This window comes from Paramormyrops kingsleyae, chromosome 23 (genome assembly GCF_048594095.1).
Source record: "Paramormyrops kingsleyae isolate MSU_618 chromosome 23, PKINGS_0.4, whole genome shotgun sequence".
In the NCBI taxonomy this organism is placed as follows: Eukaryota; Metazoa; Chordata; class Actinopteri; order Osteoglossiformes; family Mormyridae; genus Paramormyrops; species Paramormyrops kingsleyae.
The window spans coordinates 2,062,520-2,134,608 of NC_132819.1; the positions used below are offsets into that span (position 1 = coordinate 2,062,520).

The 72,089-nt window shown below is 42.3% G+C and overlaps 1 protein-coding gene and 1 long non-coding RNA gene across 5 annotated transcripts; one reads left to right on the forward strand and one right to left on the reverse strand.

The window, feature by feature from the left end:
* Window positions 1–11,705: 11,705 nt before the first annotated feature.
* Window positions 11,706–54,479, forward strand: LOC111858209 (small conductance calcium-activated potassium channel protein 3-like). 4 transcript variants are annotated; one of them, XM_023839769.2, is made up of 10 exons: window positions 11,706–12,228; window positions 12,674–13,750; window positions 19,825–19,920; window positions 28,645–28,941; window positions 29,134–29,255; window positions 41,672–41,813; window positions 46,758–46,868; window positions 48,143–48,270; window positions 50,114–50,183; window positions 51,877–54,479. In XM_023839769.2, the coding sequence occupies exons 2-10, from the start codon at window positions 12,845–12,847 to the stop codon at window positions 52,117–52,119; spliced, it is 2,115 nt and encodes a 704-aa protein (XP_023695537.1). In that variant the 5' UTR covers window positions 11,706–12,228; window positions 12,674–12,844; the 3' UTR covers window positions 52,120–54,479. The 4 variants fall into 4 exon arrangements, with proteins under 4 accessions (XP_023695537.1, XP_023695538.1, XP_023695539.1 ...); XM_023839770.2 differs by lacking the exon at window positions 46,758–46,868; XM_023839771.2 differs by lacking the exon at window positions 50,114–50,183 and having other exon boundaries at window positions 51,877–52,033.
* On the reverse strand, window positions 27,678–33,216 carry LOC140581891 (uncharacterized). Its single transcript, XR_011984937.1, has 3 exons — window positions 32,822–33,216; window positions 28,637–29,276; window positions 27,678–28,144 (listed from the first exon to the last, which is right to left on the reverse strand). It is a non-coding gene; the product is annotated as an uncharacterized lncRNA (long non-coding RNA).
* Window positions 54,480–72,089: the final 17,610 nt, after the last annotated feature.

A 72,089-nucleotide genomic window follows, 5' to 3' on the forward strand; every position in this document is an offset into this window, starting at 1 on the left:
CAGGACAGGCGGGTCAGGTGGGACAGGCGGGTCAGGCAGGACAGGCGGGTCCGCCGGCAAAGCGGCGGAAGCTGCAGCAGGCGGTGCCGCGGGCAGAGCGGCGGCAGCTGCAGCAGGCAGGACAAGCGGGTCAGGCAGGACAGGCGGGTCAAGCAGAGCTGCTGGCAGGATGGCAGCAGCAGCAGCAGGCGGTGCCGCGGGCAGATCGGCGGCAGCTGCAGCAGGCGGTGCCGCGGGCAGATCGGCGGCAGCTGCAGCAGGCGGTGCCGCGGGCAGATCCGGATCAGCCAGGTCCGGAGCAGGCAGGAGGGGTGCCGAGCGCGTTGGCGCTGTCCCTTTAAGGGCTTTGGGCACCCGGGGAACAGCGTCCCACACGGCGCGTATCCCGCCTAGACCCAGGCGCGCCGGCCGGTAAAAGTAAGCCTCCAGAGGAGGCGGCTTCTCCGGGTGGAGGCTCACCAGGCGGGCAGCGGCGATGTCGTCCCAGGCAGGGAGAAGAGAGCAGGCGCCCAAGAAGAGAGTCGGGGTCTCCTCCTGCTGCACCTCAGCCCTCTTCTTTCCCCGCTTCTTCTTTCCGCGAGCGGCGGAAGGCGGAGCCGTCGCGAACACGTCGCCCAGGCTACGGGCAACGCGTTTGTCTCTCTGCAGTGAGAGACGCTCACGCAGGCGGCGTAGGCACTTGCGTGCACGCTCGAGCGGGTACTGCTGTCCGGGCGGGCGCTCCTTTGTGAGGAGGTCCGCGCCCCAGGTGGCCAGCTCCAGGGCGATGGGGTCTTCTAGTACCTCAGGTTGGGAGCGCCAGTACACAGCCTCCTGCAGCAGACCGAGCCGCTGGTGCTCGGTCTGCCGCGCTGTGTTGTCGTAGAGATCTGTCATTCTGTCACGTTCAGGCAAAGGAGGCGAGCAGGGAAGCAGGCGATCGTAGCCAGGAAGTCAGGTAAACTGGGTTTAATTCACCACGGACGGACATCGACGGACAATACAATGACAGATCTGGGGTACACTGACTTAGACACGGACTAAATACAAGACACAGGCTAAGGGTAACGAATCACAGGTAAGAACAATCAGGGAATCACACGAGGTAACGAGGTGGGCGTGGCACACATCGGGAGCGGACGGAGCGGGGCGTGACAGAAACTGCTCATCTCCTACAGTATATCATACATGTGAGTAAGATGTGGAAAAGTGATAAAGCTTTTGTTATGGAATAGGTGCTCAAGATGTGTGATACCCTTTAGTTTCCATGCATTAAAGAAAATATTTTTTTGTGGAGTAGAAAGTCGGGGTTATGCCATATTGGAGTATATTTTCAAGGTGTCATATTTACGTAAAAAATTTTGTTAATTTTCCACCAGGCTGTCAAAGTTCTTGAAATTACAGTGTTATTAAAACAACTGTGGTGTTTTAGAGCAGTGCTAAGAAATGGTAGGTCTGCAAGTAAATCTTCTTTACATTCAGACTGTTCTATTTCTAACCACTGGTTATTCTGTTGGTTTGGATGTATCCAATTGACAATATATTGTAGCTGACTTGCTAAATAATAATTTAGTTTGGTGCTTCTAATCCTCCTTGAGTTTTTGTTCCTGTAATGTAGCTAGTTTGATTCTGGGTGCTTTGTTTTTCCAATAGAACTTGTTAATTATTGAGTTCATTAAGTTGAACCATCTACTGGCTGGTGCGGTTGGTATCATTGTGAACAGGTAGTTAATTTTTGGTAATTCAGTGGTACCTCAGTTTTCGAACTCATTAGAACTCGAATTTCTTAAAAGTCAAACCAACCAGTTCGAAAAAAAAAATATATAGGACTAGATCTGGATCTCAGAATTCAAACCGTGAACGCCGACCTAAAATGAGTCACGCGGAAACAATGGTAACGCTTCAGTCTTAGCCTCGCATTCCCTGTGATAGCATCGTGCATATTTACACTAGCTGAATGCATATACACTCACCTAAAGGATTATTAGGAACACCTGTTCAATTTCTCATTAATGCAATTATCTAATCAACCAATCACATGGCAGTTGCTTCAATGCATTTAGGGGTGTGGTCCTGGTCAAGACAATCTCCTGAACTCCAAACTGAATGTCAGAATGGGAAAGAAAGGTGATTTAAGCAATTTTGAGCGTGGCATGGTTGTTGGTGCCGGTCTGAGTATTTCACAATCTGCTCAGTTACTGGGATTTTCACGCACAACCATTTCTAGGGTTTACAAAGAATGGTGTGCAAAGGGAAAAACATCCAGTATGCGGCAGTCCTGTGGGCGAAAATGCCAGGTCAGAGGAGAATGGGCCGACTGATTCAAGCTGATAGAAGAGCAACTTTGACTGAAATAACCACTTGTTACAACCGAGGTATGCAGCAAAGCATTTGTGAAGCCACGACACGCACAACCTTGAGGCGGATGGGCTACAACAGCAGAAGACCCCACCGGGTACCACTCATCTCCACTACAAATAGGAAAAAGAGGCTACAATTTGCACGAGCTCACCAAAATTTGACAGTTGAAGACTGGAAAAATGTTGCCTGGTCTGATGAGTCTTGATTTCTGTTGAGACATTCAAATGGTAGAGTCAGAATTTGGCGTAAACAGAATGAGAACATGGATCCATCATGCCTTATTACCACTGTGCAGGCTGGTGGTGGTGGTGTAATGGTGTGGGGGATGTTTTCTTGGCACACTTTAGGCCCCTTAGTGCCAATTGGGCATCGTTTAAATGCCACGGCCTACCTGAGCATTGTTTCTGACCATGTCCATCCTCTGATGGCTACTTCCAGCAGGATAATGCACCATGTCACAAAGCTCGATTCATTTCAAATTGGTTTCTTGAACATGACAATGAGTTCACTGTACTACAATGGCCCCCACAGTCACCAGATCTCAACCCAATAGAGCATCTTTGGGATGTGGTGGAACGGGAGCTTCGTGCCCTGGATGTGCATCCCACAAATCTCCATTAACTGCAAGATGCTATCCTATCAATATGGGCCAACATTTCTAAAGAATGCTTTCAGCACCTTGTTGAATCAATGCCACGTAGAATTAAGGCAGTTCCGAAGGCGAAAGGGGGTCAAACACCGTATTAGTATGGTGTTCCTAATAATCCTTTAGGTGAGTGTATATTTGCAATATTTAAGTTAGTATTGTTAATGGTTATGTTAATAATGGCATATCGTCCCTCAGGCTCGGTGATAGTTGTATTATGCATGAACTGAATTTTTTGGTTTATTAATTAAAATCGAGACACCTCTTTTTCGGAGTTATATGTTGGTGAGTATACTTGATTAAATTGTGGGGTTTTTCATTTCTGACTTGTGGCTTCTGTCAAGTGTGTTTCTTATAGCAGGCATATGTCTGCTTGTAAGTTAGTCAAGTGATTCAGAATTTTGATACGCTTTGCCTGTGAACTTGCGCTGCGAATGTTTCATGTTACAAACTTAAGAGTATTTATTATGAAGTGTCCATCCATCCATCCATTAACTTCCGCTTATCCGAGGTCGGGTCGCGGGGGCAGTAGCCTCAGCAGGGAAACCCAGACTTCCCTCTCCCCAGCCACTTCCTCCAGCTCCTCTGGGGGAATCCCGAGGCGTTCCCAGGCCAGCCGAGAGACATAGTCCCTCCAGCGTGTCCTGGGTCTTCCCCGGGGCCTCCTCCCAGTGGGACATGCCCGGAACACCTCACCAGGGAGGCGTCCAGGAGGCATCCTAAGCAGATGCCCGAGCCACCTCATCTGGCTCCTCTCAATGCGGAGGAGCAGCGACTCTACTCTGAGTCTCTCCCGAATGACTGAGCTCCTCACCCTATCTCTAAGGGAGAGCCCAGCCACCCTGCGGAGAAAACTCATTTCGGCCGCTTGCACTCGCGATCTCGTTCTTTCGGTCACTACCCAAAGCTCGTGACCATAGGTGAGGGTAGGAACGTAGATCGACTGGTAAATCGAGAGCTTTGCCTTTTGGCTCAGCTCCTTCTTCACCATGACAGACTGATGCAGCGCCCGCATCACTGCTGACGCCGCACCGATCCGCCTGTCGATCTCCCGCTCCATCCTTCCCTCACTCGTGAACAAGACCCCGAGATACTTAAACTCCTCCACTTGGGGAAGGACCTCCTCCCTGACCCGGAGAGAGCACTCCACCCTTTTCCGGCTGAGGACCATGGTCTCGGATTTGGAGGTGCTGATTTTCATTCCAGCCGCTTCACACTCGGCTGCGAACTGCTCCAGTGAGAGCTGAAGGTCGCGGTCTGATGAAGCCAACAGAACCACATCATCTGCAAAAAGCAGAGACCCAATCCTGAGGTCACCAAACCGGACACTCTCAACGCCCCGGCTGCGCCTAGAAATTCTGTCCATAAAAGTTATGAACAGAATCGGTGATAAAGGGCAGCCCTGGCGGAGTCCAACCCTCACCGGGAACGAGTCCGACTTACTGCCGGCAATGCGGACCAAGCTCTGACACCGGTTGTACAGGGACTGAACAGCCCTTATAAGGCAGCCCGGCACCCCATACTCCCGGAGAACTCCCCACAGGACTCCCCGAGGGACGCGGTCGAATGCCTTCTCCAAGTCCACAGTGTATGAAGTGTATGTATACAAATTTAGATATGGTATGAATATGGTGATGGTATGGATGATATGACAGGACACACAAGAGCATAACAGAAATAATAATAATAATAATAATAATAATAATAATAACTTTAAATCTCAATATATACTCTTCTGAGACAGTTTCACCATTATTATTCCCATTATAACATGTAAATTTCCCTTAGCACAGTTTGACAGATACACATACATGAAACAGGAGTTCAAACAAAAAACACTGAATATAAAAAGAGCCACAGGTGAAAAGAAGGAGAGAGATAGAGTAACAGAGTAAGACTGAGGGTTCGAAAGAGTGAAAAGCAAAAAGAGATAGAATAGGAAGAGATGAGAAACGCTGGTAAGCCCATCGTTGAGAGAGAGAGCGAGAAAGAGAGAGAGATTTATATTAAATTAAGTTATTTAGCTGATGCTCTTATTTGAAGCAACTTACAACTTTCTGACCAGTTTAAACACCTGGATATTTTACTGCATGGGTACCACAGACGGGCTTCCACCTAGCTAACATGTCACTTTCTGCCTAATTGTCCTTGTTTACAAACCAATTGATGTTCAGCCATCTGACAGAAGTGAAAAGGTGTGATTCTGTCTGAGAAATTGTTCCCCACCAAGCACTTAACATGTGTTCAGTTACAGTAAAAAAAAACCTGTGTTCAATATCTGGTTCCATAATTATTAGATGCTGTTCATGGCATAGCATAGTTCTATACTTATTCCATTAGAAACTGCAAAGTAAGCTCCTATTCTGCAAGATCATCTCTCATTCCATGACGCAACATTTCTGCTGAGATGGCTGTCATCTCATCATGGCAGGCATGTGTATTTTTCAGATGACTTATGAAGTAGAGCTGCCTTTCTTCATGGCACTTTCATTGACCAGACTTGGGGCTGTCTGGAGGAGAGCCGATGATAGCATTTTCCATTTTCAGCAAACAGATGGAAGTTTCTTGTGAAGGAATAGTGTCAAATTTATGTATAACTAATTCAGACCGTCTTTGACTCATGTTGATCAGGATCACATGCCACTCAAGTGAGTGAATTTGTTTTGTCTGTTACATTTCTGCATTATGCATTGTACAAATTCTATTTCACTTTTCATTGTTATTATTATTTTGGAGAAAGTCAACGTGTACAATCAAAGGAGTACAGGAAATGTCTTGATGTACATAATAACATCGGCCACTTGAACAGATGGGTTTTTTAAATATTTTATGGCACAAACAATTCTGCACTGGAAAATGCGTGCTTTGCTTCCATGCATTATGCCAAACAACCGGTCACGCTTCACTTCTTGCGTCACCAGATCGAGCCTAATGGGCAGGGCTTAGCTGTGAAAGGAAGCAGGATCACCGCTGTATCCTTATACCGTTGTTATGCAATTGAAAATGCCAGGAATAATCATCTGTGGACTCCAAAGAAGTATGAGCTTTTGAAAAGTTCTGTTGCGTATTTTAAAATGAAACATAAAAGTAAAACAACAGAACTGAAACATACAGATGTGGACAAATTTGTTGGTACCCTTACAGCTCATTGAAACAATGCTTCATTTATCCTGAAAAGTGATTCAATTAAAGGCAATTATCTAATGTATACCTGCATGCCTAGGGTATGTGGTAGAGTAAACCAATAAAATTGTGAAAAGAAATTATTTGTTGTTTATGCTAGAATAGTATGGACAGATTTGTTGGTATCCCTAAAGAGACTACTTATCCTTGCATTATTGTCATGTTTCAAACTAAGTGTTTAACCTTAATTAGTATCACTGGTGCCTTCAAGCTTTTCATCAGCCATTCAGCCTATTTAAAGGGAAAGAACATACTATTGTGTTGTTTGGTATCATTGTGTGCACCACACTGAACATGGACCAGTGAAAGCAAAGGAGAGAGCTGTCTGAGGAGCTCAGGAAGATGATTATAGATAACCATGTAAAGGATAAAGGCTATAAGACCATCTCCAAGCAGCTTAATGTTCCTGTGACCACAGTTGCCAATATTATTAAAAAGTATAAGGTTCATGGGACTGTAGCCAATCTCCCAGGACGTAGACGCAAGAGGGAATGCAACCCCAGCTTGATCAGAAGGATAGTGCGAATGGTAGAAAAAGAGCCCAGGAAACCATCCAAATGCATTCAAGCTGAGCTCCAAGGTCAAGGTATGTCACTTTCTGATTGCACCATCCGTTGCATTTTGAGAAATAATGGGCTCCATGAAAGAAGACCCAGGAGGGCTCCACAATTGACAGAAAAACATAAAAATGCCAGAGTGGAATTCACCAAAATGCATGTTGCCAAGCCCCAATGTGTCTGGGAGAATGTCTTTTGGACTGATGAGACAAAACTGGAGCTATTTGGCTCCAGTTTACAGAAGGAATAAAAGAAAAGAACACCATACCTACTGTGAGCTTGAGCAGTTTGGTCATGAAGAGTGGGTCAAATCACCTGTTGGCAAATGCAGACGTCTCACTGTGAAGTACAGAGATTGCTTGTTGGCAGTGATTGCTGCAAAAGGTGGTGCCACAAAATATTAAATCAAGGGTACCATCTTTTTTGTCAGTGCCATTTTCATTTGTTTAATTATATAAAATATTCACCTGAATCAATAATCAAAAGCAAAGTCTGATTTGTGTTAAAATGGAACAAACAATAAGGGATGCCATTAAACTTCTGTCAGTTTCAAGTTATTTCAGAGAGTTTTTTTGTTTTTTGTGGAAGGGTACCAACAAATTTGTCCATGTCTGTATAAGTTGATTTTGCCCCCATATAATTTGAGTAGGCTAAATTAAGCAAAAAGTACCACGAATTTACATTTTATGGCTTGATTTATTGATTAATTTGTAGTGCATGTGTGACACTTGGCGAGAATGGAGCAGGCAGACCCCAATATGCGGAAGCAAGAGGTTTTATTAAATAAGCCAGGCGCAAACAAATCCAAAGGGGCAATCCAAATCGGGCAGTCGGGTCACAGGCAAAGGTCGAAATCCAGGCAGATCAGTCCTACAGTACACCGAAGGACGTGACGAAGAGACGAGAGGCAGGAAGGATCCGGAGCGGCCAGGGAATGGGGCGGGTCGTAGGAGGCAGGAGGGCAGGACACAGCGGGCAGGACGAACAGGTAGAACAAGAGACAAGGAGATTGCTCAGTAAGGCTCATTCAGAAAATGGCAACAATACTTCGCGATTAACTTTCAGGACACCCAATCTTAAATAATGCTGTGATCAGTTGCAAGTCACCTGCCGGTGTTCGGCCCCGCCTGTGTGGGCGTGACAGCATGCATCTCACCCTTTTAACTCCTGTTATGTTGAAACTTAATTACGCTTCTTATGTTTGGGCTGGCATGTGGCACTGTGGGTTATGAGTTGTCTTTTTAAGCCTTGGCCTCAGCAGAATAGCCAAATGTCTGTAGGCCCATATCTGTGGGCTGTAAGGCCATACACTGACTCCCAAGCTTGCTCTCACCTGTGTATGTGTCTGCGTAAAGCAAGCCAGATGTTCCGAAAATATAAAGAAATTTGTTCACAATATTTATTGAGGATATTACAAACAAATCATCCCCTTAGCCTATTTGCTCCGTATGATTAATTTCCATCATTGCCTTCAATTTGATTGGCATGTTGTACGGGCCTCTTAATTGATTCCTATGGTGCACAAGTCTATGCACCTTTTCAGCCACAGTTGGGGGGTGAACTGATTTAATAATGCATGGTAAATTCCAATTCATTTGCTTAAGTTGGAACTGAAACTGGAATTTCTCCCTGGTCAAGGGAACTGAAATTGAACTGGAATTACAGAAAACAGAATTTGACTACACTAAATTTCATGAAATTCCACTTCTAAGAGGTTGCCTTAATATACTAAATATTACATATATAATATTATGTTTTTAATAAAAAGATGAAAAACTGTATCATAATTTTATATATTACAAGTTATACAAGATAATATATCAAGTTACTCTCATTTTTTCGTTGTGAAAATGTGAACCTGTGCATTTTTCACACTACGCATATTATTGTTCAGTATAATTATAATGTTTTAAATTTGATTAAAAACACATTACCCAGAAACCACACATTCATGGGTAATGTTTTCCTTAACAAAAAGTTCACTTGCCTCTGCCTGTGTTGAAAATGATACTTTACTATGTGGAACTAAAGCACCACTCTCACAATTTCAACACTAGCACAGGTGATTTAAATTTTTTTTAATAACTTATTATTTTGAGGTGAGCAGCAGTGATTAGGGATATGACTTGGGGTTAGGGTTAGGGTTAGGGTGCTGTATCTGTGATCAAAAGATTGATGGTTTAAATCCCAGCATCAATCAAGTGATGGGCCCTTGCTCAAGGTCCTTAGCCCTTGAATTGCTCCAGGGACTGAGTGACCCTGCTTTCTCAAAAAAAATGTTTCTTTCCTTTTCAGTTCCTGCTGTGTCAGTCAATTTAGGTATGCCCAATACTTAATAGAAATGTAACGTATAAATGAATTCTATTCAATAATGTGCCTACACTGACAATGAATAACACGTCATTAAACTTGCAGTAACCTTGCAGTCAGGGTAATATGACCAATGAACAAGCTTCCTCTATAAGGTTATCTACGTTTTTTTCTGCCTTGTGTGTGTGTGTGTGTGTGTGTGTGTGTGTGTGGGGCGGGGGGTGGGGGGAGGGCATGGAAGTCCTGAGAGATTCAGGGGGCCCAGCACTTGATAGGGGCCCTTGAATGCATAAAATTATATGTAAAATTTGGCGGGGGCAGGGGGCAAGGATTCCCAGGTATGCCCCTGTGTGTATGCTTTTAAATCGGTGCCCGTGCACCCACCATTTTGGTCTGCACAACGCCCCCTGGCTCCTTGTGTATCTGTGTGCCCTGATCCATCCCTATTGCTCCCTGCTCTCTGTGTAGGTCACTTATGGCGTGTGGTTTTTTAGTTCCTTGTGTTTAAGTCCAAATAAAGCCCCTTTTTATCCTCCTTCCAGCTGCACCTGGATTTGCTTCCCCTTCAGACATGACATGGATTCCTGCACATATCCCGGTTATACAGTTATACTGCTTGTATGTCAGTTATACATCATTCCACAATTTCTCCAAATTCTTATTTTTATTTCATTTACTTTACATAAGCTATTAATCTACTTGAAAATTACCTTCAATATTTTATTATATTCAGGAATGGAAACATATATCACTACTTATAATCTGACATATATGCTAAGGAGACCTACTAAACATGTAATTACACAATTGTTCATTAAATGCAACTTCCTGAAATTCCAATTCTGCTTCCTATTTTTTTCCATTTCCGACTCAAATTTGAGTCCTAAATCCCTACATTCCTAAAAATCCCTAAAATCCTAATACCTAAAATCCCACCTTAAGGTGGTTATCATGCTAACATGGTTTGCACACTTTTGTAGAACTGGCCTGTCCACTGCCCATCCCAATGTACTAGCAAACACTCTGCCGAGGTCCCCTTTGATCTGACCTCATTTCTTGCTTTTTTCTTCACCCTCCTCTCACACCTTCCACCCATCATACCTGTCCTTTTTATGGAGCTGCCTGACAGCTGCTTGTCATGTGGCTATTGTTCTTTGGCCTTTGGTGGCCTCTGCGATACTCCATTTTAAGGTGTACAGCTTGCACGGCTCTCCACCTCGAAATGTTTCTTTTTTTGCAGCATGCATGCTTGCTTAGGGACTTTCTGTTCCTCTCTGTTTACTCTGGTCTTCCTACCTTTTCATTTCTGTCCTTTAGTTTTTCTCTCACTCTGTTCTTTGACAAATTTGCTCCCTATCCTCACACAGTTGCAAAGTGCAAATTAAAAATGTACAATTAAAATGCCTGTGGATATGACTTACCACTGTCATTGCGCTATGTCTGCCCACACATTCAAGGGTGAATGAGGGACAGACAACCTTTAATTCAAAATTCCTGTAAACTCAGAAAATGGCACATGGTCTGTTCCACTCATGTCCCTTGTTGTTCATAATTGCCTTAATCCAAGGGGATTTTATAGATGTGTAATACCCTTATATACAGTTACGTATTTTAAGAATGCAAAAGAGTGAAACAACATAAACGATGGAGCTGCATGACATGAACTGCCACAGCTAATGTTCCTAAGAGAGGACTGCGAGTTGGATTGGGACCAGCCTGCCCGGGGGGTCTGTGTTCTCCAGCACAGCCATGCTTTCCCACCAAGACCCTCCTAAAAAGGCCACAGTTTTGCTCTTAGGACTGATGCCCCAATAGTGGAGTTTCACTGGCTATTCTTGCTGTAAGAGGAGGAATGTAAGACAGGACTTTTAGTGATACGCTTGATGAGATTTTCTGTAACAGGAAAGCACTAGAGAGATTCACTCAGTCATTCACATCAATGCCCATGCCAAATGTGTCCCTCTGCATCAGCACAACTGCAGTTTGGTGTTTAAAGAAATGTTTAGGATGGGAAATCGTATGCCTTCTCTTTGTCAGCGCTGCACTAACCAACACAAATTGCATTGAAATATCCTTTTATTACATTCAATGGCTGCTCTTTTCCCAAAGAACCTTAAAAACTTTATCCATTTCAACTGGAGTGAACCAAGTGGCAAGACCCCTTATAGATGATGGCTGGCGAGGTCATGCTCTAAACCATTACACCACCAATGTTCTTATTATTTTCTGTGAATGGCTTCTGCCTGCCCTGCTGTATCATATAATAGAATTCTGTTTATGTATTAAATCATCGGTTTATTCGTTTTTTCTAATAATACTATATTTCACCTTTTCTCTCTACTAAGTAGTGTATCCATTATCTCTTCCATCAGTCTTTAACGCAAAAATCGTGTCACGTAGTTAAAACAATTAATTATTTAATGTAAATAGTTTTACATTAAACACACAGCCAAACGATACTTTTTAACCATTGATGTCATTTTAATAATTGATATCTGTGTTTTTTTATGAAAATGCAGGCGAGGGAGGTAAATGCAATAGATAAGTTAAAAGTCAAAGCAAAAATATTTGCGCTGCCTCGTTTAGCCAATGGCGGACGGGAGTGGGCAGGGCGACGGCGTTTGACGGAGAGCCATAAGTTGAGAGAGGAGAACTGGTACAGAGCCTCAGTTAGATAACAGCGGCTGACTTGCGACCATTGGGACATATTTCATACATTTATATTTATACTATAAAATACAGATTTTTCTATTTTCATATATAACGGACGCTAACCGACAATCGTGATGTACTTTTAATAATGCATAAGGAACAATACTGACATCTTAATCTAATATAATTAAAACGATAAAGTAGAAGTAATAACTGTAAAAATAATAATTAACAGTAGGCACAGCTTAGAGCATCTCGTAGGTTGTCTGTGCCGCTGCATGTTGTTACACGTATTATATTAGTAATGGAATAAGTATGTACGATGCAGAAATGGAAAAGCAATACATTTAAGAAAGCTATATAAGACGAACGATCGATTATAATATTAATTTGTTTCGCAAACATTGACAGTGTACTGACCGTCTCAGGAAGAACGATGGAATGGCAAAATGAAAAGGAAAAGTGTGGACGAATATTTTTTCCCAACGTTTGAATCAACAGCTGAGCTGGAATTGAGAGACACTGAAACGGAGCGAAGAGGTAAGAGATTGACAATAAAGAAGGAAGATCTGAGAAATGGAGAGAGAGGAAAAAATGTGTGTTTGTGAAATGAAAATGGACGACGGAAAGGAAACGTAACAAAGAACATTGGTGTGTGTGTATATATACATATATTTGGGTGTTTGTGTTTGTGTGTGTGTGTGTGTGTGTGTGGTTGTGTGTATAAACGTAAATTTTATTATAGGGGCAACAGTGGTAAACTTATCGGAAGATATCTATAATACTAATTAATGGAAGCTGTTTAATTTCTACGGTCTAACATAATATTTACCATGACCAAGAGGTTAGGTGAAATATTGTACTATAACAAGAAATAACATTTAAAAGTATTATTTCTGTGAAACTGGCGGTTGGGGGTGGTGCTTGCATTAAGTATAGAGAATGGTAAACATGAACTTAGCGCCCAATCTCTTCACCTCCTCAGGAGCTCACCACCACGCAGCTGTCTCTGCCTCACGCTGCAGCTGCCTTGTCCAGCCAGTGTTGCTTTTTGTCCAGCTGCGCTCCCTTCTATCCCTTCTTCTGTCCATCTGGACATCACCCGACTTTCTCTCATCTCGCCCCAACACGACGAGCTGGAGCCTGCCGTCTCACAATGGAGCCCCCGCCCGCTCTCACCTTGGCTCTTCTGGCAGGCAGCTGTGAGGAAGAGGGTCTGCATCCCCCGGGCCCCCCAAACGTGGCCCTGCCCGCTACAGACAGCCGCCCAGGGGCCCACCCTTCCAAATGCCTGGGCAGTGCCAGCGCGGAGAGGCTTAACGGGACCCCCATCCTGACCAGCCCTGGGCCACTCTCCCTGCCCCTCCCACTCCCCAACACTCTGTGTCCCTCCAGTTCACCAGTGGGCAGCCAGCCCAGCCTGGGTGAGGGACTGCCTACACCGGGGGGGCTCCTCCCCTCCCCTCACTCCCCCTGCTCCGAGCGCGAGCGTGACCGGGGGCCACGACACCGACAGGCCAGCCCCCTGGTGCATCGGCGGGACAGCAACCCCTTCACTGAGATTGCCATGAGCTCCTGCAAATACAGTGGGGGTGTGATGAAGCCCCTGAGCCGGCTCAGTGCCTCCCGCAGGAATCTCATTGAGTCCGAGGGCGGAGTGGAGGCTAGAGAGGGAGGTGTGGCCACACGGGACCGGGGAACCGTGCTCCAGTCACAGGGCCAGCAACACAACCCCCCAGAGATTGTCATCTCCTCTAAAGTGGACTCATCTCACTGTACCATTGCCTCCAACCACACCTTGTCTCACAGCCAGGGGACACTCAGGAACACAGGTGGCGTGGCCAGTCGGGGTAGCAGTGTGGGGGGTGGGGGAAGTAAACGCAGTAGTACTGCTCGCAAGGTACAAAAACGAAAGCACCAGAACATAGGGTACAAGTTGGGCCACCGGAGGGCGCTGTTTGAGAAGAGGAAGCGTCTCAGTGACTATGCACTTATCTTTGGGATGTTTGGCATCGTGGTCATGGTCATCGAGACGGAGCTTTCATGGGGAGTCTACAGCAAGGTGAGCGAATTGAAGGTGGGAAGCTAACAGGGACTTTGATAACCCATAAATGCCCAGAAACAGGTCTCCTGATTGAAATGATGGGTAATATCATGCCAGTTCAGAATCAGAATTAAGGGTTATTTGCTAAGCACAAACATGCACAGGGAATTTTACTTGGTACGTAAGGTACCGACGTGAGGACAGACAGATACAGCTATAGAGACAAAAATACAGTAAAGACAACAAATATATCACATCACTAGAACGAGTGAAAGTCTTAGGTCATGAGTTCCTATCAGTACATTAAATAAATACAAGTTGTACATAGAAAAACTTCCAACAATATGCATTCTACATATGTATATAAGCAGAAAGTTATATACATACATACAGAAGAACAGAATCTAAATAAATATACTATCTAGAGCTGGGGTCACCAACTTTTTTTAAACAAAACCTGATGTGCAAAAAGAGCAAAGAGTGCAATTATGATGTAGGTTGAGGAGATCACCAGTTCATGGGTACTACAGCTTTTGGGCGGAAATGGTTTTACTCTCCAGTAGTTCTGTTTTTTTTCTTTGCTTGAAAGCACTTTCCACTTGGACCACTACAGAAAAGGTGATGACCAGGATGAGAGGGCTTGCTGATGAGCCCCGAATGATTATAGTACCGCTCACAAGTCCTGTATAGGTGTAAGACTGCAGCCCAAGATCTTCTCTGCTGATCTGACAATACTCTTCCCCCCTTTGATATGCTTTCTTCTTCCCCCCTTTCATACGCTTTCCTCTTTTGCCCTTTCATACACTTTCCTCTTTCCCCCTTTCATTTGGTTTCCTGTTTCCCCCTTTGATATGCTTTCCTCTTCCCCCCTTTCATACACTTTCCTCTTTCCCCCTTTGATAATGCTTCCTTCTTTCCCCGTTAATATACTTTCTTCTTTCCCCCTTTCATACACTTTCCTCTTTCCCCCTTTCATACTCTTACCTCTTTCCCCCTTTCATACACTTTCCTCTTTCCCCCTTTCATACGCTTTCCTCTTTCCCCCTTTCATACACTTTCCTCTTTCCCCCTTTAATACGCTTTCCTCTTTCCCCCTTTCATACGCTTTCCTCTTTCCCCCTTTAATACGCTTTCGTCTTTCCCCCTTTCATACACTTTCCTCTTTCCCCCTTTAATACGCTTTCGTCTTTCCCCCTTTCATACACTTTCCTCATTCCCCCTTTGATAACGCTTCCCTCTTTCCCCCTTTGATATACTTTTCTCTTTCCCCCTTTCACACACTTTCCCCTTTCATACACTTTCCTCTTTCCCACTTTTATACATTTTCCTCCTTCCCCCTTTCATATGTTTTCCTCTTTCCCCCTTTAATATGGTCTCACCTTTAAGTTTTCACACCATTATGGATGAGGTTAGGATGGACTGAATGATGGCAGTGTTGATTTACACCAGAGTTAACCGTGTAAGAAGCTTGAACTTCTTAGCCACCATAGGTGAGGGAGCCGCTGTGGAGCTCTCATGACAGTGGAAATGCTGCTGACCTTCCAATTCAGATCCATAGATCAGAAAGTGCCCAGTACCTGAATGACTCAACCGAGCAAAAATACAGCCATCAATGTCCAGTGAGGTCGATGATCCCTAAGGTTGATGATCATGTCTTGTATTTTTTTGGTCTTGAGGACCAGGTTATTTTAGTTTAACATTTGCCTCACTTCCCAAAGTCTTGTTGTTGTCATAAATCTGGCGAGTCAGTATGGTGTCATTGGCAAACTTAATGAGTTTCACTGATGGGTTAGAAATGTAGTCACTTGTATGGAGCATAAAAACTTGGGAGACAGAACACAGCCCTGTTAAGTTTCAGTACATATAATCAGGGGTTGGTCATGTGACCACCCAGTCACACATACGGCTACCAACTTCAAGAAGTCAGTGACCCAGAGGCAGATGGAGAACAGCAGATTTAGTGAGGCTAGATTGTTTTCTAACGGCTCTGGCTTTATTGTGTGAAGAAAGTGTCCAAATGTTGGTAAATAAAGTGGAGACTCGTGTTAAAAGTGTCGTCCACAGACTTGTTGACTGTAGAGGTTCCAGGAGTTCGCAGACTGTGCACAAAATGAAATATTTGTGTGTTAAAAAATATGACCTTATCTGAAAGGTCCACACTGGATTTAGCTCTTTCTGTTATGAGAAACATGCTATGGGCAGAGCACAGAGGGCATGTTTGAGGCAGGTAAAGAATGACAATCTGATGACTTTGGAGAAGGAGCTGAAATAAGATTTCCTTTGGTGGGAAAGTGAAGTGTGAGGGACATTTGAGTCTTAAGGATTTGGAGACACAAGGGGGTTTGCACACTGAACAGAGGCACTGGAGAGTTAAGGTGTGTACTGTAGGTACCTGTATGATCACAGCCACAGTTCATTACTGCATTCACACCATTGTAATCATTTACCTTTTTGTCTCTAACACACACAATCAGGAATCAGAAAAGGAAGAAGTGAAAAGAACTATACAGAACATCAATTTGTATGTTTGCTGAATAGCAGTGGGGTGATTTCAAGTTATTTTGTATTACAACCTAACAGCAAAATAAAGAAATCCCAAAAATTGCTGCAAATTTTGAGAGCTATTTTAGTATATGATCAGTGATTCCACAGTACCGGCTGAGCTTTTTATATAGTAATATAGCTTTTATTGTTTCTTATGCAAATGAGCCCAAAGTTTAACCATTAATCCCTGACACATCTTGGTTAATTGTCTCGCTGCTGTGGGTGTTTGCATGTCTGATATGCATCTACAGTATGTGTGTGCTGATTGTCTACCAGTGTGTGTGCGTTTAAATGAAGGAACAGGCAGCTGTCTGCGTACCCTGAACTCATTTTCTTGGTGCAGTGTCCTGTTATTATAACCACACACTTTTGTAGTGGAGCAAACACAGCCCACAGCTCTCACCTGCACGCTCTGCTTGGGAGTCTATGGTTCAGGTGCCCCTTGCCTATGGATACGGATGTGAACCTGTGTGATTGCACCTTCACCTTTACATGTGACTAACCCTGTGTGCTTGTTTGTGTTCCACAGGGAGTAGACCCCCCCGCCCATCAAAACGTGTCAGAACGTAATGGCTCATGGCAGTGTGTAATTGAGCATACGGGTGTGAGTGAGTCTGTGCGGAGAGTGAGGGATGATCCCACAAGTATGGCAGGCTCAGGGCAGCACTCGTATTGAAGTAATTGCTCTGTCCAAAGGTCCGCTAGCACTGCCGGCTGTTCCGTCAGGTTGTTATGAAGTTCTAATTTAACCAAGAACACAATGTGTCTGGGATACTTACACTGGCACAGGACCTTCTAAAGCAACATTTTCTCAGACACCTGATAATTGACTAAAGATTAATTCACTATCTTGGGCTTCATCCATTAGATGCTAATGGCCCAGGAGGGGGGGGGGGGTGGTTGCTCTGCAGAGTAAATGCATTTTATTATAATAGACAATGTGCTTGCATTTAGAAAAAAAACTATTAAAATACATTAAATTTAATGAAAAGATGGTGCAACCACAACAGTCATAATTAGAGACCTTAGATCACTGTAAACCAAGACAGCATATGTTCTGAAACACTCTGCACTGACTAGGGATGGGAATTGAAAAGATTTTCACGATTCCGATTCCATTTTCGATTCTGTTTAACAATTCGATTCCTTATCGATTCTCCTATCGATTCTTATTTTTAAAAAAGGAGAACACACAGGTCGATTAGCTTAGAACTTTGTTTTATATCTTATCTTTGAACAAGATAGAAATTTAGGAGTAGCATGACCTTACAAACCCAACAGTGAGATCCACAGCCTACGGCTCCTCGATGGGGTGCCACGGGGTCCCCAGAAAAAAAAATTGTAAATGTAAAATAATAATAAAATAAATATTCCTCTGTAGCAATAACAAAGTATAACATAAATTATTCTGTGGCAATTACACAAGAATGTCCAGTAACATTTACACTCTCCTTTTTAAAAGTATATAAATCAACTAACATAATATGCAATGTTAGTTGATTAGTTACCTGCCGTATTAACAGGAGAAGACGTGCAAATGTTACCGATGCTGCTGGGTTGAGATTCACTAGTCCGGAGCGGATCAAAACCACGACATTCATTTAAGGTTATCGCGTTTTTTGTGAGCAAATGCTTTTGCATATTCATAGTGTTTCCTCCCTTTGATGAAATATCTATTTTGCAAGTATTGCAAGTTGCCCTGTTGTCATCCTTTCTCGTAAAGCAGGGTTATTCAACTCACGGTCCTCAAGGTCCGAGCACTGCTGGTTTTCCAGCCTTCCTTTACCTGTCAGTCAGGTGTGAAGCCTCTGACCAATCAGAATCAGTAATTATTAAACAACTACCTGGGAGAACTGAAAACACAGCCTGGATTTGGATTCGAGGTCCAGAGTTGAAGAACCCTTTCGTAAAGTATAACCAAACTTTTGAGCGTTTGTGCTGCTTAGGCGCCATGTTTTCTGCTGGGTGAATGACGCTATGCGACGTGGTGACGTCATTCGAGGCGACTGGAATCGATAGGGGAACCGTTCGCAAAAATGGCAAACAATTCCAAGGAATTGAAACAGTGAGAACCGGTTCTCAAGAAGAACCGGTTTTCGATTCCCATCACTAGCACTGACCCACCATGCTGTGCTCCGAACGCTGGTGTAGTGTGTATTTGTGTGTATCTGCTGTGGTGACACCCATAGCCCGAAAAAAGCTGATGATGGCTGAGGTTGAACCCCAGTAAAGGCACTTCACTATCGGGACCTTTAGTGGCTCTGGAATTTTACATTGTCATTTACTGCAGGACAAAAGCTGGCAGCAGATGATGTGTTACACTAAAGTTATTATCTATAATTAAGTTATTAATTAAGTTCAATATGTGAAAAGCTATAGTGATTTTCATGAAACTACAGGAACAAGTCAGTGTTTGTTGATTTTATTTGGGATGGGGATTTTAATTTGAAATTTTTCCCCTAAAATAACTAATAATAAACTGGAACGCAGCATTGTGACGGCAAAAGCCCTGAACAGGATGTGTGTTTATCTGTGGAAAAGAACACTGTGTGTGTCGTGAAGTTTAGGCTCAAAGTTAAACATGGATGCGAGTGTCATTTTGCCCGGGTCACCGCAGTCCAGCACTGACTGGGGGTAACTAGGGATGCATGACAGATTTAATGACCAAGCAGAAGGTCCTGGGAGGCACTCTAGGCTTCTGCTGCAACGTTAATAGTATGAACACAGCAATAGAGGACACACCTGTGCAATGGTCTCACTGCCTCCAGCAGAACGCCACAATGTCCTGTGCTAAGGACACAGCCTCTTCCCCCGTGAGGGCTGGGAGGCTGGTGACCTCCTTTCGCTCTGCGCCCTCTCCCAGCCACCATGTTTCTTCTTTGCTTGATTGCGCACGACTCGACGAGCAAGGGACGCACCTCGGATCGCATACAGTGCCAGGGTGATGCAAGGCGCGTGCCGAACGATTTGTAAGTGAAAGGTCACAGGAATTAAGGACTGTGGGGAATGTGTATCATAGCAGTTTCAGGGGTAATGATGTATGTCCATGTAGGAATAATGCGACAGGTGTGAAATTGCTGATGCAGAACGGGGTGTAACAGAGAGGAGAAGTTTAAGGTGCCTCTGATTGGCAGCAACTTTGTTATGGTGTTAATGTGGTTTCCTGTGACCTGTGATGGTGACATGCGTGGGTATTGTGGAGTACTTTAATGTGTGTGGGGGGGTACTTTAACATTTGTGTATGTGTAGGGGATTCTTTAATGTGTGTGTGGGGTACTTTAATGTGTGGGGGGTACTTTAATGTGTGTAGGGGTACTTTAATATTTGTGTATGTGTAGGGGGTACTTTAATGTGTGTGGGGGGTACTTTAATGTGTGTGGGGTACTTTAATGTGTGTAGGGGTACTTTAACATTTGTGTATGTGTAGGGGGTACTTTAATGTGTGTGGAGTACTTTCACATTTGTGTATGTGAGTTACTTTAATGTGGGGGTGGGGGGTATTAACATCAATGGGGGGTACTTCAACCTCTGTGTTTGCTCCTCTACAGAGTTCCATGTTCTCCCTGGCCCTGAAGTGTCTTATCAGCTTGTCTACAGTGGTCTTACTGGGACTCATCATCGCCTACCATGCCCGCGAAGTGCAGGTAACTGTGCACAGTGCCGAGTGTGCTGCTTCTCAGGCTGCTGGGGTTTTCCACAGATTGGCGCTGACATGGTGTGACGTATGCAGTTCTGTGGGTCACTGGATGCTCGGGGCTCCTGGGTTCGCTCTCCATCTTTTGTAGAAGGGCAACGACTGCATGGTGATTAAAGTCACAAGCATGAGGGCTGCAGCTCCTGCTGGGTACATGTCTGTATGCCTTTGGATACACTTATACAGCCTCACTGATGTATATCTTGTGCTGCTGATGTGCCATATAGAGACTCTCCTGACGTCATTGTTCCCGCCGGAACACACCCCCCGAAACTAAAGGCAGAACTTGACAGGAATCCATACAACTTCCCAAAGAACCAATGAACCATGGACATTAATATGCGACCAGAAATCGGGTTTCCTGACAACGTATTTTGTAGAAACTTTATAGAAAGATATCTGGCTAACTGTGTAGACTTGCTTTTTGGAGTAGCTCCTTATAAGGAAACCTGGATTTATCTTGGCTAGCTCACACCAGAGTCCGGCACGGGTCCACTTTTGGAGACCTGCACCCGCCCGCACCCGCACAGTACAGCACCACACCCGCCCGGGCCCGTTAACATTCCGCCCGTTACCCGCCCGTACCCATGATAAATTACACAGAATTATTTTTTCTATGCACCTCTCAACGTGACAAGCGCTAGGCCTACTTGAATTTTGGATTGAAACGAAAAAGTCCGTTTAACACAAAATCAAATCACATAGATCTAAGCTATCCATACTGTGACGAGCGTGAAAGAGAGAACACGACAACACTCTTCAGCAAGGATTCAGACGTGTACTGTATGTGAATGTTTGTTGAGGTGGTTATCTTAAAGGTACACCCGACATACTGAACACACTGTGATGATGACAATTTGTACATGATAATCTAATACATAGATATTTTCGCTTATGTTATTTTTGCAGGCTACAATACTGTTTTGATTGACTTGCTACCCGCCCGTGTGTAATGAATTACCCGCCCGTAAAATTCCAGAACATTAAAATCCGTTCGTTTCAGCAACTGTATGCGGGTACCTTGCAACCCGGTGCAGGACTCTGGCTCACACTATCTAACCCCCCCCCCCCACTTTGTTTGTAGAACAGAAGCCTCATCATCATGGATGTATTTTAACAAATGCTGGCAAAAACTTTACAGCATGATGATTTAGCTACACATGATTCAGCTACACAGAATAAATGAATGATGCTAAATACTTTATTGATGAGTATTCAATACAGTATATAATTTAAGGTATGATTTTACAAAAAAATCCCACATAATTTACGCAAAATGACAACTGCAAATCCACGTTTCAGATTCCAGTTGTTTCTGCGAATTACAGTGATCCATTTGCCTTTCAGCAGTCTGTAAAAAATAGCAGTGACTTCCTGTTCAATAAGTTTGTTCAATCAACCATACAACAGCTCTTTCCCATTTTAGATGTGTTTTCGCCCTATTGCTGCCACTCAGTCTTTTTGCCCCTCAGTGGGTATAACCGCAGTGACTTCTGCCTGCTGTGACATCATATGCATACACTCTATAGAGACTGCTAAGCTTCAGAACCGCAAATGTATATGAGCTGCATTTGAGTTTCAATATCACCCATAATCATCATGCTATTACACAGGGGAGAGAGTATTGGACAATAGCTTTGGCTAATATCACTTTGAGTAGCACAGTGGTGGTGGTGGGGGGGGGGGGGGGTGAGCTGTTATTGTTATCTTAGCAAGGCACTGAGCCTGTGTTGCTTCAGAAAGCATATCCATCTGCTGGTCATAAATAAGAAACTTTTCTTAATGCTTTGCCTGGTGAAATAAAGGTTAATAAATGAATGAATGAATGTCATATGTAACCCATGGAGTCTGAAATGGAGGGATTAATTGGCCAGGGCACCTCTGCAGCTCGCTCATTTTCTTCTTCATTGATCAGTCAGGGGGCCGCGAGTTGCTGGTTGCCAGGTGCAAGGGTGATGTCACCCTCCAGCTCGCGCTCAGCTCTCCTGCACAACATTGTCTCATTCTTAATGGGAACGGGAGGTGTGAGCTGGAGGAGCAGATATCAATTGTTCACAGCTTGGTGCTACATGAGGAGCCTGGCAGCTGAGTAATAAGACACATGTAATTACCCAGATACAGTATGTGGATCCTACCTGCAGCGCTTACTATGCTTCCCAAGTATCTGCTAGGCAGCTAGAGGAATGAGTGTATATAGCCTACAAAGACACGCTATTCAAATCAGACTCCATTCTTTTGACATGGTGGGGCTGTTGCTATAGTTATTGACTTATGCCAGTCAGCTGAGATAATATACACAAACAAATGGAGGGTGATAAGGAATGCAAAAAATAGAATAGAAGAGTGATACTTTATTAGTACCAGTAAGGAAATTCTCTTTTTTGCCTACCCCATCTTGCTCTCCCTGAGACACACAGACACAAGAGAGCAAGCTTGGGGGTCATAGTGGGTCAGCCGGCACGCTGGGCCCCGGGAGCTGGGGGTTAAGGGCCTTGCTCTAGGGCCCACAGACATGTGACTGTTCTGCTGAGGCCAGACATCAAAGCAGAAACTTTCTGATCACAGGTACAGTGGCTTAGCCTGCAGAGCCACATGATGCACAAAACCCAGCTAATCACGAGTTCCATGCTCACAGCCTGGCCTTTTACAGAGACACACCACACTGCTCTGAGATGGTCTGCATGGTCACCGTGAGACAGAACATGCACATCCATCGATTGACACTCTCAGTCTGAATGGATTCCAGCTGTGATTGGCCCACGCACTCCTTTTCAGCCAAACAGTCATACTGGAGGGAGAGAGAAAGAGAGAGAGACAGAGAGAGACAGAGAGAGAGACGTGTGTGTGTGCGGGGGGGGGGGATAATCTGTGAGATGTAACTGTTTTTATGATTAAATGAATTTTGGAGAGGATTTGCTGACAAGCTCTGTTGATAATAATGTGCAGCATGGAGCTGAGCCACAGGTCATTATCAAACCCTGTGTTTACGTCCTCATTAGTATGCAGCACTAAGGCACCTCCCAATTGGCCATAATTGGTGCCTCAAGAAATTAGGAACATCAGTAAATGAAGATATTGATTTCAAGATTATCACACACCCAGAAATGAATCCAAGCGGAAATTAAATTGTTCCTTCTCTTGCTGTTGTTTTCCTCTGTTACTAATCTCACTTCACTGTCTGCCCCCTGTGTTAAGCCCCCTCACCCCGTATACCTGCTGCGTTTGCCTCCTACCTCCATCTACCATGCATCCTCTTTCATTCTGAAAATGCTGTGTAGACTGCCTGACTAATCTAAATGATGACAATGTAATCTGTATTTTTATTAGAAAAGCAGGTCAATGAGGGGGGGCAGGGCAAGTGGGGAGTGGAGGAGATAGGATTGGCTATCTTTATATATAACTATTTGTACAACTCATGTAAACAGATTTTAAAACAGCTCAGCTATTGGAAGAGGAAAAAAACAGGATTTAGCATCAGGGGATAATTTCATAAATAGGCATGACTAATCTGTCAGAACATACAGTAGCTCCATGTAAGTCTCAGTCTTTTCATGTTGGCTCCTGTCATTTGTTTATTACTCATTAATGTGCATAGCACTAGCAGTGCTAAATAACAGCCTAACATGGAAACTTTAGCCATCGGTGAGTTAATCTGTCAATGATTTTCTGGTAACACTTTACTTAAGGGGGCACATTTAACTTAGTAAGAACATAAGAACATAAGAACTATACAAACGAGAGGAGGCCATTCGGCCCATCGAGCTCGCTTGGGGAGAACTTAACTAATAGCTCAGAGTTGTTAAAATCTTATCTAGCTCTGATTTAAAGGAACCCAAGGATTCAGCTTGCACTACGTTATCAGGAAGACTATTCCATACTCTGACTACACGCTGTGTAAAGAAGTGCTTCCTTAAATCCAGTTTGAAATGTTCTCCCGCTAATTTCCACCTATGGCCACGAGTTCTTGTATTTGAACTTAAACTGAAGTAACTATTCGGTTGGAACAGCATCCAAACCTGTTAGAATCTTATAGACCTGGATCATGTCCCCCCTCAGTCTCCTTTGCTTGAGGCTGAACAGATTTAGCTCAAATAACCTTTCCTCGTATGACATTCCTCTAAGACCAGGAATCATTCTTGTGGCCCTACGCTGCACCTTTTCTAAGGCCGCAATGTCCTTTTTAAGATATGGTGACCAAACCTGTACACAATATTCTAGGTGAGGTCTCACCAAGGAATTGTATAATCTTAGCATTACCTCCCTTGACTTAAATTCCACACACCTGGAGATATACCCCAACATCCTATTGGCCTTTTATATTGCTTCCCCACACTGGCGAGAATGAGACATGGAAGCATCAACATACACACCAAGGTCTTTCTCATAATCAGCTACCTTTATTTCAGTAGGTCCCATAAAATACCTGTACTTTATATTTATGCTCCCTACATGGAGTACCTTACATTTGTCTATGTTAAATTTCATCTGCCAGGTATCGGCCCAGTCACTAATTAAATTAAGATCCCGCTGTAGCTGCTGAACCGCTAGTTCAGTATCTGCTACACCACCCACCTTGGTGTCATCTGCAAATTTCACCAGTTTACTGTATATATTGGTGTCTATATCATTTATGTAAATTAGTTACGGGGAGTAACTTAGTTACTACTCAAGTACAAATCATGAACAAATATATTAATTGCATGAAATGCATAAATCATTATGACCAATTAATGATGAACAAATATAGGTATCAGTATATAACTCTTAGTTACTGGTTAATTAATTCATCAAGTAAGAGTGTACAATTGCATTATTTGTATCCCCTCAAGTGTCAGAAAAAAATATTAAATAGTTCTCAAAGGTTTCTTTAACATAAATGATACCTACTGCCTTTTGAAACCAGAAAGTTTCTCTTCCTTAACTAATAAAAAGTGATGACAGAGTGTATTCTGAGTAAAAAGGTTCATTGAAAAAATGCCATTAAAACTTAAGATGGTCACTAAGCCTTAATTGCTGTTGTAACAGTAAGAATGTATGTTTAGAATTGGGTGCATTTCATTTTATATGGTGGCAAACAGTTTGGGGGGTTTGCATCACTGGCTGAGTTAGACTCGATGCTGAGCTGCTCAGACCTCCTGCTTACATCACCCTCCCGGATGCTGTGGGAGCAGGGAGAGAAATCTCCAGAGCTGTGAAGCTGCTCTCGGGGAAAATGAGGGTTTTTTGGAGTGGTGACCAGACAGCACTGCTTCCTTACCACCCTGCTCCTGTGAGTGCGGAACCTCTCTAGCCTCAGTCTCCAGCTTATCCTTCTTGCCAGTCCTGTGAGTTTCTCTTTGCTTTGACTCGATTTGTTCCAGCTTTTTATTTTACTGTGATGACTTTTGAATCATACATTGCTGTGACATCCTTGAAAAAGTTATAGATTTTAATTTTTTTTTTTTAACAAGACACCCTCCTCCACCTTAGTTCCCCTGAAAATAAGATTGTGCCACCCAAAGCAAAGATCAAACAAAGTATTTCAGAGCAACTGTCACCATGTGTGGCTTCAGGGCATTGATGGTAGGCGAACAGACCTACACCATCTGCTGATGTTCCTGTCAAAGTCTTTCTGCTGTGACACTTCATGATGCCATTTCATTCCCGAGTCTGTTTTTTCATATTTCTTTAGTTGCTTAGATGACGCTAAACTGCAATTTTTATCTATTTTAAGGAGGGGGACATTGTGGTTGAATTACTGTTATGTTCCTTCGTTCTAAAGAAGGGCCCCTCACTGGATTTGGACCAGCAACTTTTGGGCTGCAAATTCGCGCCTCTGAACAGTACAGCACTTAAAAGAACACCCTCTGGGATGTACAGACATTTGCTGAGACAGTCTTCAATATAGCTCAATTTCTAAAGCAAAAAGTCAGCTCTCCAGTCATACCCACAGATGCTTCTATCACTATCTCTGGCTGAGGGGCCCATTCTGCTTCAACTCTGTGGCTCTGCTTTACCGCGGTAACACTTTTTATTATGTCGAACATCAAGGTTATTATTGAATATAATTTATTCATTGACAGCATGTCAAAATTGCATAATATACTGTAGCTGGATTAAGTCAGACATACTAAGGGTCCTGATGGGTGCGCTTCACTCAACTAGCCATCTAATCCCTGCACACCGAAACTTCCGGAGGAATTTTGGAAGCAGCAGCTTCCTCAAAACTGCTACAAGAGTCATTCAATGCAGAGACAACAGAGAATGAAAATGGTGAAAATTAGGTTTGCTTTCATAGTTGTATCTTTACTTTTACCTGCTGTATTTGTGTCAGCCAGGATTTTTTTTAACTGGCTAGAAAATGTCAGTCGTCAAATTCTGTCTTCGTGGAGAACTTACTTGCCTCTATTATCTCAAAACACAAACCTTGTTATTTTTAGACGGGCTGTTGCCTGCACCCATGGCAACATAGCCTGCAAGTGCTGAGCTGCATTCCCCGTTAGAGAACAGCTTAGTGCTGAGCCTGGCAAGTGAAGCCATTTTATGGTATGCTGACTGCTGCTTAATGCTTTTTTTCATATCTTTAAATTGGGAAGGTCGTTTATTATTATTTCTTAGCCAGCTGTAATTCCTCATAAATGTATCTTCTACTGTAGAAATTCAGGTTAAGTATTTTGCTCATGGGCAGAATGGCCCCTTTTGGGATTTGAACCAGCAACCTTTTTCCTGCAAACCCAGTCCATAATCACATGTCGGGAGCTGGATTTTTACATAATTAAAGTGGGGTGGCTTATTTCTATGCTTCCGTGAGAGTTGCTGGGAATCAAGAGGACGGGCACAATGTCAGGGAACTTCCCAAGGAATCACTAGTGCAGTGGGGAGTAGGAATCTCTTTCCTGGGTTTACAGGAAGTGGGCAAGGATGGAATGAGCGCATGATGGAAAAGCCAGGAAAGGGGAGTTTGTTGGTGAGAAAAAATAAACTCTGGCATGGCAACATGACTTAATTCAGGACAGCCGCTACGGGGCTGGTCGAGGTTATTGGGTTTCAGAAAATAAAATTGCAACTGATTAATGTGCTTGCTGAGCGAGGGACAGGCTGAATGGACATGAAGACCCTGGAGAGCAGGATACCCTTCCTGAGATGGTCACATCCCCCCCATGTCAGAGCTGGCACCTGCATGTGTTGCAGCCCCTGCTCCCAAATATGTGGTAACCTGCCCCTGCCAGCCTCTTTCTCACCAGATGGGGGCAGTGAGCCGATGGCTACTCGCATGGAGAACAGAGTGTCCGGTAGGCTTGCACACCTCCTCATCTGACAGATCACCTCTCCTCAAGGAGTTTAATTATGTATGAGGCACTAGCGGCGCTAACGAGGAAATGAGAGGGAGTGTCGAGGGAGAGGGGGAGGAGGGAGAGGAGCAGATCCCAGGAAGGAGTGAGACGAGGGCAAGGAGAGAAATGGTGTGAAGCGAAATTACATTTCCTGACAGCCCTGTAAATTGGGCTTGGTCTTGCTTGGATTTTCTCAGTCATTGCAGGATAAGTGCTGTGAGGTTCAATGCCTGACTGTCCGACCCGACAGGGGTTACAGTGTTTATCACTAGCAGCATCTGAGACAGTCTGAGGCATCAAAGCAAAAAAAAATCTTCATATGACGCACTAATACGAAGGGAGGGCTGCACATTAAAGGCAGCAGTCTGGGCATGGTCAAGGTGATTTTATTAAAGCCCAGCAATGACACCGGTATGTTATAGTCACATCCATCCATCTTCCAGAACTGGTTATACTGTACAGTATCACTGAGAATGCATCTTGTATTAATTCTACAACCATCAGTAATTATATACAGGTAAACTAATAATTATATACTTCTTTAATCTTAAATTTATAGAAATTATTTCTTTAGAATTTTTACTAATAATAGAACATTTAGTTGTGCTTTTAATGGATTAGTCTGTGTTGGTTCACACATATATGCTTCACCAAACGTGCTGTTCAGAAAGCACCATGTGTCAAGCAGAGACAAGCACAAAGTTGTCTGTATGGTTTGGGTATTCCTTGTGTGCCTGAGCAAAGTCTCTTGGTCCTCTTCTCTTTCCATTTCCCTTCTCTCCTGGGCTGGGGACCGCAATTAAGCATGAATGGTCTTTGATGTTGTCCCCTTGGCAACAGTCACCATGACAAGGCTGGAATCTTTAAAAAAAAAAAAAAAAAAAAAGCAGACATGCAGTTTATGCACTGTACACGCACTGCTTCACATTAAGCGGGTAAAACGAACTGGCCCTGTATTAGGTAGTACTTTCCTTGGCTTAGCATCACAGTGCCAATATAGCATTCATGTCACGAACACACAAGCCCCCACTACAAATATTAACTCTGCAAATCGATTCTGCAAGCAGGCGCAACGATATGTAATCATATTAAACATCCTCCAAGACACATTCAGTGTGAAAAAAACTGTTACCCTTACAGTTCAGCAATGAGAGAATAGTTACTATAAGACAGAGATTGTGATGAAAACATTCTGTCTATTCAACAGTTCAAAATAATTGTCATTTACTAATGTTTAGAGCAGTGGTAAAGGTTGAGCTAAAAATATAGATGACTATGTTTAACCCATTCTGCCATTATGGTAATGGGACCCGTGAGGAGCCTCATTCCTGTAGCATCACTGAACCCTCTCACCCCCTCAGCTATTCCTCATTGACAACGGAGCGGACGACTGGCGGATCGCCATGACAACAGAGCGGGTGCTGCTGATCGCCCTGGAGCTGCTGGTGTCGGCGGTGCACCCTGTGCCGGGTGACTTCACCTTCCACTGGCAGGCGCGACTGGCCTTCTCGTACACGCCATCTCTGGCCAAGGCCGACGTGGACATGGTGCTGTCGGTGCCCATGTTCCTGCGGCTCTACCTCATCGCCCGTGTCATGCTGCTGCACAGCAAGCTCTTCACCGACGCCTCATCCCGCAGTATCGGGGCCCTCAACAAGGTCAGCTACAGGGGGGGCCAGATGGCTTTCAAACTTTTTTGTTCACTGCTGGAGATGATGCTGCATGTCCCTAGATAGTATGATTTACTGAAAGGAAGGTCCTGTACTGTGTGATGTTGAATGTCATTATAGAAGGGCTCTAAGCTGTACCTAAGACTCAACAAAGAACAGTGCCATTCTCTGTGCTGCTAGGTGCACTTTAACACGCGCTTTGTGATGAAGACCCTAATGACCATCTGTCCCGGCACCGTTCTGCTGGTCTTCAGCATCTCCTTGTGGATTATTGCAGCCTGGACAGTGCGCGTCTGTGAAAGGTGAGCAAAGTGCAGCTCCTGCTGTCAGGGAACAGAGAAAGTTCCACACATAGGTGTAAGTGGAATGTAACACATTACTGTGAAAAACATAAAGCTGGGGAACATAGAACTAAGAGCAGGGGAATGCAGATTATGGGGATGTGGACCAGGACAGAAAACTACAGGACATAAAGTGCAAGCAGGGTGATGCGAAGCTGGGAAACACAATGCAGAATATAAACCAGGAGAATGTAAGGCCACAGAACGCAGAGCAAAAATGAAGGAGGACCCCCGAGCTGGGGAACCGAGAGCACATTGGTGCTGATGCTGAATGTGAAACTGAAAGGGGAACTACAGAGACTGTAAGTTCCGGCAAAGTTGAAGGACGTGAAACCAGCTGGGGTGTGTTGCCCCATGCCTTTCTGTCCTGTGCCTTTAAGTCTGTTCAGAACTCTCTTAGCGTGTAGTGCTTGTTAATTCTACATACTGTAACAGAGGGTGGCTTCACCATGCTTTGTAGAAATTATTGGATGCTTAGGGTTATAACGGAATGTTTATGAGTGCCTTAGTCAAATTTCCCCAGAGTCTTCTAAGAATAGATATGAAGGTGTTAAGTCTCACTATTGTTTGAAAGCAGAGACTGCTGAGTTTTTCCCCTATACTAACCACTTAAAGGTGTTCTGAACACTTACTTTGTATGAGTTTGAATTGAGCATTACAAATTTACTAGTGTAGAGTGTTCTGTAATGTTAATCAATGCGGATGGTGCAACACAAATCAGAACTTTTAGAAAAGTGGTACATTATTTAGTGATCAGTGTTTTCTGGTTATATCATGTTCAGGTGTCATCCTGCATGCCATTACATCTGTTATTTTTCATATAGCACCATCTGCATTTTTTAATTAACTTTTTAAAATTGGCATGTTAGAGCAAGGCAACATTAGAGATACACCACATTTCAGTGTCAGCAGTGCTCAGTACGTAATAGTCGTACAATTAAGTGAAGAGAAGAGCCTTCAGAAAACTGAGCAATGTATCAGCCACTGAGTCTTAACTGGTTGTGGACAAGCCCTCACTGGCCAAAGAGCGGCCTAGCAGGTAGATCTTTGTGTTAATGAACATGAGTAATTTGCATGTCCTTACAACCAGATGCTTATAGCAACACGAAAGGTGCCGTTTGCTCCACATCATTCTCCCATCTGTCAAAAATTGCTCTGTATTTCTGAAGCAGCCAAGTATGAATTATTCTGTGGGCACTCTGCAGCAATAAAATACACATAAATTCCTGTGATATTTCTCCAGTGTTCATGCTGAGGAGTATAGGGCTGCAACAACTAATCGATTTAATCGATTAAAATCGATTATTAAAATAGTTGCCAACTAATTTAATAATCGATTAGTTGGGTCTACGTTATTATACACATAAGTACAGTGGCAACCTCCTAATTTGGGAGCAGTAAGCTAACCAAAGCCGCGGTGGCAGTAAAGTACCATTAAGCTGGATGCCGACCGCCATAAAAGAAAAAAGTAAATGCACATAAACGCCATTTACGCACCTTTTAAATTTACAAAACAGCTTTTACTCACCTTTTTTAAGATCACTAATGTTAATGATATAGTTACCCACCGTTTTTACTGCTGTGCATATAGTTTACCCACCTTAAATTTCTTGTTACCACTACACCACTGCTTCATTTCTTCACGATAGAAATTTATAGTAATATCAAATGTTGTAGTACTCAAGACCAGTTTTTGAAGGTCTCGATCTTGTCTTTGAATCAGCCGTATTTGTACTCGTTCTTGTCATGGACTCGGGATTTTTTATTTCGAGACCATAACTCTGAGAATATTCTTATTAATGAGCCGTTTACTGTCGGATTGGATAACTAATAACTGCAACCAATGGCGTTACTGCTGGCCGCGTTACCCGCCCAGTCCCTTCACACACGCACATGTGTTTAAATGAACGCAGGGGAAGTCGTGGTTGTCAACACAATCAGCTATTATGGGGATAGAAATGCGGCTACATATACCACAACGTGTTTACCCTACCATTCTATTAGGTGGGCGCCCCAAGTTAATTTTATTTAATTTCATTTTCTATATAGCTCCAGATCGCAACAGAAGTCATTTAAGGCTACCTTTCCGATAGAACAGGTTTATATCTTGTCCTTTTATTAAACAAACTAAATAGCCTTATGTTATTTGTCTTATTTACAGTTCATCACTGTAGTAGGCTATGCTGAAACAACCGGACACGTTTTAAAACAAAATTTGCCGCCTGCCTTTCACGGGTTTTTCGTCACCAATCGTCTTATTTGCGTTGCTCAGTAATTTTTAGCGTAAGATGCGGAAAAGGCTTTTTCTTCGCAATAAATGTTTACTTTATTTGTCCGTAATAAATGCAGACAGACTCGCTGGCGTGCTCTCTCCCCCTGTCATATATGTGTATCAACATTAAATAACATTAGACAATTATTTAATAATATTCTTAGTAGCAGCAGCGGTAGTCTGTGGTTTTACATTAAAAAACTGGAGTACTGAATACATTATCTAAAGCACCATGCTGGTTGCACTTTATAAAACAAGATTTTGTGTATTTCATTATGTTGATTCAGCTGCTACAAATTATTTTTTTTTTTTGTATACTCTTAATGTAGCATACATTTGTTTTTTATGTGAGTTGCTGGAAACAACTTTTGTACAAAGACAGACTGGGTTATTAAAAATAGCTGGAAATCAAATTGTTTCTTGCCCCCCCCCCCATCTGATTAATCGATTAATCGAAAAAGTAATCGACAGATGAATCGATTATCAAAATAATCGTTAGTTGCAGCCCTAGAGGAGTATTCATTTAATATTATGTCTGTTGAATTGAATTTCCTGGAATTTGTCTATAACACATTTTTGTCATCTATCTCTCAAATAAGCCATAAATAAATCTATGCTGTCAGGGAAATACAAATGTGAAGAGGGAGTTATTCAAGTGTGAAGTTTATAAATCGTGATATTGATTTTTCTTGTTGGGAATACTGCATTTCTCCTGGAATCAAAGTAAATCAAAATAACTGTGCTCACTCACATTTTTATTACTTGAAGTAACACTACTGTACTGTACACCCAAAAAGACAAACATAGGGTCTGGTTACTGGTGGTGTTCTCCTTGTTTTTTATGTGTTGTGTCAATATATTGGCCAGAAAAATTGCTACTAACTCTCCCCATTCACCGAATAAATATTTGTACTTTATATATTATTAACATTTTTTTTAAACTAGTGCATACAAATAAAAAGAAATGTATGCCAAATCATTGGTTAGGCTGCAAACAGTAGAAATATACAGTGGTACCTCGGTTCTCGAACTTAATCCGTTCCGGACTCCGGATCGAATCCTAAAAAGTTCTGATGGAATTTTTCCCATAAGAAATAATGGAAAACCAATTAATTGGTTCCCGGCCCCCAAAATTACACCTAAATCTGTTTTTTTTTTTTTTTTTTTTTTTTTTTAGCATTTAAACACAAAATGATCAGGATAAAACAAGAAGAGCATTTTTTTCTTAATGGCTTCCAAACGATAAAGATCTTACCCCAACATTACCCCTGTCCTACCCCGATCGTCTGCTCCTTCCGTGTGCCACGCCCCCTCGTTAACCTCGTGTGGGATCCCCATGTGATCAGCTGTTTCTGGTTGTTGTCATTAGTCCTCTGTATTAAGTTCGCGTTTCAGTTTGTTTCCCCAGTCCGGTCATTGGGTGCGTTCGACTTGCTTACAGCGCTGGCTTAAAGCAACGCATTCTGATCCTGACGCAATGCATTACGGTTAGATGCATTGCAACCTCTCACCCGGCTGCACAAACTGGAACCGCCTCCGTGACGACACACCTTTGCCCTTATTGGCTGAAGAGTTTAGTTACACGCATGACGTTTGTATCCCAGGCAGTTCCGATGCGTAATCTGCTATTTCTCCTGAATATCACGTAAAGCAGTGAGAACTGGTTTTCAGTTAATTTACCTGGTAAAATTAAGTTTAAATAAATGACATAAATGCTCTAGTAGTACACGTACTGTAAGTTAGTGGTTTATTTATTGTTAGTTACTGTAATGTTGCGCTGCTTTATTTGGTTAATCGTCCAGTCTGTGAAGAAGGCATTCAAGTAAGAATTGCATTGTAGTATGACTCATTTCCTGGCGTGTACAATTTATATTAGGTCGGCGTTCACGGTTCGACTTCTGATATTCAGATCGAGTTCTAGGTCAAACTGGTTTGAGGTACCACTGTACATATCCAGGGGCGGAGCTAAAGGCGGGGCGGGCGGGGCCACCGCCCCTGGGCCCAGGCACTCCCCTGGATCGTAGAGGGCCCTCCCCCCAGCCAAAATATACATATTAAGCTATACTGATATAATTTCTCCGAAGCTCTTAATAGCTATTATTATTATATTATAGTTAATATATTATTTGCACTTTGATTGTAACTTGCGATTTTATATATCTGTCATTTTTGGTATACATTCTTATTATGGTGTGTTTATGGTGTCATTTTTAATAAATAAAAAAAAAATCTGAAAAATCCCTACAACAAATTTTAAATATAATACATAGTAATGTTTTGAAGTCAAACTAAGCTGTTACTTTTGTATTTAATGGTTTTCCATAGAGGAATTTGCAAAAAAACGCAGTGCATGATTGGTAGGATCTAAAGAAAAAAAAAACTTTGAGTAAGTTCTGTTGTAATAGGCTATTATATGCTGCAGGGCTTTTGTTTGTTTGCAATTTCGCCATGTAGGTTACATTCTTAAAAACTGCTTTTTGTTGGATATAACTGGATTATATGCCGTGGGCCTTTTAAGGTAGGCCACCTTCTTTAAACTGCGTTTTGTTAGACTACATATTTTGTGATGTTTTAGTGTAGTCTTTGTAAATAATATGTATATAGTTTAGCCTAACCCAGCCACTTAAGGGAGCAAGCCAGCTCAACTAGGTGCAGGTGTTCTGAAATTCTTTCCTACCCATGAAAATGTCCTACCCGAGTTAACTGCGCATGCTCCTTCACTACTTAACACACGTCCATAAATATCTGCTGCTTTCGAGTCTCTGCTTTTCGAAGAAGAAACAAAGTTAGTTTTATCGCATTTATATATATATATATATATATATATATATATATATATATATGTATGTATGTATGTATGTATGTGTGTGTGTGTGTGCGTGCGCGTGTTTGAGTGTCATACATTTTTGACTTACCATGTGCAGTTTGAATACACTCTTATCGGGGTAACTTGTCGGATTTAAGGTAGTCTTGGCAAAATGTAAGTAAGCGAATACGAAGTCCATTTAAACTGTGGTACCTTAAATCCGACAAGTTACCCCAATAAGCCAGTAACCGCGCCTCGTAGTACAGGCCACAGGGCTCTTCAAATCTGGACCTTGATTCCAAATCCAGGCCTTGTTTTCTGTTCTCCCAGGTAGTTTAATAATTACTGATTCTGATTGGTCAGAGGCTTCACATCTGGCTCACAGGTAAAGGAAGGCTGGAAAACCAGCAGTGCTCAGACCTCGAGGACTGTGATTTGAATAATAGGGTTCTACACAGTGGTCATCTTATATGAAATATTCACATTCCCAAATGTTTTAAATATGAAATGGACCTGCTGGTCTAATGAGTAAGGATGGGTTAGGATACTCAGAGATACATTCACTAAAGGGAAAAACATGGACATTTAAAGATTAACTATGACAATATGAAAGATAATTATCTCTATATTTCTGTATCTTTAATAATGTCCTACCACCCTAAACATGGAGGGGAGCAGATATTTATGGAGTGTTTACATCTATAATAATGTCCTACCACCCTTAACAGAGAGGGGAGCAGATATTTATGGAGTGTTTACATCTATAATAATGTCCTACCACCCTTAACAGAGAGGGGAGCAGATATTTATGGAGTGTTTACATCTATAATAATGTCCGACAACCCTTAAGAGAGAGGGGAGCAGATATTTATGAAGTGTTTACATCTATAATAATGTCCTACCACCCTTAACAGAGAGGGGAGCAGATATTTATGAAGTGTTTGCATCTATAATAATGTCCTACTATATTATCACAAGGTAGGACAAAATAACTGATATGGTTAGAAATTTCCGCTACAGGTAGGAAAATATTTTAGGTAGGAAAACATTTCAGAACACCTGTTCCAAGCCCGGATTAATGGGGAGGGTTGGTGTCAAGAAATAAAGACTGTCTCATCACTGCATCACTGATGTCAAAATGTGGGAAATATGTGGTTGTATAAATAAATGCGTTGAAGTAGGTTAATGATTCTGTGCCGGGTATAGCCCATTATACCCGGATGCATGGACGCATTATAAGAATGAGAAAGACGATGCGTGCACACTAATTAACCTATACCCTATTCACATATAGACTGTAATTGTAAATATAGACTGTAAACTCACAATACACTGTAATTTTTGCAACAGAAATGGATGAGATGGGCAGGCAGCTGAAGGTGGGATTTTTGTCCTTGGTAAAACTCTGACGGTCTCCAGACTGGTAACAACGTTGTTTTCTAGGCATAGCCAAACAAATCTCCTCCTGTTTGAAAAGGTGTAGAAAACTCAATTTAGCTACTATTTTACGGTTTTTGTGAGGGACAGTCGAATTCTTTCGTTAAGTTTTTTGTGTTCTTGCACCTACACTTTAAAACTCGTTTCAGGGGAGCAGAGGGGGGGCCCGATCGGTGTTTTGCCCCGAGGCCTTGTGTGCAGTTGCTCCGCTGTTCTGACAAAATATCCTACCTATCGAGACATGATATCGAGCCTTTCTGCGCATGTGCAGTTCCACCGTCTTGGGAATATGGTTAGGTTTTAGGGGTTAGGGTTAGGGTTAGGGTTAAGGTAAGGGTTTTGATAAAGTAGGACGTTTTCTCTGAACACCGCCACTGTACATACTGTATAGTACTGTCTCACCTCGCTTGTACATCTTGTTTTAAGCTTTTTTGTGGCAGTTGCAGTTCAATTTCAATATCTTCCAAGATATTATACGCAAGTTGGGAATGCTTAAAATGCGCCACAATTTTCCCCCATAGGCAACAGCACTCTCTGCTGACTTTCCACTAAACCAGGGGTGTCAAACTCGAGTCCTGGAGGGCCGGAGTCCTACGTATTTTTGGGTTTCCCCTCATTTAACACACCTGAATCAACTCCTCGCACGTCCTTGTGCTAATTACCACACAGCTCTTGAGCTGAATCATTTGTGGTGTAACAGGGCTCCGGCCCCCCAGGACTGGAGTTTGACACCCCTGCACGAAACACTGTTTCCACCTCACAAAACTTTGCTAGTACAGTAGTTGTTTTTAAGACTGTAAAATACTTCCATGACGTCACAGTAGGCGGAAGTCATTGCTCTCACACCCACTGAATGGCAAAAAAACCGAGGTGGCGTTAGCGTTCAGCTTGAATACACCAAAAAACATCTAAAATGGTAAAGAGTTGTCTTGTGATTGAAATAGGCGCTGTATTTTTACAGACTGCCGAAAAACTAAACAGTATTGGATGTGAATCGGTTACATATGGCCTAATCATCAAAATGAAAAGAAATAAATGCTTGAAATATATTACTCTGTGTAATAAATCTATATGATCTATTGGTTTCACTTTTTAAGTTATTACTGAAATAAATAAACTTTTTGTTGATATTCTATTTTATTGATACTGTATGCACCTGTGCAGCTATTCATATGATAGCAAAAGGATATAATGCCACGGTTGTTACTGGGTCAAGAGATTGCGTGAAAAACTCCCATAAACAAAAGCACATGCCTGTGTTCTGTTTACACTGATTGAAGCTTCAACCTTTTATTTTGTAATGTGAGAGAGTTTTCACTGAGGAAATGCGATATAAAAATATATCTTTTCTTATGGATAAGTGTGGATTCGGGTAAGCAGTGACTTTGTAAATTGCAAATATTACTTGTTTTATAGCTTTGATTGCTAGTGTAAAACGTCTTTATAAACATATGCAAATTGTTGGTAACTAGGCTGTTCCTTTTGCGTTATTCACTAGCTTTGTGAGGCTTTTTTGCATGTATAAGAGTGTTTACATGTAAACACTCCATTATTTAACTTATGTTTCTCAAGTACATGTTGTAAAATAGCTTAAATATTATGGATTGTATTTCCTTAAAATAAGATGTTTTACTTAAAATATTAACTTTTGCACTAAAACCTCGTATAATTCACACAAATGTCGTAACTTACGTGCTCTCTGTTTTTTTCAAAAACGGAAGAGGCGAAGGTGCGACGCAAAATTGAAAAATAAAAGCAGTGCGGGGGGCATGTTTCCCAAAAGCACAGTTGCTCATTAATTAAGTTTGTGACTTACACATTTGAAACCATGAAACTGAATGATTTCTCCTCTCCCTGTGTGTCTGCACCCTGCTCCCACCCCCCTCACTCACAAGTACTGCATGCAGCGACAATATTAAGACAGACTCAGAGGCAAGCTAGCCCAGAGAAGCTGGGGGCTGTTCCACGAAGTGAGCTAACCTCAAAAGCCAGGCTTATTTCGACAATCCCGGCTTAATTTTTCCAAATTCGGTTTCACGAACGAGGCTAACCTGAAGCTCCGCTTAGTTACTATGTCAACATATGCTGTGAAGCTTAGCTTAGCTTGATGAATATGATTGGACAAGCCATGTGATGTCACAGCACAACATTCTGCGGGGCTGGGATTATTCTGCTGCTGTTCTCTCCCTCTCTCACACACATCGACCCTCCAATATAAAATTATTACAGATTACATGCAGGCCATTCCAATTACTCAGAAAGTATAAAATGACAAGGAGTGCATTGAAAGCTTTTACATAAATAACCATGGCGTGCCCGTTTATTCATAATCCAGTTGATGAGGGAGCGCGGCTCATTCATAGAGCTTTAAGGCTACAGGTTCCACAAGTACTTCGGCCCAGGATAGATCCGTTGCATTTTCCAGGTGATTATTTGTACGAGCGCTTTAGATTTAGGAGATGCAGTATTACTATTTGTGTCAGTTATTGGAACCTTACTTTTCTAAGAACACACGTCGCTCTAAAGCCCGAAAGGGATACACAGTCTATGTGTATCGCTTTGCGTTACTTTGCCAGTGGTTCATTTCTGTACAGTGTGGGGGATGCTGAACATTTAAGCAAAGCTACAGTGTGCCGTGAAATCAGGAAGGTTTACATTGCATTAAAGTCCTTTTTAAATATATTCATTACCTTTCCTGGCCAAAAATACGGTACCTTTAACATAAGATTGCACCTGACTGGAAGGAACATCTGAGGATGTTCCTCCCTCAATAGGCCGTGCACGGTTCTGTGCAAGGGCCATCACCTCGGCTGGCAGGGGCGTTGCTAGAGATTTTGGGCCCCATGAAAGCATATCATATTAGGCCCCCCAGTCCAAACCAATCCAGTTATTTTCCTAATTTTTTAGGGCCCCTGTCACTCAGGGGCCCTTGGAATCGTCCTAGCTTTCCTCCCCCTTACGGCGCCCCTGTCGGCTGGGGTACAGGCTGCTGGAGGTGGGCCCCCACCGGTTGCAGCAGCCGCAGCTCTCTCTTTGGTGGCTAAATTATACAATGCAATGTGGGCTTTAAATGCATTCTTTAAAAATGTAGTTCTAACTAGATTTACTTTTTACCATTCTGAAGAATATTTTTGTATTTAATCTTCACTTGCTGCCTGGACCTTTTTGTTCCACTCATGTTGCTCCTGAAACCAAGCATTAATATTATTTTTTTATATAATTGCAATTATTAATAATTACACATATGTAAAAGGAAATATTATGACTATATATTTTGAAGGCTTGAAACTGTTCTCATTTAGTTGTTAAATATTTTTACATCCTTAACACAAAGGTTACTTAAATCATGTTCTTACGCATTTAACCTGTCAGCTATTTTCTGCCATGCAGCCTCACGAGATTTGATGATGCAGCTCGTGTTCCCCTTTCTGGTTATTATGTCTTTGTAGTCCTCATAGGCTTGCAGTAATAATTCTCACGCAGCTCTTTCCTTCCATTCTTACTTATCCAGCATTGATTAACAAGGCTGCTTTTTATATCGCGTGGATGCACACGAGCCTTGCTTGTCAAGCTTGGCTTGAATTAGTGGAAATTAAATAGCCTACACCTGAATTTTGTTTGTGGAACTGAATGAGCCTGAAGTGAACTGTTAGGCTAACTCAATAATCCTCGATTTTATAAGCTCACTTCCTGGAACAGCCCCCTGGTTGGTGAAGTAATATATGGTGGTAGTTTATTTTGAGCTTTTTTCATGTACATGTACAGCTTTCTGTTAATAAAAGTGCCTGTGTGACATTGGGGACATTTAGCTCTGACTTTTAACTGTCTTTCTTCATGAGAAAAACATTGAGATATGTATCATATAAATAATATCGAGGTACGATTTTTGGTTCATATCGCCCAGTCCTACTTTCTAAGTTGATAACAGGAGCTTTTGGTAAATGTGCCCTAGTTAAGGAGCAAAATATAAAGATATTTTGCAAATTGTTATATTATGCAAAGCAGTTGGGAGCGAGTGTTTGTGTTGCTTGGCTACAGTCAACAGTTGGCTAGTGGGAACTTTTTTTTCTTGTAGAGATCCATAAATGTTTAAATAAATTTGCAGTTATCCATGAAAGGAGGAGAAGTTTTTATCGTCTTTCCTCAGTGAAAACTCTCTTGCATCACAAAGTAAAAGGTTGTGGCTATTCAGACCGCTGTTAAGTTAGCCTCATATTCGATATTAAGTTTTCCAGCTTTAATAACTTTGTTATTAAACTTTGTTTCACAGCTATTAATACAGGGGTGGGCAATCTTATCCGCAAAGGGCTGGTCTGTATGCGGGTTTTCGCTGCAACTCCCTAATTAGATTACTAATTAGAGGACTGATTGGCTGAAGAGTCCTCACCTTTGAACAGCTGAGCTAAAGGTTATCCCAAAAACCTGCTTCGCACTCAAAAGTTCAACCTCCCAGGCCTAATAGTCTTATGTATAATCTAAACAGCACACATTTGTGATTTAACTTTTTGTTTTTCAATACATATTATTTTCATTCCCTGTACAGTAGATAGCAGTAAATTTATTTTTAGAAATTGCTAGTCAAGTAATTTTATAAAAATCGCTAAATATATATACATAAGAATACAAATATTAAACACATGACATGGACTAAAAAATAAATGAAATGTGGTATACATACATGTAACTTAAAATGGAGTGTAAAGAAAATAGAATAGGGATACTTTATTGATCCCTGTGGGGAAATTGTCTTTACACCTATCCTATTTTGCTTTTGACACATATGTATGTGAGAGCAAGCTTGAGGGGTCATACTGCAGGGTCAGCCAGCGTCCAGTGTCCCTGGAGCTGGGGGTTAAGGGCCTTAATGTGGGGCCCAAGGGCAGCATCAGCCTGCCAGCCTTGGAATTCGAGTCAGTCACTAGCACAAATCCTAACCCAGAGCACCCCAGACAACATATTATAATCAAGTGACTAATAGGGCCACCTTTGCCTTTAGGACAGTGTTAAAACTTCTACAATGCTGTCATCCACAGTCTGAAATGTGTGTAATTGGAAATTGGACCATATTTCAAGAAGTCTTTGAGTGATGAAGGAGGTGGAAATCTATTTTGCCCTCTGTGCCCCAGAACATTCCATAGCAGTTTAATAATATTTAGTTCCAGTGATTGGATTGGAAGGTATTTGGCTTCGTCCTGCTGCTAATGAAAACTCTCTTGAATTTTTTTGCAGTGTGTAGGGGAATTATCAACTTGGAATATGGAAACATCATGAGGGAGCAGTGTTTGCACCACAGGGTGCACGCAGTCCTCTAAAATTACCTCATCTTCCTTGGTTATTATACGACCACGCAGAGCCATCATTGGACGTAATGCCTCTCACGAGATGGCTGCCCATACCAACAGACATTGTAGGTTAAAGGCATCCATTGTCTTTTCCCAAAAATAAACCCTTCTAAAGGGACAAAGGGATAAAGGATGGCTTATTGTTACTTGTTTCCATTGCTCAGGGGCCCAGGCTTTGTGCACCTTACACTAGGTTAAGCATCTTTCTGTTTTAGCTTTAGATGCCAGTGGTCTCCAAATGACAGCCCTGCAGTAAATGTCAGCTATGTGAAGCCCAAAACAAACAGGTTCTTTTGAGACTGTGCCACAGATCTGCTGATTCCATTGTGAGGTCGTACTTTTCTGGTGTGTAGCAAATAACCCAGTGATTCTCAAACCGGTCCTAGGGGGACCGGTTTGACCGGTACAGGGATGCTATATATATGAAAAATCTATAGCTAGGATGTATGATATTATGTTCAGCAACTTACATATTTATCCAGACAAATTGACATTCAGGATGTGAAAATGTGTTTTTCAGGTACCATGATGCCCAGGATGTGACCAGCAACTTCCTGGGAGCCATGTGGCTCATCTCCATTACCTTCCTGTCCATTGGGTATGGTGACATGGTGCCGCACACCTACTGTGGGAAAGGCGTCTGCCTGCTGACTGGCATCATGGTAACCCTGCCGCTGGCACAGCATGCTTCATTCGCCCTGTTCATGTTGCTCATTCAGAGACAGAAAGGCAGTCTGTCTGGCTTCTGTCTTTAGATTGTCAGTGCATGTGTGGGTGAGTGAGAGTGTTTGATATGAGTGTGTGTGAGCTGATGTGTGCGTGTGCCTGAGTGTGTGTGAGTTGGTGTGCGTGCATGTGCATGAGTTTGTGTAAGCTGATGTGTGCATGTGCCTCAGAGTGTGTGAGTTGGTGTATGTGCATGAGTGTGTTTGAGTTGGTGTGTGCGTGTGCATGAGTGTGTGTGAGCTGCTGTGTGTGTGTGCCTGAGTGTGTGAGCTGATGTGTATGTGTGCATGAGTGTGTGAGCTGATGTGTGCGTGTGCATGAGTGTGTGTGAGCTGATGTGTGTGCGTGTGCATGAGTGTGTGTGAGCTGCTGTGTGTGCGTGTGCATGAGTGTGTGTGAGCTGCTGTGTGTGTGTGCGAGCTGATGTGTGTGCGTGTGCCTGAGTGTGTGTGAGCTGATGTGTGTGCGTGTGCATGAGTGTGTGTGAGCTGATGTGTGTGCGTGTGCATGAGTGTGTGTAAGCTGATGTGTGTGCGTGTGCATGAGTGTGTGTGAGCTGATGTGTGCGTGTGCCTGAGTGTGTGTGAGTTGGTGTGCGTGCATGTGCATGAGTTTGTGTAAGCTGATGTGTGCATGTGCCTCAGAGTGTGTGAGTTGGTGTATGTGCATGAGTGTGTTTGAGTTGGTGTGTGCGTGTGCATGAGTGTGTGTGAGCTGCTGTGTGTGTGTGCCTGAGTGTGTGAGCTGATGTGTATGTGTGCATGAGTGTGTGAGCTGATGTGTGCGTGTGCATGAGTGTGTGTGAGCTGATGTGTGTGCGTGTGCATGAGTGTGTGTGAGCTGCTGTGTGTGCGTGTGCATGAGTGTGTGTGAGCTGCTGTGTGTGTGTGCGAGCTGATGTGTGTGCGTGTGCCTGAGTGTGTGTGAGCTGATGTGTGTGCGTGTGCATGAGTGTGTGTGAGCTGATGTGTGTGCGTGTGCATGAGTGTGTGTGAGCTGATGTGTGTGCGTGTTCATGAGTGTGTGTGAGCTGATGTGTGCGTGTGCCTGAGTGTGTGTGAGTTGGTGTGCGTGCATGTGCATGAGTTTGTGTAAGCTGATGTGTGCATGTGCCTCAGAGTGTGTGAGTTGGTGTATGTGCATGAGTGTGTTTGAGTTGGTGTGTGCGTATGCACGAGTGTGTGTGAGCTGCTGTGTGTGTGTGCCTGAGTGTGTGAGCTGATGTGTATGTGTGCATGAGTGTGTGAGCTGATGTGTGCGTGTGCATGAGTGTGTGTGAGCTGATGTGTGTGCGTGTGCATGAGTGTGTGTGAGCTGCTGTGTGTGCGTGTGCATGAGTGTGTGTGAGCTGCTGTGTGTGTGTGCGAGCTGATGTGTGTGCGTGTGCCTGAGTGTGTGTGAGCTGATGTGTGTGCGTGTGCATGAGTGTGTGTGAGCTGATGTGTGTGCGTGTGCATGAGTGTGTGTGAGCTGATGTGTGTGCGTGTGCATGAGTGTTCCCTTATTGCCCCTTATGCTGTCAATTTTTAACTCCCTGTAGCTGTCTGTTCTTTCCTGACTTTCTGTGTGTCTCTTCCCTATCCAAAATATGTCAGTGTTTAAGAAGCAGTTCAAGAGATGCTTGATTAGTTCACCAGTAAATGGCAGACTGTCCCACAGAGATTGTCCCTTAGAGATTGCTATTTAATGGTCAATTTATAAAAGTGTTGAGAATGTTTTTGAAAATCCAAAATGAATCAGGCAGGTTTTCAGTAAAGCATACATAGAATATTCTGTGACTAGTAAATTTGTAGTCATTTCCATTTAAATTAATTTCCATGGAGACTTTTAATCAGTACGTAAGTAACATTGGCATATGAATCTTAAACAGCTTACACGGGCAACGTGATAAGTATGTTTGGGTAATGTTCTCTGTGACCTAAATAGAACATTCTAGAACAAACTGAACATACTCATTTACATTAGGAAGATGTACTGTATGTCATATGGCCAGTGGCCCCTGACGCAGTTGTCATGGCAGTGCTGCAGCTGTTGTTGTTTAGTTGGATTTCTGCATTTTAATACTGCTGGACATTATGTACACCGAAGGAAATCAGGTTAAGCTTCACATTGTTTCCCGTAAAAGCATAATAGCAGAGCTGTCTGCTGCTACTCTACAGGCTACATGGTAGTTTAGCTGCACAGTCGGCAAGAAATGACACAATATCCTGACACATGGAAATTATTCGCGTGTGTTTGTGTGTCATTTATTTGTAATCGTATTTGTTAATTTTGTCCTATTAGGTGTCATGGTGACTCAGTGGCTGTTAGCATTGTGTCAGACTTCCAAGGTTAGAAGCTGGGATGGTGATTACCCCTGGGTGTGTGCACCGTGTGTAAGTCTGGTATTCTGTACCAGAAAAGGTCTTTTACTTTTGTTTTTCTTTCCCTTTTTAGTGCCACTGAAACACTCCTATATGAGCACGGTGGAAAGGGGGCGTCCCTTCAGCTCTGCCCTGTTGTGTGACTCTGTTAAGGCTATTCTTCCCTAATTTGCTTGAGAGGGAGCACAGTCCCCTGGGCTGGGATTGCAGGGACCCTGTGCGGCTGCTGCAGGAAATGTGGCCACTGACCAGTTCTATTATTTCATTGGTTGCTTAGCCGTGAAATATCTTATGCTTCACTTGTTATACTAGAGGAAGAATGGAATAGAAATTGAGTTCCTGCTAAAGCCATTTTTCAAATTATTGTTTGGTCCTCTGGTGACAGGCACCGTTTTCATCTTTGGATGACGTTCAATCCTGTGATCATTATCTGTTCATAATTAATTTTGTCATCTCTGTGAACTTTTCTGTACCTCACCTGCACTGCATGCACCCCCACACATTCCCCATACTGCGCTATCAAATTCTCATGCGCTCCAAGAATTTCCGATTCAAAAATGAAAAGAAGGCGTGGATATGAGGCTGGGGAGGGAAATAGGCATGTCTGAGCTGCTGAATCTCCTCCAGCATCCCAGCTGTACTGAGCTGCCTAAGAGGAGGACATGGAGTCACTGAGAGAACAGAGGTGTGTCTTAGTGAAAGTGAATTGACAGACTCTCTACAGGTGGAAATTTTGACCTTGTTGTCATGACTACAGTGAATGCCGGCTGCTGGAATGTACTCTTGTCCTAGTTAGTGGTGGGAGGTAGGATGCTATGGTGCCATTTGTGAGTTATAACTTGTAACTCTGACACATTTGCTTAAGGTTCCAAATACCACAAATTTAAGAACAAGACAGAAATAAGAAGTGTCCCCTACCTTGAGCCCTGTGACTCCAGGCTCCTCATGGCCCTATGCGAGATATGAGGATGGGTGGATGGATGGATGCATAGATAAATATAGTTCTAATATCAAATATCATAGATTTTTTTGCAAATGTGACCGTGGAGATGACATTGCACACCTACAGACTCACAATACTGGCATGTCAGAAGTCACTGTCATGAAAATACTGAATACATGTAGGTTGAGCACACACAGAGGCAACAAAGCTACCTGGAGTAGCTACCATAAATGTAAGTGTAAAGATACAAATACCACATACCCATTCTGTGATGTAGCTTACACACAATTGGTCTGGGTGCTGTTGATATGTACACCATGTACTGTACACTGGCTCCGATCTCACTGCATGTCACTCTTGGTGACAGGTGCACTTCTCTCGCGTGGCTTTGCTGTGCCTGAGTAAATGTTATACATTGCTAATCAGTCATCATCAGTCCCAGAAGGCCAGAACATTTATCCTTGTTCCTCTGTCCCCTAATTGCAGTTCCTTTCTCTCACTTCTCCCTCAGTTTAATTCCATTCATTTCAATTGACAAGACAAGAAATCACTCATGTTTACAAAAATTCAAATATGATACAAGGCATCTACAGTGAAATGACTTTCTGAACGTAAACGCAATTTGGAATCAGTATAAATATTAAGACTTTAGCCAGCAAGGGTCCTCATGTACAGGGATGCTGTGTGCCTGTATACTCACTCAGCAGGTTGATGGTTCAAATCCTAGAAATATATAAAGCACAATCATTGGGAGTCCTTGTATGTAATAGTCAATTTAGCCAGCGTGACATATAACACATAATAGAATAGAACGATACATAGAAGTTTGGTGCGGCACCTCACAGTGTTTTGTCATAATTTAGTCTTTTAAGCATGATTTTGGGCCTAATTGGGGCTAATCAAGGCCAGGGGCCTTAATCCTGCATGGTGGTTTTCTTTCATATATTTTTGTACCTTGTGGGGTGGCATACTCAGATGCTACAAAGGGCAGCCAAAGAGAGGCTGGATCATTTTTTTCCCATGTTTTAAAAAGCTATTTAATTATAGTTTGGCTTTAAGCAGCCCACTCATCGATAAGCTTGCAAGGCAGTACAGGAGTCCTGCTGGTCGTATGTGACCTAAAGACCAGTGGCTGCTACTGTGCTCTGTCACTCCATCAACAATCAATAAAACTGTATTAAATGTGACCCATAATGGAGTATTTTTAGAAGCAGGCTAATTGTTGCAAATTCAATAGAATGGGTTTCTGGAGAAGAACAGATTTCCTTCACTTTCAGTCTTCCGTTGTCTAATCTGGGCATGCGGTTCTCAGGCTGCGATGTCGACCCCCTGTGAAATATGATAATAGCAGCTTCAGCCCCAGTGAAGGTCAGAGCCCAGGGACTGGCCATGATTCTCACAAGCTGCAGCAAAGAAATCCAGATTCCTGTCGTCTGGCTAAGACACAATTAAATTCTTTATCATCTGGGGCCAAACTGTGCTGAGTCAGTCTGGATGTGGCTGTGTAACTGTCAGAGGGCCATAGTAACAGAAACCCAACCCCCTCCTACCCCCCCCCCCCCCCACCCCCCCAGGGCGCAGGGTGCACAGCACTGGTCGTCGCTGTGGTTGCTCGGAAGCTGGAGCTGACCAAGGCAGAGAAGCATGTACATAACTTCATGATGGACACCCAGCTCACCAAACGGGTAGGAAGGCTGAATGGGAGACCGCGGGCGACTCTGCTTTGCTCAGCTGCAGCCTGGCTCCCTGTGCAGACCGCTACGTCCTTACAGGGACATTTTGCTACTCTGATTTGTGGGATGATTGCTGCCCCCTTCGGCAAACCTTCCCAGTCTTTTTTGCACTAGAATGTCCCCTTTTTTCATAAACATACAGTATGCAGGCATGAGTCAGAAAACGGTGATCACAATGCATCTCTTTGCTCTCTTCGTTCAGACATCTTATCCCTTTACGTAACCCTGGCTAATCAAGCAAAGTTTGATGCTGTGTTATTTGATCTGATCAACCAATGGAAAGGCTTGCTCCAGAAATGACAGGAAAATTGCTTTTTTGCTAAAAAAAAAAGCAATTTTTTGTCTTTTAAAAGGGGAGAAGAATGTGACCAAAATGGCTCAAATTGACAAGCTCCACCTCACAAGGTTTCATAGTTGTGGCTTTATCATCTGGGGTTTACGTTTTATAATAATTTAAAAAAGTAAGGCGACATATGCTGTCTGAGCACCACATGAAAACCAGTATTGAATTAAATTGTGAATTAAAGTTCTGTCATTTTACAATAAAAAACAAATGACTTAATTGCAACAAAGAGATGGTAATATCTCTAAGTACAGGGATACTGAACACACTGCTGAACAGGCTGGCATAATTGGATCCTGTAATTTCACCGTAGAGTTCATTTGCGAGGCCAGATGGACCCCCAGTAATGAACGGTACCCCTGTGGTTTGGGCCTGAACTGCATAATCAGCTGGCGATGACCTAGCAGTTACACAATGGAAGAATGTAAATGGAACCATTTTCCCACACAGGGTTAAGTTTGCTGGATTAGCATGACTGCACAGCAGTATTCTCTACCTGGAGGTTGCCACCCCGTCACTCTCTCCTCTCTGCTGTTCATTCTTCTTTCCTATTAAACTAGAACTATTTCACTGAATGGGGGGTATTTTCAGGAACCAGAGGGATTTTTCAGAAACAGACAGATATAGGGAGAAGCTCAGCCTCTGTTCTTATAATGAATGCAGGAAATATGCTCTAGTGATAGAAACAAAAACCAGTTTTATGAGTCAGAGATATGGGATCAGGGTTCCCTGAAAGGGGGATTGCATTTTTCATGACTGTGATGGGAATAATGTGAGAGTGACAGGGCCTGATGACAGATGTGCTTATCTAAGCTGGCTGGCTGTGTCTGTGTGAGACCAGTGACCCCACTCAGCCTTTGCAGCCTGCCTCTGGCACTTGCAGATCAAGAACGCAGCAGCCAATGTGCTCCGGGAGACCTGGCTGATCCACAAACACACACGGCTGGTGAAGAAGATCGACCACGCCAGGGTCCGAAAGCACCAGCGCAAGTTCCTGCAGGCCATTCACCAGTGAGGCCCCGGCCACGCTGCTGCCTGCACCCTCCCCAGCACACACCACCTACTGTGTAGCAGTTCACTCACACACATTTTGGATTCTATTTTACCCAGGTGGACTTACCGGTCCATTACTGGCTTCTACTTTACTCATGCAGACATATTGATCTATTCCATGTCATACACTAGATCATGTACTGAATGTCTGTTTTACTTTGGCAGGGTATTGTATGCTTTAAATGGACGGTCACTCTCTCGATGCCTTTAACCCTGGGGTGGCCACTCTTTTCCAGAAAGAGCCACTATGTGGGCTATGAAAGTTTTCTCTGAAAGTCCCTAATTAGATCACAAAATAGAGGACTGATTGGTTAAGTTCTCACAGCAGGGTTTGAACAGCTGACCTAAAGGTTATTACAAAAACCTGCATACACACTGGCCTTTTGCAAATAAGATTGTTCATCCCCTTTTTAACCCAGACTGATGAACACTTGTGTAATTAGCTCACTTGCTGCTATCTGTTAGATCCCCGACATCCTGGGTTTGGCTTTATAGTACAAGTATTAACAGTGGTGGGCAAAGCTAACTGAAAAGTTAGCGTCTATATCTGCTAATCCGCTAGCTCCAAAGTTTAATTTGATAACGATAAACCAATAAACCACAAAAAAATTGAGCAAAAGCTAGTGATAACCCCTAACCACTGATGTGACAACTTTTATTATATGAGTTTAGCTTTGGTTTGGTTTTTGACTCCGAAACCCTTAAAAAATATAACTAGAAACCCGAAATTTAAATTTCTTATAGCTTAGACATAGAGCTTTCCAAAAAGGAATAGCATGCCAAGATCAAAGGATAATCAGGATTTACACAAGTAAATTAACAAATGAAATTAAAATTACTACAGTTAACAAAAATGTGCCTACAATAACGCATGCTGCTGCTGACACTGGTAGGGCTGATTTATACTTCTGTGTCGAGCCTACGCAAGTGACTTACACTGCTATGAGCATTTACTCTTGTGCGCTAGTTCACCACAATTGTGATGAGGTGCGATGTCACATGATTTGATTCAACATAATGCAATTCAATGCGATACGATGCAAAAGAATATGATATGCAATTCAATATGGTACAGATAAATTTTATCCTGTGCAAATTGGGTTAATCACACAAAACATTTATGCTGGTGCACTGATGCAGATCCAAGACGACCAATCACAGTTGTTGTGGTTTGCATCACCAAGATGTATACTTACATAACTGGGAAGGTGTGTCAGGCTAGGGTGTAGCTACAGTGTAGAGTATGCAGCTACCTATGGTGTCGATTCCATGTAAAAGTATAAATCAGCCTTTAAGACTGTAACGCAGAGGTACACTACAATGCTATTCTGCTGCTGTATTGACCAACTACATCATGTTTTTACACATAGTCAGCCAACAGCATGCCAGACAGACTGTTGCAGACATGCTCACAACAAACAGGAACAAATATGTATGATTTTATGGTTTAGAAACATGTTGACCGCTAAACTTTATTCACTTTACCTGCAAAAAAAATGTTATCAGATTCTCAATTATTGGAACTAAATTTAGCAGAAGTTAATTGGTCTGCTAAACATTTTCAAAGTTAGCAGAAATCCTAATCCACTAACGATAAAGTTCGGTTTTGCTAATTAGCAGTTATGTGTGTATTAGCAGAACCCTGCTCACTAGCCAAGCCCGTCTTCCTATTCAGCATGTTTGCAGTCCTGATCCCCACCCATCCCTTCGTTACTTTGTCCTCTCCAATTGTTAAAGCACATTTCTGCAGCCCCTCCCCCTGGTGCTGGGCCGGTGACAAGTTCACTGTCATTCTGCCCAGGCTACGCAGTGTGAAGATGGAGCAGAGGAAGCTCACGGACCAGGCCAACACGTTGGTGGACCTCTCTAAAGTATGGCATTAATGCTCCACCAGTATATTGCCAATCAACCATAACATTAAAACCACTGACAAGTGAATTGATTAACATTGATTATCCCATTACAATGTCACCTGTCAAGAATGCTTTTATATATTAGGCAAGTGAAAAATAAGTCTTGAAGTTGAAAAATGAGCAAGCATAAGGATCTGAGTGACTTTGACAAACTCCATATTATGATGCTAGATGACTGAGTCAGAGCATCGTCAAAACAGCAGGTCTTACGGAGTGCTCCCAGTATGCAGTGGTTAGTACCTACCAAAAAAGGTGCAAGGAAGGCCAACCAGTGAATTGGCAATGGGGTCATAAGCACATGGGGAGCGAAGGTTGACTTGCCTGGTCTGATCCACAGGAGAGCTACTGTAGCACAAATTGCACAAAAAGTGCTGGCTATGAATGAAATGTGTCAGAACACACAGTGCATCACAACTTGCTGCATATGTGGCTGCAAAGCTGCAGACTGGTCAGAGTGCCGAAAGTGCCTACAATGGGCATCTGAGCGTCAGAACTAGACCGTGTTGATGGCCAGGTGCATGTGGATGTTACTTTGACACATACTACATATCAAAACATTGTTGCAGCCCAAGTACACCCCTTCATGGCAACGGGATTCCCTGAAGGCAGTGGCCTCTTTCAGCAGGATAATGTGCCCTGCCACACTGCAAAACTTGTTCAGGAATGGTTTGAAGAACATGGAATGGAGTTCAAGGTGTTGACATGGCCTCCAAATCCTCCAGATCTCAATCTTATCGAACATCTGTTGGATATGCTGGACAAAAAAGTACGAAAAAAGGCCCAAACTCACAACTTACTGGACTTAAATGATCTGGTGCCAGGTACCACAGCACACCTTCAGTGGTCTTGAGGAGTCCATGGCTCGATGGGTCAGATGTTATGGCAGCACGAGGGAGACTAACACAGTGTTAGGCAGGTGGTTTTAATGTTGTGGCTGATCAGAATTTCACTCTATATGCTTCTGTACACTGTGATGTAACGATAAATCAGAATCTACCTTTTACACTCAAATGAGGCTTTATGACACTGAAACTGACTGCTAACACAATGCTGACTAGGACTTCATAATTGATCTTTTCTGAATTTCAATTTAAACCCATATGCAATCTCATTCTTACATGACATGGTTTCTGCCATTTTTGCCTTAGCAAAAGAGATCTGTTATATCAAACCAAGTGCTCCCTTTTTCAGCCCTAAGCTGCATCAATAAATATACATGTACAAGGCTGCGTTATATCACGTGACAGGAAGGAGGGGAGGGGGCAGGAAAAACAGGTACTATAATAAAGAGCAGGCTAGGTTTAAATTTATGTTTAACATTTCTAATTGGAAATGAACAGAATGATGTTACATAATTTTTTATTCTGTGGAAAGATAGATCTGCTGGTCAGATTTAATAATGAATTATATTATTGCATGTCTCAGGCTGGAAATTTGAAACCTCTTATTGAGCATTACTGGGTAATTGTGGTCAAAGTCACTTTCCATCCTTGGTGTAGAATCCAGTTCCACAGTGATGCATGGAAACCAATGAAGTTTCAGATAGGGACTTATTTTGCCACCCTGGTTGTTGTGATGCTCTGTCGCTCTGCATGCCTGATGCACATTTCCCCTGTACAGTAACACCGCACACACCCCCTCCCCACTGCAGATGCAGAGCGTGATGTACGAGCTCATGTCGGAGCTGAGTGAGCGCAGTGAGGACCTGGAGAGGCAGATGCTGGGTCTGGAGCGGCGTGTGGAGCAGCTGACGGCGGGCTTCAGTGCTCTGCCCGCCCACCTGTCAGCCACGCTCTCCGCCCAGCACAGTGCCCTACTGCAGCGGCTGCAGGAAAGGACCGGGGCCGGGCCCCATAGCCAGAGCAGCCCCAACACCAGCTCCTCCAGCTGCTGACAGGCTCTGAGGGACTGTGGGCAGGCCCCACAGCCTGGGAAATCCCACCACCAACTTCTCTGGCTGCTGAAGGCAAAAGGCTTAGAGAAGAGCGGTTTATTGTGTGATGAGTGTTCCTCCAGCTCCTGGTAACCAGACTGAGAGAATCTTTGGGCAGGCCCCACAGCCTGGGAGGCCCCAACATGAGGCTCTGCAGTTTTTGGAGGGCAAGAGACACTGGAGACTTGACTTGAGGGCAGGCAGGATCCACAGAAGATCATAGAGATGCTGGCACATGGAATGAAAGAAGCTGTGGGACCGACTGCAGTCCCAGAATTGATCCTGTCATATGTGGCAAAAAGGGTGGAGCTAAGGGGAAGGCATGGTAACGCCCCAAAGAAAAGATTGGGGCAGGGGCTGAGAAGAATGTCAGCCCCAATACCAGCAGTAGCTGACAGGCTGAGAGTGACCTGGGGCTGGAGTTAGGGAGGCACACTGAGGGGTTTTTTGGGGCAGTATAATTTTTCTTTTTTTTTGCCTTGCAACACTGTAGTTTTGGACAGTGAAAAAATCCTGTTTTTGAATCAAATTTTCAAAGCTTTTCTCTTCCCACACTGTGATATCTCACCTATGAATAGCGTTCACTGATCACGTGGAGAGTCCAGGATAACCAGCAGTATATTGACAGTAGGTTCAGTCCAAAGAGCATCCAGGCTCTTCTCTGCATATTGTCCATAATCTCCGTATTTCCAATTTCTGTTGGCAGCAGCAAGTTCTACATGCATATACATATTCACATCCATATCCTACTCCTGTACTCCTACCTTATTTTGATATGTTTTTATGTCATCATCTAGTGTTCCACAGATTTTGTGGTTAGCCTGCTATAAAGAGAACTGATATAATCTCTAAAAATAAACATTTTAGCTTCATGGTATTTTAGATGTTTTAAATGAACTATATTAGCTGTTTCCCTCAAGTAAAAAAGCACTGTGAGAGGAAACTATATTACCATATTTAGGTACTTTAAGGGGTAAAATGTGTTTGGTATATGGGCAGTTTGACAGTGAATGGGCCATGAAAATGGGCTTTAGAACCTACAGGAGGAAATTCATTGTAGGGTTCTGTGACAGGAAATTGATAGGTTGCTGCTAATATGGCAGTAACAGATGACTAAGGGGTTGCCCAGCACAGTCTGGAGAGCAAAGACAGCCCTAAATGTCTCCGTTTCCAAAAAGGGGTGCGAACTTTAAGGATGAGCTGCTGAGGAATGCATAAAGAGGAACAGAAAGCAGGCGGGATAAGAAGACGGCTTTAGCAAGGTGGGAGGAGAGTAATAAGGCGGCAGGCGAGGGTGAGAGGGAAGCCGACGCAATTTAAGGCCGAAAGCAACCCAGGCAATTAAAGTGTGGCTCTTATGCTGGTGGCCCCAATCTGAAGCATCCAGCCTTGTTTTGCTGACAGAGACAGGGAGACTCTTCAGCACCTCCATGGCCCACCGGACGTGGTCCTACTGTTCTGCTCGCTGGCCAGGTTCTAGATGCCCCTACTGTAGGTATTGAGGCACTGGGGCGTCCCCGGTGGAATGTTTGCAGCCAAACTAAGGTGGAAAATCAAGGGACAAAATCTGGTAAAAACAGCTTAAATTCTACTGCTTTCAATCAGGTATGAATGACACTTGTATATGTTTCATAATGGCTGTTTGTCTGATAGTAAACAACCCTTTAACATGATTGTACAAACTAGACTATGCTGCAGTTCTGTGGTGGGAATACATATACAGTAAGGTCTTAAACTGTAACGGCAGAAAAAGTTTATTTAGCAGTTTATTCTCTAATGAGATCCAAGTGTATGTGTACTTCCCACTGCCACAATGCAAACTAAAATACATGACCTTCCTAAATGCCAGTGCAAACACAAAGCAGGGTTAATACATCATAACCCAGTCTCTGACAAAAAACATCACACGCAGAGATCCGATTCCTCAGTGGCCTCATTTCTCACCAAAAGATCAACTGACTGTTCAAATAGCTACTGAGAAATCATAAAATGAGGTGTAACTTTTTTTTCTTGTAGTTTGACTGCCTTTGTTGACAGATGGAAATTCTATATTAGAAGGACAGAGAACTACTTAAAAAAGACCCAGTGTTCTTAGATGCAAATGCACTCACAAAGAATATGATTATGATCAGTAGTTCCGTTTACCATTAGTATGCCACAATATTTCTATTTGTAATTATGAATGTATGGATATATTGAAATATATATTAATATAATAACATTATAAAACTAAATTATTATCATAGGGCAGGTAAAGTTGAATGTTGAATTTATTTTTCAATTGTATTTTAGCAAAAATTAATAAAGTATATGGTGTTTAACATATGTCTTCATTGTAGTCTATCTGCTTTATTTGTTTGTGCTTTGACCTGTAACTTCAGGGGCTGACTTTAGGTAGCTTATCTAAATTGTAAAAATTAGTCATAGAAGTTCAGTAGTCAGTCATCATGTTACAATGGATACTGCATATTTCTGCATTATATGGACATAGATGAGTAAATAAATGATTTTTTTCTCATTATTTTCAAAAGGAAAAATACTGACTACCATGAATTGAGCTAGCAAAATCAAAATGTATTTTTCAATCAAAATGCTTAACTGGAATTGATTATGAAAACACAGAACACATTATATGCCATAGTAGTGAGACACCAGCTTTCATTTTGCATTGTTGCTTATAAACAGTTAGCATTTGATTTGATATTTTTTCTTCACCCAGTTGTGTAGTTCAGTAAACTTCCTCCAGGTCCCAGACAGGGACTTTAACTGACATTATTTGCTTACTTCTAGTGATTTAGTCACTGCATGACCTGCTGACCCAGCATTAACGCATTAATAAGATTATTTGGAGCAAAGATACATTATTTTTTATAACAGTACTACATTTAAACAGGAAAGTTTAAGCATTTAAACTAAAGCATTTTTAAGACTAAAGCATTTTATGTACAAGAAAAGATCTAGGGGCTTAAATTTAACCAATGATTATATTCAATCAATATTAAAGTCTGAGAAAAAAACATGTTTGTTTGTCAGATTACCAAGATAAAAATACCAAGATCTATGTAATGCAGAATAGGTACCAGACATGTATGGTCATTACTGGCAGGCGGACATTGAGTTTAGTAATTCCCCTTTCCTGCTGTATGTGAAATTGTAATAACTGCCTGAGGGAAGGGAAGCCAGCAGCCAGAATAAATGCAGCCATATGAAGGTATTCATCCTGTCTGGCAATGCATGTCATACATTGGACATTCAAACATGGTGGGCATTTGACAGCCTGGCTCCAGTTATGGTTACTTCCTCCGGGGGATCATCAGGGCTGGTGATTGACAGATTTCCAATGTCCTTTGTTTCTGTGCATAAAGCCAAACATCTGGCTGTTTGAGCTCCAATGGACTCAGCAAACATAGCTACTAAAATGACTCTCCATTGTGAAAAATGTGAACAGCTTGAATATCACACAGCATGGTGCCTCTGAGGGTTCGGCCTGTGGCTGGCAGAGTGATGCCATCATGGGACCCTTTGAAAGAGGCCCTTAACCCCATTTTCCATAGACACTGTCTAATCCTGCTTACTCATCCACACTTGTATGTCACTTTGGACATAAGTCTCTGCTAAATAAATAAATGTAAAATAATCTTCTAACCCAGTAATATGGAAGGTCAGGCCTTCAGGCCATATGTGGCCAACAGGACAGTTTTATAAATACAGAAAAGGCAGCTCAAAAAAATATTAATAAAAAAACTCAAGACAGCTATAATTACTCTTTTTCATGCAATAAAAGAAAATAACATAAAATAGTAGGGTTGTGTATTGGCAAGAATCTGACGATACGATATGTATCATGATACATGGGTTGCGGTTCAATATATTGGGATACTGAGATACTGTACGCAAGGCTATATTCTGATTTTTTAAAATCTATTATTAGGAAAATTCTCAGTATAAATAACACACCACCATATGCATAAAAGTAAAAAAAAAGTAGACACTGGTATCTGCATTTGCATTTATCACAGTGCCTGTAACATGCAACATCATAGCACTGCTTTTTGTTCAGTCTGAGCAAAGGAATTAACATTTGCTTATATCAATAAAACAGTAAAATAAAAGTACTTGTCAAAATGAGCCCACACTTCAGCTCTGTACACTGCTCTGTCTCTTTTGGACTCAGCCATCAGTAACATTACTAGTCAGCTAGGTTTATTAATGGCAGAAAAAAGATTACAACACTGCTATCGGGGGTCGGGGGTTTAAACACAAAACAAAATTAACCACTGTCTTTCACAAATCTTTACTTTAAATCAATGCAGTGTTTCTGAGAATCAGTACAGTTGATACATTAGAAAATATAATATCACACGAGGTTAGTGTGATATACACTATGTAGACAAAGGTATTGGGACATACCTTTTAATCATTGAATTTGGGTATTTCATTCAGATCATTGCCACAGGTGTATAAAATCAAGCACCTAGCCATACGGTCATGTTTACAAACATTTCTGAAAGAATGGGTCGTATTGAAGAGCTCAATGAATTCAAGTGTGGTACTGTGATAGGATGCCACCTTTGGAATAAGTCAGTTCATGAAATTTCTTCCCTGATAGATATTCTACTTTCAACTTTAAGTGGTATCATTGCAAAGTGGAGGGTTTTAGGAAAAACATAAACTCAGTCACAAAGTTGCAGACCACATAAAGTAACAGAGCAGGGTCACCGAGTGCTTAGGTGCATAGTGTGTAAAAGTCACTAACACTAGCACTACAGTGACTGCAGAGTTCCAAACCTCCTCTGCCATTAGCCCCAGCATAAAAACTGTGCGCTGGGAGCTTCATGGAATGGGCTTCCATGGCTGAGCAGCTGCATGCAAGCCTCACATCTCCAAATGCATGCAGTGGTGTAAAGCACGCCGCCACTGGACTCTAGAGCAGTGGAAACATGTTCTGTGGAGTAACGAATCACACATTTACTGTCTGGCAGTCTGATGGACGAGTCTGGGTTTGGCAGCTGCCAGGAGAATGTTACCTAGCTGCTGACTGCGTTGTGCCAACTGTATAGTTTATTGGGGGAGGGATAATGGCTGGTGGCTATTTTTCAGGTCTTGGGGCCTCTCAGTAGCAGTGAAGGGAATTATTAATGCTTCAACATACCAAGATATTTTGGAAAATTCTATAATTCTATACTTCCAACTTTGTGGGAACAGTTTGGGGAAGGCCTTTTTCTATTCCAGCATGACTGTGCCTCAATGCACAATGCAAGGTCCATAAAAACATGGTTTGATGAGTTTGATGCGAAAGGACTTGACCGGCTCACATAGAATGCTTACCACAGCCATCGAACACCTTTGGGATGAACTAGAACTGAGATTGCACACCAGGCCTTCAAAGTCCAACATCAGTGCCTGACCTCACAAATGGTACTAAATGTCCCTACAACATGATGAATATCCGTTTTTTTCTTTACCTTATGGGAACCAGTTTCCTGGTCCCCATATGGGGAAAATCCATGACTGCAATGAAAAAACTAAAAATGCAAAAACTCTTGTATTTTGTTTGGTTACTTATGGTCATGGTTAGGGCTGGGTAGGGTTAAGGTTGTCATAGTTAGCATTAGCATTTTTCCCATAGAAATGAATGAGCGGTCCCCAAAAAGATATGATTACATGACTGTGTGTGTATGTGTGTGTGTGCTTGTGGATTAGGTTTATACCAAAATGTCCCCCACGATGTGATAAAAACCTGTTATTTTGATGTTGTGGGGACCATTTTTCAGGTCCCCACAAAGATCGGCGAATGCAATCAAAAAAGTAAAAATGTCCAAAGTGTCGCATTTTTTTGGTTACTTAGGGTTAAGGTTAGGGCTGCGTAGGGGTTAATGTTGTCATGATGGGATTAGAGCTTTCCCCATAGAAATGAAAGGAGAGTCCACACAAAGATATAATTACAAACCTGTGTGTGTGTGTGTGTGTTTAGGGAGGGGTGTTCTTCCCTAGTTAGGTTTCCTCTGGGTCCTAAAGCTAGAGGTCTGCCCAGGGTGCCCCTCTTTGTTGTGCTGTGTTACCTGGGATAGGCCTCGGGTTACCTCATGATGTACAACTAGATGAATGATTAGTAATATGTAGTATAATTCTCTGTTATATCAGTATAATTTTAATTCAAATGATTCGAGTGCTGCTTTGCAAATATTTACATAAATTATTTGATGCTCCAATTTAAAATGGATATTTGAAGAAGCAGTATAAAACATTCTCAGTAAAGTCAGCAGGCCCTGTCTGCAGGAGTCTGGCTCCTTATCCACAGAATAAATTAGCCCACAGGAGTTCATTTCATTTCATCAAATCATCTGGAACATTGCTCTGATTAAATAGTATTCTGATGTTTTAAATAGTAGCTTTTAGATTCTTATTTTATCTACCAAGACTAAAGGAAACATTTAAATCAGCTTTTCATTATTGAAATAGTATTAAACTTCATTTATGCACAGTTATTCATCAAATCATGAATCTCATACTCCGAAGCAGACTACTTTTATTTTAGATTTTTTTAACACTTAATAGGAGCATTCTGACTTCAGTCAAGTCCATGCAGCAGTTTACCATGTGCTGGTACAGTCTGCACACAGTTGTATGCAGGAATTATTGTGTTTTGTGTACACCCTACATTTGTCCATGTACTGAGATGGTCGCGGTTTCTGCATTTGTACAACAATGATATTCCAGACCAGCAGAGGACAAATGTTGTCTTCTGGGTCTGAATGAATTCTCTTCTTTGCCCAGCATTTGGGTAATTTCTTTCCATAAATTTGTGCACCAAAATACGTCTTTATGCTCCTTCAATGATGCATTACATACACTCACTGGCCACTTTATTAGGTACATTTTACTGGTACCAGGTTGGACCCCTTTTTGTCTTCAGAACTGCCTTAATTTTTCGTGGCATATATTCGACAAGGTACTTCAAACATTACTTAGAGATTTTGGTCCATATTCACAAGATAGCATCATGCACTTGTTTCAAATTTATCAGCTGCACCTTCATGATAAAAAATCTCCCGTTCCACCACATCCCATAGGTGAGCTGTTGAACTGAGATCTGGTGACTGTGGAGGTCATTTGAGTACAGTGTTAACAGTGTATTGTTCAAGAGAACAGTCTGAGATGATATGAGCTTTGTGGACGTTATAATGCTGGAAGTGGCCATTAGAAGCTGGGTACACTGGTCATAAAGGGATGGACATAGTCAGCAACAATACTCAGGTAGGCTTTGACATTTAAATAATGCTCAATTGGTATGAAAAGGCCCAATTGTGCCCTATTTCAAATGTGTGCCAAGAAAATATCTCCCACACCATTACAGCACCACTACCCGCCTGAATTGTTGATACAAGGCAGGATGGATCCATGCTTTCATGTTGTTTACACCAAATTCTGACCTTACCACCTGAATGTCGCAGCAGAAACCGAGACTCATCTGACCAGGCAACATTCTTCCAATTGTTCATTGTTCAATTTTGGTGAGCCTGTGGCCACTATCACTTCATTCTCCTGTTCTTAGCTGACAGGAGAGACACCCAGTGTGGTCTTCTGCTGCTGTAGCCCATCTGCTTTAAAGTTTAATGTGTTGTGCATTCAGAGATGCTTTTCTGCATACCTTGGTTGTAATTGGGGGTTATTTGAATTAATGTTGCCTTTCTATCAGCTTGAACCAGTCTGGCCATTCTTCTCTGACCTCTGCTATCAACAAGGCATTTTGCCCAGAGAAACGTTGTTCACTGGATGTTTTTTTCTTTTTCAGGCCATTCTCTGTAAACCCTCTTGTTGGTTGTGCATGAAAGTCCCAGTAGATCAGCAGTTTCTGAAATACTCATACCAGCCCGTTTGGCACCAACAACCATCCCACATTCACTGTCAAATAAACCAATTAAATCATCTTTCTTCCTCATTCTAGTGTTTGATGTGAACATGAATCTCCTGACCTGTATCTACATGATTTATACATTGTGTTGCTCACATATGACTGGCTGATTAGATATTTGCTTCAACAGCAGTTGAACAGGTATACCTAATAAAGCAACTAGTGAGTGTATATCCAGGTACTTTTGTACCTCCTTACACAGCTGCTCACTACAAGTGTCCATAACTAGAACTACAATTACTCTTCTTCTACTCTTTCTCCATTAGCCTCTGCTATGTGAAAGTCAATGTTGTCACCTACAGACACCTAGTCACAGCAAAAAGTCTGCAAGACTGGGCTGCATGTACTGCATGTACACTATCGACACAGACACTCCTTGGACACACACTCACTGGCTGGGTATCTGGGGGAACGCACGCTTCACATCACTCAGGAGGAGAATCAGGTACTTGGGAAAAAGCAGGGAGAATGAACACTTGGAAATCGGACATAGAATCATCAATTCCTCAGAATGTAGAAAGAGGTTACACCAGTTAAATACAAATAAAGAAATCAGAGAATAGTGGCAGCCATCAGAATTCTGGCAAGGCAGATTGGGAGAGGGGGTGTGACCACGGTACAGGAGATGACTGCATCCTTACACATGGTGCAACTTACACATAGGCTTACTGTGACATTGCCTTGGATAAGCAGTTCTGAATGTTAGTGTAATGTCAGTGTAATTTGAAGCTGTATAGATAGCATGGGAATGATGGAAAATAAGCTCATTTTCAGCTGTGGAAAACCCACCAATGACTCTGGAAACAGTAATCCATTAAGGGGATCATTTTTAAAAGGAAAGGCATGACACATTCTGGTGACTAATTGCAAATGTTCCTCTGAGGTGATCGACTTCCTCTATTTCCTGTGGGTTTTTTTTTTTAATCTGGAAGGCCCATATTCACGTGGCTCAGATCAATAGCTAACTAGAGAAGATTTGTTTGATGAATGTCCAAACTCAGGATGGAGTAGAACCTGTATTCAGCAAAATAAGGAAACACAGACTCTACACACAAAACTATCCAGCTATAATCATGTATTTAAGCAGAAGTAATTCAGCCATTTTGATTACAACATATTATAAAATACAGCATCAATATTAAGATGGGAATGGATGAAGCAATTCCTGCTTTCCAAGTTGCCTTAAATCACATTCAACCTTTCAAAAACTGGTACAATTTGGACCAAAGGACCATGAAGAGAAATGAACAGATCTCAGAAAGACTAGTGAAGCATTAATGGATTCCAGGTAACAAAATTGTCCATTGTTTTTGGCTGTTGGTGTGTTACATGCAGAATCTTACAGCTGCCAGTGCCACAGCAGCTCCAGCTATGTTCAGCATGTGTGGACTTTTCGCGTACAGGACGAAGGAGCAGTCATAGGCTAAAACCTCAAATTAACTGCACCAATTAGTCAAGTAACACAAGATAATTCAATTAATTCAATCCAATTCATTCAACAAGGCAGACACTATCCACCTCCATCTGTATGTACAATTTGTGAGTGGTTTACTTTCTAACCATTCACACATATCTTACTGGAGCATTTCAGCAGGGTTCCAGCTTGGAACTGAACTACTAATCAATGAGTATATGTCTTTAATACCAGATACCTCAGCTGATGTTTGCATCTGCATATCACCTTTTACCACCAAAGCTATAACTCTGGGATCTAAGAGCCAAAGTACCCAATGCAAGCTAGCAAGGCTGGATTTCAACCTGACATTACAAGCAATAAATACACTTTTAGGATATACAGTTGAATGCATATATTATGTAAGCCCTGATCCTGCACACAGCAGCGTTTCTCAGTAATACCTGGCAAGGCTCATGGCTGTTATATATTTTTTAATCATAACAAGACAGATGATTGATGATATGTATTCCTTCTCTCTTATGAACAAAGCCAAAGTATCTTATGCTGACAGCTTTAGTTATATGATGCATGGCGTCTCACACTGAGATGAAATATTGTTCTCATTGGCCATAGTGCAAATGAAAATAATAAGTAATACATAAAATGTAAATACAAAGACATATAAACATAATTTAAAGACACGACATTAATACATAGACACAAGGATACAGTTAACCATCCAACTAGCGGGAAAAATTGGGCTAATTGGTACAGAAGTTTGGCAATGAAGCAGAATCTGCAATAAATAAATAAATCCATACACCTTCACTTTCACAGTCACCCCTTCACATTCACAAGGGTAAAGGCTGGAAGATCACTGTGAAAGTGAAAATTCAAGAGTAAATCTTGTATCCATTATTCATTCAAAATGCTAAGCTAATGGCTCTGAAAAGTTTAAAAGATACTGTAAGAAACATGAGATTCCACAGTCACAGAGACAGCTAATACGAGTGAGGCTGGTTGCCGAGACACAGATGTGCGGTGTATCCAAGTCAAGATGTGTGGATCCAACATTTTTTCTTTTTAACCAAAAATAACTTACTAATATTTAATAATAATATTAAAGAGATATCACACTATCAAATATTAAATAGTACTAATATGTATATATTGTATGATCATATGTGATCCAAATCATTTTCAGTATTATTTATATATTTTTGGCTTACGTGTCATCCAAAAATATTTACATTTAATTGTTCATGGCCAACTCGCAAATAATCAAAGCCGTAAATGCCAAATCTGCAAAACTGAAAGGGTGACTGTACAGAGTCCAAAGCTATCAGACCTTTCAACAGACCCAGGCTAGCAGAGCCACACTGTTCATTAATCAAATATTCTGTGGGGGGAAAAATTGTTTTAAACTTCACTATCCTGGGTTTGAGGCTGCAGAACCTTCCAGCAGGTGGCAGTGTAACAAAGAGGTCATGAGAGAGTTACAATGGGTCCTTGGTGATGCCACTGGCTTCTGCATACAGCGGCCATTGTAAATGTCCAGCAGAGAAAGCAGAGTGGTCCTGGCAATTTTCTCTGCTGTTTCAATGATCTACGCAATGATCTACGGGTCTGAGGCAAGACCCAAACCAGGTTGTGGTACAGTTTGTAGAAACACTCTTGGTGGTGCCTCTGTAAAAGGTAGACAGGATGAGAGATAGCATTCTCACTTGTCTCAAGCACTACAGGAAATTAGTTCACTGTTGGACCTTCTTGGTCAAGTAGAATACTGGCCCCAGGAGAGATCTTCAGCAGGGTGAATACCCAGAACTGAAATGCTCTCAACTGCTTTAGCAGGGGGACTGATTTACAGGGGGTTATGCTCAACTCTTATTTCTTTTGAAGTCCACAATCATATAATTCATCTTGTTGATGAATGACAATGAGAAGCTTTGGATGTTGGGGGAACTGAGATATCCATTATTGATGGAGTCTATATTCTTAGTACCCTTTGCATAAGGAGTTTTTGACTTCGTATCCTTTTGTAACAAAACATCACAAACATATTCCTACCAGATTTGTAGAGAGAGAAAAGAATGACAGCAAAAAGCGAATTAAGGTCATGCAGGAGATGTTTGGTTAGATCCTTCTAGTGCTGCAATCAATCCATACCTGGTCATTTGCTCCACTGGGAAGCAAATCATGTTGATGTGCCCTGACAAAGTAAATCATTAACCATTAATGCCATGCATTAAATGTTCCATCACTTTCACCCATGCCTGGTTGTGTCTCCTCATTAAGCCATTCTTGTTTGTTATGTGGTCTTTGTGCACCTGTTTTACAGCTCCCTGCTTTTGGTACTCATTTTCTGAGTGATTCTGTGCCTGTGTACTACTGCAGTACTCAGTAACCCCAGGGTTGGATCTAGTTCTGGGGTCAAAATTAAGAAGTTTGTGAGATCTGGTAGTTTTGCAAAATGGCTCCTGATTTGTCTGCTGATTTTAATGCCTGATTTATAAATGAAAAGATGCATGCCTCCCTTGATCCACCACTGTCTTATCCCCATTTGTCCAGCAGAGGTCGCTGGTCATCCTGTAATCACATTGTTCCCAGCCCTCATGTCTTAACCATCCCCACCTGTCTCTGTTCAGTGTATACATGTGCCTGCTCTCACTGTGTTGTCATAGATGTCTGGTGTGTTTCAGAATATAGCCTGTTTCTGTCCAGTCGAAAGCTGCATCTGGATCATGCTTCTCTCTTCATAAGTGACATTGTCTCGTTACATTAACAATAATAACTGGAATGCAGAGCATACCCAGAACAAACTCATAGTTACCAACACTAGATACTTGTTGGTGGCTGAGTTTGTAATACTATGGCATCACACCTTCAAGACTGGGAGTTCATGCCTCTGCTATGTGTATACGCAGTGTGCATGTCCTCCCTATGCTGCCACAGAGGATCTGGATCATGCTTCTCTCTTCATAAGTGACATTGTCTCGTTACATTAACAATAATAACTGGAATGCAGAGCATACCCAGAACAAACTCATAGTTACCAACACTAGATACTTGTTGGTGGCTGAGTTTGTAACACTATGGCATCACACCTTCAAGACTGGGAGTTCATGCCTCTGCTATGTGTATACGCAGTGTGCATGTCCTCCCTATGCTGCCACAGAGGAGACGTACTGCTGTCGCTTTCAGGAATTAAGGGCAGTGCAGCTCTTCCAGCACAGCTCAGGTGTGACTGTTTCTGTGCTTTTAAATTAATCAGAATTCAGCACCACCACCAGCACCAGACATTCTGGCACCTCAGTTCACCCTAATTCAGCTTAATTCAATTAATGATTGGATAGCTCTGCTTCCAATATGCCCTTGCAGCTCTGCTCCTGCGGTGTAAATGTGACACTTTCAGACTCTTCTGCTCAGACATGTTCAGAAATAATAAACACAATTTCTTAGGATAATTTACATACAATACTCCGAATAAATTACTTGCCCTACTTGTTTGGCTAAGGTATTCTATATTACAGATCATTAAAAGTCACTCGGCCTTCCCCATTTGTAACACACACTTGTTTATGTGCTTCCGTTGCGCAAACTGTGTGCTTTTTTACAAATTCTGTTCTTACTATGCCAGGAATGAAGCATATCTAAAATTGCACCAGTGAACAAAAAGAAATGAGGCAAAAAATTACACTATTTTAGTAATAAAACAACAGTGATAATATGTTTCTAACATATTTAGGAGTGAATGACATTTTAAATTATTTCAAAATTGCATCCCTATTGGTGTTAGCTGTACATACCTATGACCTCCAATGAATCCAACCAAGAATAAAACTAAATTAATAAACTATTAAAGTGCAATACTTAAGCATTTGAACATCAGACGTGATTAACCTGATTAAGAACCGGAATGCCTTATAAGAAATGTAGCCGTAATGTAAAATTCTATAGGTATTGTCTTACAGAATCAAAAACCTTTATTGATCTGACTGATCTGTGCAATTCACATTTGTTGTCTTCTTTTCATCTCCAATTAATCTGAATTAAAGCCCTTTGCAGTATCTTACCTAAAAACAAAGAGCGCACAGAAAAACTGAATTGACTGCACAGCAAACAACATGCATCCCTATCTAACAGGAGCTAAATTTCAAGGCATCTGCTCCTTCAGCCTGTAGAGTGGAGCTGATTGCATCTCTTTTATACCATTTGATAATGTCCATAATGCTGCCCAGGCCTCTTCGGCCAGCATGTTGAGACTAAGCTGTGCATCCAGAATCTGGCCTAGTTATGATCCTGTACACCTGACTGTAAGGCCGGACACTCCTCACACATGAAAACATCTGGGTAGCATCCTAAGAAACAAATGAAACAAGGAGCCTGATTTACAAAACACAAATGAATCAAGGAGACCAACATCCTCAAATTCAAGGCAAATTACACAGCAAAATATCAGATTTCATACTCAGTGATACCAGCCAAGTGCCTTTGCTGCTGTGTAAGGAGGAGCAGGCTGTCACATTATGAGCTCCAAAGACTCTCTTGCCACAATGAGAAGGACAGTGCATGACATAAAGGAGCAGGCTGAAAGAGGACGGGAGAGGCCAAGGATGAATAATATCAGAGGGTCTGTTGTCTGCTGTTCTCAATCACTTTGTCAGCTCCCCATTTCTGTCCTTTATATTTGTCACTTTTCCTTATTTAATTATGCTTTGGCAAACACAGAACTGCCCCCTGTCCTAATAATAAAGCTCACCTTCAGCTTCAATTTAATTTGTTAGTAGGACAATAAAACTTGCGCTAAAGCAACAAAGGGCCCAAACAGGCTGAATATTGCAGCTGATATTATACACCTATGTATTACCATATAATATTACCAATAGAGATATTCACTGCAATAAAGTCAATCGAGGCAACGTGCTTAAAAGACTAAAATTCTGAGTGAAACAAATATTACTAGAGTAAAGTAATCAAAAACACAAATATGCAAGAATGGAGAAACTGAACAGAAAAATTAAAGCTTTAAATAATAATTCTTAACAATAGCAATAACAACAAAACAACCCACAAAATATACAGACCTTATATACACTAGAATAAAATACGAGGGGAAAAAAGTAAAGGATAATAGAAAAAACAGACCTCATCTGAAGGTCACTTATAGCACACAAAGAAAACATCAAACAAAATGTATTAATTGAAGTAGACCTCAGAAAAGAAAATCATAATTGGAAAATTTCCTTGACAACTAAGCAGAAATCCTGCATGATTAAAAGGGCTGTCTGCAGCCAGCCATAGAACCAGCTCCTCAGGGGAACCTCATGACCCACAACACATGCAGGACACATACAACGTACCCTGGATTTCCTGTAAGTAAGTTCACCATGGCCAAACTGTCTGAATAAGGTGTGTCCCTGCTTCTGCAGGATAAGATATGAGAAGGGAGTGAGTAAGAATGGAATATTAGGAAACCACACCCTGAGAAAATACATTCTGATACACACTGAATGAATGCTGCTGTTTCCCAGCGCAAATACCTGCCAGTAGTGTTTATCTCAAATGTGCCCCGTATGACCTTAATCCATACAGAAGGAACTGCAATTCACAATGATGCAGGGGGATGGTGACTTCACAATAGGATGGCCAAAACACACAACTGCTAAATGCAGGTCTTGCTGACACACCTAGATTCAGTTAGAAGCCCTTAGCTGTTTTAGCATACATGGAGCACAATGTCGTTGAAGAGTTTATGCCTCTGCGGCCTGCAAGACATCTACCTCGACCTCCGGCAACTATCCTCCAACCTGCCTGCCCTTGGCTCAACACGATGCCTCGCCATCCATCCTGCGGCTGTGTGTCTATTAATCCTGCCATCGTGCATCATGCACCACGTGCCTGCACCGGTCGGCCGCTGCATTGAGACATATATTTCAACCCCTGTATTAGCTTAGTCACTTCCTCTTGTCTGTATTAGCTTAGTCATTTCATCTTGTTTGTTTGACTCATCTGCCGGCCCCTGGAGGATGGGCTCCCCCTTTGGGTCTGGTTCCTCCCAAGGTTTCTTCCTCTTAGGGAGTTTTTCCTTGCCACCGTTGCCTTTGGCTTACTCAATGGGGGGTCCTTACGAGGCAGAAATGTAAAGCGCATTGAGACAATGTAATGTTGTGATAATGCGCTATATAAATAAAATTGAATTGAATTGAATTGAATTTAATTGTCCTACTAGGAAATGAAATTTAAGTCGAAGGTCAGCTTTATTATTAGGACTGGTGGTAGATCTATGTTTTCCAAAGCATAACTGAATAAAGAAAATCATTATAAAAGCTAAAACTGTTACTCAGCTTGATATTTACAGCTGATATTTTGCCCTTTTGCTGGGTAAAGTGTACGTGTGGCTAATGCTGATTGGTTACTGCCTAAAGATCAAAGGTAAGTGTTTAAGACAGAAGATCTGAGTGTGTTCTTGGAAGAATGTCTGTTCTTCAATGCTGCCACCTTAATAAGTTCTTCTGCAAATAAGCTAACTTATTTGTATTTATTCCAGGACGATATCAATCATTGCATTGACAGCATGTGTTGCTCCCTATCAGTGTGCACCAGACAAAGAAAATCTGAAGGAAAAAAAAAATCTAAATCAGAAATAGCAACAGTTTGATGGTGAATAGTTACTCTATAATAATACATCACCAACCACAACACTGAAGTTTGTACAATGATTTGGTGTGTAACATTTTTGCCTCCCGCCTCTGTGGCTGGGGGTTTGAACCTGTATTCTGTGTGTGAACTTTGTTCCCCGCCTGCTGTGTGAGGTTCCTCCCAATTAGTTAATGTTAATTCACATTCCTAAATTGCCAGTGGTGTTTGATTTGGTAATGTGCATGTTTGTGCCCTACAATGAATTGGCATCCCATCTAGGGTGTGCTGCCAATGATCAGGATAAGTGGCTGGGAGGTGGATGAAAATGACCCAGAACCACACAGTCTAATTAGAAAACCAAAGCTGAAAAGAAATCCATTCACTCTAGGAAAATTAACACAGAAGACTTACAAAACTCTGCCAAAATCTGAACAGAAATGTTTCTGAGTTTGAAATGCAGGGAGGCATGTTTAAATTATTGAACACAGTAATGTTTATTAGTGCACATGTGCAGTCAGAGGTTTATATTCCAAATTTACATATGACACATTCAATCCAGTATGTCTCTGCATGTTTGTATGAGCATGTATATCCTGGGTTTCTGCAGGCATTTCAAAGACACAGACCATCTTTATCAAGCACCTAGCCTAGGCGCAGTTTGGTTTATGTTTGATATTCAGCCCACTAGGCTACACCATATGGAAGCAAAATATGGTGAAACTGTACACAAATAAAAATTACAACAATTACAAAAGTCAATTCTATTTAACCGATTTAGTAGTATTATTTTCTTTAACTCTTGCTTTTGGAGATGTTTTTTTGATTATGCAAATAAAGTGCCTTTGAACTGAGCAAAAACCTTATGTGGAGAGAATACAACTCTTCAGTCTTTGCCTTCTTGATGAAGTCTCCAAGTTGATTTGCCATTTTAGGGAATTGCAGAAATTTGAAAAACTCCATTACTGTTTCTTCACTCCTGAAATAGAGTGGGGGTTTGGTGTTCTGTCAATACCTGCAGTTCACAGTGATCTCAAAGGTTTCAGATTCATTTGGCTGTAGGTTATTGTCAGTACACCTGCTCATATCTATTATGCTTAATTGTTTTCACAGATGATATTCTTAACACTTAAGATTTATTTACAGATTGAAAGATTGAAAGTGCTGGGGTGTGTTACCTGGTCTAGGGCAGGGAGGTGAACATGAGTGCGTGGGACCAATTTACCAGATATGTGAATTAAGCAATTAGCAAGCCTAACCACAATGGTTTTCACACATAGCAGCAGTATTTTGTGGAGGAGTAGAAGATGGCGCTAAATCAAAGAAACAAATAAAACAATACTTACCCTAGTTGGTCTTTTAACTGTCTAAACCCCAAGGCTAGCTAACTAGGCTAACTGACGCTTTAAAACTTACATTGGTCGGCACATGCCTACTATCCCTAGTGTATTAAACATTTTCTTTCCTACGGGTGAGTATGCAGGTGCGAGCACAAACTAACTTACCCCTCCACTCAACCACACAGATAGACCAAGTAGGTATCATAGTATATAATAATAATAATATGATATACATCTTACCTAAATATATATATTATGTATAAATACATAATTATAAAATACAGGCTTACGAGATATAACAAAGTTCCTATATCCACTACAGTCACAAGAACAAAAGACACAGTCATAAGTACAAAAGAACAGTCTCAGTCCAAGCAAAGCAAGCATATCATGCCGAAGGGTGTCCTGCATTCGTTCAGGCGTGGGGCATGAGGGAGCATGGCACACGGAAGGAGCGGACAAGCGGGGCATGACAGGACCCCCCCCCCCCCCCCCAAAAGAGCGAACTCCGGGCATGCCTAAGGGGAGCGGAGAGATGCAACCGGGGACACGACGGAACCTAGGGAAACAAAAGCAAAAACATTAACGAGGCACAGGGAACAGCAACTGCACAAAGGACAAACAAGACAAGAACCCAGACAACAGATGAACAAACGCAGACATGAACAGGGGCACTAAGGATGAGAACACAGAACTGAACACCAAGGAAGGGGAGAACAGAGGGACACCAGGGGGCACACCAACGAACAGAGGACAGGGAACAGAAGGGAACAAAGGCACAGAGGGACAGGAAGCAAACATAGGGGGCACAAAACCAGGGGGCAAGGAGGCAAAGGGCGGGGGGAAACAGGGAGCCGGAGGGAACCTCGCCGGGCAAAAGGCGGAAGCTGCAGGGGCAGCAGGCGACCGCCTTCTCCAGCTTCTGTGGTGGGGAAGCTGGAGTAACTGCAGCAAACTCCCTCCTAAGCTGTTCCAGAAGCAGGGCAGCCCCTGGGGATTCTCGCACCTCTGGCTCCCCCATTACCCTCTAATAAAGAGCCTGGAGGGTAAAGAAGCATCTAGCCAGGGTCTCGGGTGCAGACCGTGGCGAAGCTGCGGGTGGACTAGCCACAGGCACACTATCCAGGGGAGCAGGTGCTGTGCAGGCATAGGGGGGGGCGGCTCGAGAAGGCAGCAGCAGTGGAGACGTCAGGCATCAGCGGCAGATCCCAGAAGGGCTTCTGACACGCCCTCCCATTTTCGATCTTTTCACTTTTTCTCTGAGTTGGCTGCTCGGACGGTGGGGGGAGAAGCAAACCACAGTCCAGGTGCACCTATCTGAACATTGTCTCTGCCACTCCCTCCCTCAGCTGCCGCAAGTTGGCTTGCACCTCCTGTGTGAGGTGCGAGTTATCGGGTAGGGAGATCTGCTCCAAAATCTCCCTCGACCTAGTAGCGAGGGCTCGAGCCGCGGGTTCTTTTTTTACCTTAGGCTGCATGAGTCAATAAATCACCTTGTGGATTAACTTGAGGTATTCTTCCTCGGTCAAGCAAGGCGTCTTCTTTTGCAGTTGGGCACGGAGTGGGGAAGTAGCACATGAGCTGGAAAGTCGGGTGAACAAGGACTTTAATTAGAAAAACAAAGACGAACATGATACATCAAAGGACAAACATTAATGACCGAACTGGGGAAAACATACATAACACAGAATAAAATACATTGGACTAATGACAGCAACAAGAAACAGCTGGTAAACACAGGGATTCCACACGAGGTAGATGGGAGGCGTGGCACACGGAAAGAGTGGGGCATGACAAAGGGCGACAGCGTGGAAACTGAACTCCGCCATCTTGCCACTCCAGCGCATTCATAAATGCTAAGCACCGCCCCAGTCCAACTTTTAGTTTGACAAGGATGGTGTCAATCATCGTTTTCTTGATATCACCAGGGCGACACAGGACACACCTGAAAAACAAACACACGTGCCCTCTACAGGCATGTAACATCCTCCCACATAAATAAGCAAACCCGAGTTTGCAACACAAAACAAGGCACAATTAAACACGAGATAATGCATCAGCTATTACATTATCAGAGCCCTTCTTATGGCGAATGTCTAATTTGTAATTTTCAGCAACCAAGGCCCACCTCATTAACTGTTTGTTGTGATTATACATCCGTGATAAGAAGGAAAAAGGTGGCAAGCCTGCTGTGGGTGTGGGATTTTTGGATGACCTCCCAAACAACCAATAATAAAGGAATGGTTCTCAGCTCCAGTCCAGGGAATCAACTGTTGTTGGCCGATTAAGAGGCCATCCCAAAAACCTGCACCCACTGCGACTCTCCAGGGATCAGTTTCTTCACCCCTGGACTAGTGTAATAAGTCCAGCTGTACTGTTGATTTTACTTTGCCCATTGCATGTTCAAGTATAAATTTGGCATCACAATAAGACTGCAATGAGATCTAACTAAATAAAATAACAGCTCTGGTGAAGGTGATTTTTTTGAAGTGACACAAGACACAGATATGTCAGCATGCAGGTGACAGTAAGTTAGCCAATTTAAGATTTGTTAATTTTTTCATCAGATATTTTTATTAATCAGAATTTTGCCGATTCACACAACCATGATTGCATAATGTAATATAAATAAAAGACATAACAT

Excerpts from the sequence above, each read along its gene's own strand:
- LOC111858209 (XM_023839769.2), top strand. The coding sequence starts at position 12,845 with ATGGAGCCCCCGCCCGCTCTCACCTTGGCTCTTCTGGCAGGCAGCTGT. Across the intron at positions 41,814-46,757 it reads GCCTGCTGACTGGCATCATG|GGCGCAGGGTGCACAGCACT; the intron begins GTAACCCTGCCG and ends CCACCCCCCCAG. Across the intron at positions 46,869-48,142 it reads ACACCCAGCTCACCAAACGG|ATCAAGAACGCAGCAGCCAA; the intron begins GTAGGAAGGCTG and ends TGGCACTTGCAG.